General features: G+C 51.3%; 2 protein-coding genes across 15 annotated transcripts; both read left to right on the top strand.

Moving 5' to 3' along the window:
* Positions 1-14,090: 14,090 nt before the first annotated feature.
* Lsp1 (lymphocyte specific protein 1) lies at positions 14,091-47,859 on the top strand. Of its 2 annotated transcripts, none has more exons than XM_032891388.1 (11): positions 14,091-14,200; positions 37,476-37,622; positions 39,464-39,625; positions 41,567-41,663; positions 41,995-42,087; positions 42,280-42,323; positions 42,476-42,557; positions 43,183-43,317; positions 43,633-43,710; positions 43,843-43,949; positions 47,499-47,859. In XM_032891388.1, exons 1-10 carry the CDS (start codon positions 14,133-14,135, stop codon positions 43,930-43,932), a joined length of 996 nt encoding a protein of 331 aa, XP_032747279.1. In that variant the 5' UTR covers positions 14,091-14,132; the 3' UTR covers positions 43,933-43,949; positions 47,499-47,859. The 2 variants fall into 2 exon arrangements, with proteins under 2 accessions (XP_032747279.1, XP_032747280.1); XM_032891389.1 differs by lacking the exon at positions 14,091-14,200 and adding an exon at positions 25,424-25,623.
* Positions 47,860-51,993: 4,134 nt separating this feature from the next.
* On the top strand, positions 51,994-68,989 carry Tnnt3 (troponin T3, fast skeletal type). 13 transcript variants are annotated; one of them, XM_032891374.1, is made up of 17 exons: positions 51,994-52,091; positions 54,879-54,913; positions 55,096-55,109; positions 56,060-56,077; positions 57,314-57,331; positions 57,514-57,528; positions 58,555-58,566; positions 58,775-58,789; positions 61,600-61,618; positions 63,894-63,939; positions 64,520-64,636; positions 64,728-64,805; positions 65,026-65,139; positions 65,248-65,357; positions 65,468-65,558; positions 67,285-67,325; positions 68,751-68,989. In XM_032891374.1, the coding sequence occupies exons 2-17, from the start codon at positions 54,897-54,899 to the stop codon at positions 68,803-68,805; spliced, it is 780 nt and encodes a 259-aa protein (XP_032747265.1). In that variant the 5' UTR covers positions 51,994-52,091; positions 54,879-54,896; the 3' UTR covers positions 68,806-68,989. The 13 variants fall into 13 exon arrangements, with proteins under 13 accessions (XP_032747265.1, XP_032747266.1, XP_032747273.1 ...); XM_032891375.1 differs by lacking the exon at positions 67,285-67,325 and adding an exon at positions 66,619-66,659; XM_032891376.1 differs by lacking the exons at positions 51,994-52,091; positions 67,285-67,325 and adding exons at positions 61,010-61,048; positions 66,619-66,659 and having other exon boundaries at positions 54,897-54,913.
* The last annotated feature ends 800 nt before the right edge of the window (positions 68,990-69,789 follow it).

Here is a 69,789-nt window from a genome sequence, read left to right as displayed (position 1 = left end):
GGCTAGTGGCAGTAGAGGGGGAGGTAGGAAAGATGAGGATTGGGAAATGTCTACAGGAACCCAGTGCAGTCAAAAGTTGAGGAACCCCTGATATCCCACATGATGTGTGCCGAGGTTTTGCTTTTACAACCTTGAGTTATGAGGCTTTGCTTTTAAAATTGGCTGCTGAAAACCAAGGAAGTAGGGCTGGGTAGGTGGTAAGAATGGGGAAGTGTGTGTGGGGTTGCAAGCATAGCTTGACAAAGGTGGGCAGGGCCTTGAACCTTAGTTACCACCTCAGAACCTCAGCTTCCTGCCCTGTTTCCAGCCTTCCCTTTGTCTTTGTATCTCTGTCTAACTCCCATCTCCAAAGACCAAGTTGCCACCAGAACATTTCCAGGGCTCTGCTCTGCCATGTGCATGGCCCATGGTGTGTTTCCCCCACCTTCAGGCGGGGCCCTGCCCACTCCCCAGCCTGCATGCTCCTAGGAAGATAAGCCAGACTTGGCACAGGGGACCTTGCCTCCTTGCTGCTGGTGGGGCTCTGCACAGACTCAGATAGCAATCCCCATGCCCCCTGACCCTGCCTGTGCTTTCTACCAAAGCTACTAAAGAAGCTATCACCAAAGCAGACTTGCCTTTTGTTCTCCTGTCTTGGCATGTTCGCATCCTTGGTTTCACACTTTAGACTGTTCTTAGCTCAACTCATGAGCCACCTCCCATCTGTCACCAAGCCTGTGCTCCTCACCTAGTGTTCTCCCAGGGACCCAACTCTCCGTGTCCCCTAGGCCATGTAAACCTGAGCTTCCAATAAAGGCCTGGATCCCCGTTTTCTTACATTTTAAGCATGGGGGAATAAACCTAGGGTCTCATATGCACTGGACAAATGATCTACCATTAAGCTATGTAAACGCTCTACTGTTAAGCTCTTTGTAATAAAGACAGGGTCCCACTAAAAATTGCCTAGGCTGGCCTTGAACTTTGATCCTACTGCCTCAAATCTTCCAAGTGGCTAGCATTGCAGATTTGAGCCCCCAGGCCCAGCCTGTCTCCCCATCTTAGCCTTAGAATCTCTCTCTCTCTCTCTCTCTCTCTCTCTCTCTCTCTCTCTCTCTCTCTCTCTCTCTTTCTCTCTCTCTCTCAACACTGGATTTTTTCCTTCTTTCTCTCTCTACCCAGTTCCCTCAAAGAACCTGGGAAACATCACATCAGGTGTAATAATCAGGTGATGTAAGAAGTAAAAGCAGTCTCTTGGTGTGGTTAAATCTGACCTCCTTAGACGATGCCATTCAACAGCTGATTTTTCTCACTGGGTATAAGTGCCACTCAAGGCGGCTAAAGTTTTAAATTAGGGTTAACTATTTTAATTAGTTGGTTTCCAAAGATCTTAAATTCTAGCCAACACGGGGCTATCTGATCTTAGCCCCCAAGAGGCTTGAGTGGGATAAAATGGTGCCGAGCAAAATTCTTTTGCCTAGGGGCTGAGTGGATGGTAAAACAAGACCCAGATGACAACACTTGGTGTCCACAGTTACAATTTGCCTAGGAAGATACAGGGACTCAACTTTCTTAGTTAAAACCATAGATTTCCTCCTTCTGGTTGTTTGTTTTTTTTTCCTAGCTGGGGCCTCCCAGCTAGGTCATTAAGAACTATGTCCTATGCTAACCCAACAAGGCATCTTTTTAAAGAAATGGATGAAACTGTCCACATTTAATCTGTGTTATGTGTGTATCCCACAGGGACTTGTGCCCTGATAGAGGATGAACTCACTTTATCATGGGGCTGGGCTCAGAAAGTAACCATGTGTTTTCTCACCATCTTCGTCAATGACGTCATAAACATGGTGAATGCCATGTGATAATTAAAATAGGGCACCCATAAATTTTCTGATGCCATTGAGACCTCAGGGGACTGTCCCCTTTTACATTATGCTAAGGAAGCAACACCCAGTCTCCATCATAGTTGTTTGTTCTAGGTTTTTTTTTGTTTGTTTTGTTTTTTGGGGTTTTTTGTTTGTTTGTTGTTTGTTTTGGCTTTGTTGTAATTTTGACTCATTGCTTCCTATGAGATATATATATTTAAGAGGGATTTAAGAGTTTTCTCAGCCATGTGCCTCCGACACTAGCCAGGTATCAAAAGAAGCTGACACTTTGAAGTGGTTAGACTTAAAACAATGCTCACGTGAATTCACATCAGCTCACCGTGAACTCTTGAGAGTCAGATCTCAAGATGTGCTGACTAACTTTATGTCAACCTGACACAAGTATCTTCATCTGGTAGGAGGGAACCTTGATTAAGAAAATGACTCCATAAGATCCAGCTGTAGGGCATTTTCTTCATTAGCGATTGATGGGTGAGGGCCTAGACCATTGTGGATGGTGCCACCTCTGATTTGGAGGTCCTGGGTTCTATAAAAAAAAAGCAGACTGAGCAAGCAGGAGAAGCGAGCCAACAAGCAGCACCTCTCCATGGCCTCTGCATCAGCTCCTACCATCAGGTTCCTGCTCTGCTTTGAGTTTCTGCCCCGACTTCCTTCAGTGATGGACTACAGTGTGGAAGTGTGAGGAAGTAAACCTTTTCCTCAAAACTTGTTATTGGTCATGGTGTTTTGTCATAGCTATGGTAACCCTAACTAGGCCACCCACAAGGGAACCAAAAGAATACATTGACAGGTGCTCGACGAACTGTACCAGTGGGCAGCTACAAGAGCTGAAGGCAAGGAAGAACCTATCTGCTTGGGCACAAGGCTGGAGACGCAGGCTGTGCTGGGTCTTAATGCCTGCTTTTGGTACCGAGAATCTCCAAGACTATCTGTCTCTAAGCTACTCAGGCCTCCTCTGCTCCATGTTTGCTGACCACTTACTTTTGCCCCATCACGCCCTGGATACTATGCTTGTGTTTTCACTGTCTGGTTGATTTGACGTAAACAGGCAAAGTGCAAAAATATATTCTGATGCTGTCTCTTGCTACGTTATTGAGAATGCTTTCTGTGTACTGATTTCTCTAAATTATGGATTCTTATTCCAAGACAGTGTGTATTAAATCGTACTACACCTTTTCTAACCCAGGCAGCCCAAGTGACAGAAAGCCATCTTTTAAAAGAGGAAGGCACCCTGAGGGTTCTCATGTTTGCCACCTATTCAGACTGATAAAAGTAACAGATGGATAGATTGTAAGTGTGAAGGGTGAAAGGGAGTGTTTAAAGGAAACATTGGAAGTTTAATCCACAGGGAGCCAAAATCCAAGCTAACTTATACAATCATTAGAAGTTGAGTGATTTCTTTGGCATATGAGGATATACTTTTCCCCAGGAGTTTTGCTGGATGAGAATCTAGCATAAACAGATTAAAATCAGACGGAAAAAATACAGAGAGAATTCAGTAAGGTCACAGGTTATTAGAGTCGAATCTGTAGGCATGGATAATCTAAAGGGACTCTCACTTCTTCATGGTGGCTAATAAGGACAGGAAGTATATAGGTACCACGTCTATATCAATAAGGCCACTAATGTGATAGATATCTCCTTTCTTTGTGGTTACTCATGAGGAAATGGGTAAGAGCTAGGAACTCTCCAGAAGGAGACAAGAAAGATCTGGGAGACATTCCAAATATCTTCTTTTTTGTCTCACCGATGGGTCCTTGTCAGTATAGACTCCCCCTCATTGCATCCCTATCCATTGGGATCTCTTCATCCATGGGCCTTAAAGAAATGTCTAATTTTTTTTTTTTTACACACAGGCCTAATCTGAATATAAACTAGAGGGGGAAAGGTGCCCTTTATAGAAAAATAAGAGTATTATATTGTCTAACAACTTATTTTCTTTATAGGGAGTAGGATATTTACCAACTTTTTCAGGTTGTCTGCCTCCATTTACAGAGGCATCTAAACTGTCAGTGTTGGCCAATTCAAGTCTATCCAGGGATGGACCGAAACACTTCTCTCTGTGATGGATGCGGACTGCTACTCAATCATGAGAAGGTGCTCATTCAGATTCAAGTTTCTATCTAGTATAGTACTATAATATATATTGTATTAGTGTGTGTGTGTGTCCATATATATTCTGTCTCTTTTAATCCCTCTTCCCAGTACATGATCCAACAGATGATGACACACGTCTGAACAGATCTCATCAGATTATAAGGAATGCAGGTGCTTTTGGCCCAACTAGTTGCCACTGGCCTCAATAGCAAGGCCCTTACCCAATGTAAACCAATGGGTTCAGTTTTTATCACAACAAGATAAAAATGTCTGTGGTGAAAACAGCTAATGGGATGCTCATCTATGGAGAGGACATAGGGACCCTCTGTGTCTAAAGATCTCCCAATAATAACTTCAGTTTTAACAGAGATCTCTCAGTTGAGCTTTGCTGTATGCTGTAAACGTAATATGATGATGTTCTGCTGTGTATCTACTGCTCCTGTGGACCTGCTACACACTCATTCAGAACCAAAAAAGCGGTTGTGCCAGTGACTCCATACAGTGTATAAAGACTGCCTTGTCTTTACATAAGTTTTGCCTGGGAACTCTCCAAGCTTCACAATTAACAGTATGAACCTAGATAATGTTAATTTATAAATAATTACCACGTGTGTCATTTCTATTCCACTTTCTCTTGCCCAGCTCCATCCTAAGCCAAGAAGACATCGTTGCCTTCACAAGGTCATCTATATCTGCTCACAAAAGATGGCCAATGCTGTGTTTGTTGACAGTGGGTGATGAGGGTCATTGGGCCATCATTTTGAATAACTAGCCTCTCTCCTGAACAGTTGTATGCAATTCTGCCCTAATTACGTATTCCCTCATGATTTGGGAGAGGAGTTAAAAGTATGTATGCTAGAAAAGGTAAGGGAGAAGTGGGTGCAGCTAGTGGAAAGCCATTATCCACACCAAGTGTAGACTTCCCAGTGTGGCTGCTTTTGTGAATTCACACTCCAGCCAGGAACCCCTCACCGAATGGTCAATAAGTAAGCCCAATAAATCCATTGATTCCCCCGGGTGAACTTTGATGAAATTGGATCTATTGGAACTTTATGAGGAGGGGATATATATTGCTGAAGAATCCCTCAGGGAGAAAATTATCACAACAGATAGTAAATTCATTTATTAATGTTATTATATCTGAGGGTATTAAGAAAGGTATCAGTAAAAAAAAAGTAAAAGTAAACGAACAGAAAAGAAAATGTTATGGGATAAACATGGAAATTGTTTTAGTAAAGAGGGATTTGTATATATGAAGATTAAAACGGCTAGATGTTTCCAGAATGGAAAATATTAGAAAGCTTATGTAAATTATGAAGGTCTGAGCAAGATGAATAAGATACACAAAGGATGAGACTTTGAGATGATGAATATGGTATTAGCCCAAGTAGCATAGCTTCATTAGTGTGTGTTTGTCTGTGTGTGTATCTGTGTGTGGCCATGTGTCTGTGAATATAAGAGAGAGAAGAAAAGAGGGGAAGAGGAAGAGAGAGATAGATAGATAGATAGATAGATAGATAGATAGATAGATAGATGTCTTTCAAATTTCTAAGGTCAAAGACCAATAATTTTTTTCTTCCCACCCCACCCCCAAGATCAATAATTAAGGACAGCTAAATGGATTTCTTGTTAAAGTTTATTTGGTAATATCTGGTTTTTAAAATATTATATTATGTATATTAAAATTATATATTTTAAAATATATGGTTATAAAATATTAATATTAAAAGGACTAGATTGGTGTAACTGATCTTCGGAATGTTCAGTAACATCCTTGGAGACTATACTAATTCAGTTAGAGGGATTAACAGCAGAATATTTTGCCTCTTGCCTTCCAAGATGTGGTCCATCTCAAAATGTCCTGTAAGTGTGAACAGTCACCTATTCTCTTGTTCAGGGAGGCCATGGAGACCCACTCAGTGAGTTCTAACCAGCATCCTGCCTGCAAAGGAGGTCAATACAGAGGACAGATTTCCTCAGTGCTTCCGAGGGAAGCCACAGGCAGGCCACACAAGGCCTTACACAATCTCACAGATACGGACAACTCAGGGCTCAGGGAGTCCAAGGCTCCTCCCAAGCCCAAGTGACCCCTAATGATCAGATCCTCAACTGATCTTGACAGTACAGAGATAGAAATTAATCTTAACCACCTGCACGGTCTTAAACACCCTGCAGGAAGATATAACTGAGGACTAAGAGGACTGGCAACAGTCCAATGGATCACACGCCCCTGACATTAGACATAAGTCTACAGAAGATGTTATTTAAACAACTATATCACACTAATATTTTCTTCTCCATAAAAAGATTGCCCAGATAGAAGACTTCAGACTTTGGCTGACAGCAGTATCTGCCAGCAGCCAAGGAAGACAAGTCCGCTATTGTTCTAACCTAAAATTTAAATGACAGCCCAATATCTCTTCTTTCCCTATCTAGAAGCCATATGGGAAGGACATCATGCTAACTTAACTGATCCAACAGCTATCAAAGGGCATGAATACAAACTGTGCATCCATTACTCTGGAGACTAGCCTTAGAGGCTGAAGAACAAAGAGCCCAGCAGATAAAGGCTCTTGTGAGCCCAAGAGATTCTAACGGACTTTTGGGGGCCATTTAAAAATCCTCTCTAGACATCAGTCAAGGACTTCCCCTTTTCCTATATTTAACAGTTGGGGTCTTTTAGATAGACCCTCTTGAGGGGGTACCCCAAAACTGCCATACCTGACAACCCAAATTCCGCCACATCAAGTCTGAAAGAAACTGGGGCAAACGGCTAACTGTGATGTTTATTGTCAAAGCACAGGCTGGCCTCCAGGCTCCCTCAACATTGCGAGTACTTGTTACAGAGGTCATGTTGGCATTCTGGCTCCCCTTGGCTCTTTTCTTTTCTTTCTTTCTTTCTTTTTTTTTTCAGACACACCAGAAGAGGGCATCAGATCTCATTACAGATGGTTGTGAACCACCATGTGGTTGCTGGGATTTGAACTCAGGACCTCTGGAAAAGCAGTCAGTGCTCTTAACCTGAGCCATCTCTCCAGCCCTCCCCTTGGCTCTTGGGGCCCTGTCCCCTACCCTCATGAGCTTCCCTTCCCCCAGCTTCTCATTCCTTTATAGCCCTGTTACTTGAGCTATGCATTGTTTTTGTTCCCTCTCTTCAGCCTCCTCCCTCTTGGCCTTCTCTCCTCTTTGTTCTCAATCTCTCTTCTCTTCTCTTCCTTTCTTTCTCTTCATCTCTCTTTGCTCTCATGGCCTGGTTCAGTCTGCTGGTCATGTTTAGTCTACTAGCTTCTCTCCCTGCCTTGGCTATTCCAGATGCCTCTGGCTGCACTATTCTTTATATCTACAATAAAAACCTCCTCCCCCACCACACCTTGGAGCAGTCATGCCTCATTTTATACATCTGGTGCCGAAACCCTGCCTCGGAGTTTCTTTTGGACCTGAAAGCTGGAAGCTGCCAGAACAGTCAGGAACCCCATGCTATAGTGGCAGTTAGGGTTACCTTTTCAGAGGGAGGAAGCATAAGATCAGGAGGGGGAAACTGACTAGGCAGTTTAGGGTAAAAAGATCCCAAGGAAAAGTAACCAACTTCTTTCTAGACTACAAGCTAGAAATGTCCTTAGGACTCTTGGCAGCTTCGTCTTTGCCAGGAGCCAAAGATACCAAAAGTGTTTTGGGATGTCTGACCTTGTTCTCAAGTGCTTCTAGGGTCTTTAGAGGGGCAGAATAATAAAGTAGCAATGACAGCCAGCCTGTTAGCAGAAAACCTTTCCTGATCAAATGAATAGGATCTCTGGTCTGGGTGCAGACTTAACATTTCAATGGAGCCAGGTGAGTCTCCTAGTCAAGGGACCACCCCTAGGAAGGTGGGTTTCACTTAAATCATGAAACAGGTACAAGAATTAATTCCTTGTAAGGACTTAACTATCTCGTATTGAGTCAACTCTTACTGGACAGGTACACCCTCCCCATTTCTGTGTGCTACTCTAAGACAGAGCGGAACGGTTAAAAATAAGGGAGGACTTAGAAGTAACATCAAATATGAGTCCTTTCTATCAAACACTATAAAACTTGTGTTAAGAACAAGGAATTCAAATATTTTTATCTCCCCCACCTTGTAAGACTTACACCAATTGTCTAATTTCCCCACTCAGTAAAACCTTTGTTTACACAAAGGCTCCCTGCTGCATTCCAAGAATTTGATGGCCTAGAGCAGTGACCCTATTCCCTTTCCTCCTTCATTCCCTGGGTGCCGATTCTTGTCAGACTACACAACTAAATTAGGACTGAGGGCCCCTGTGAATGGGGAAAAGACAGTCACCACCTAAGTCAGAACAGCCCACCCTCTTGATCAGGAGAAAAGTTTGCCTTCGGTTGGAGTGATGGTCTGTCTCTTTCTTTGTGGTCCCGAATGTATTTCTAACAGTACCCACCCCATCTTTCCTTTAAACCCCACAGAAAGAAACGCAGGCTATAGCATGGGAATCTTTAGTTCTCCTACACTCAAGGGACAGGCAAACCTCAGCCCTCCAAGCCTGCCTTTCTTTCTGCTTACCCGTCGGTGAAAGTTCCACCTGGGCTCGCCACCCAGGACCTGGGTGTCATAGTGTCTCTGCGGTCCCTTGTTCAAGTGAAGCCATTAAATCTCTATTAAATCTCCCCCTACCCCACCCCCATCACTCTGCCCACACCCCTGCCCCTGCAGCTCTGTCTGCTGCTGGGAACAAACCAGAAGTGGACTTGCCCACGTCTCGTTCCTGCCTTTGGGAGATATTTCCAGCTCCAGATGATCTGCCCTGCCTAGTTCACTGGTGTTCTCCTCAGCTAAGCCTTCCCACCCTGTCTTCCCAGGCAGAGCAGGGCACATCCCAGCACCAGCTTGAATCTTCCCTTGCTTTATCAGTCTTTTGACCCTAGACACTATTTTAGTTTTGTCCTGATCTAATACTGCCCTTTGGAGTTCGAGGAGTCAATGACTCCAAGTGAATCAATGATGTGTGTGAATTGGGGGAAGAAGGAAGGATTGTGACTGACAAGGACTTTTGTCAGCAGGGAGTTCAGACAGCACACACACACACACACACACACACACACACACACACACACAAACACACATACACAGAGACACAGACACAGACACACACACACACACACATGAACACACACACACAGAGACACAGACACAGACACACACACACGCACACCATAGACAGCCAAATGGCCAGCACTTCCTACGAGGAGCACCCTATCTCAGCACACCTTGTTGGTCCAGATGGAATAAAGGTGATGGTAGAGAATGTAGCCCTGAAAGGGATGGGGTGGACTGCAGAATGTGGTGGCCCTGAAATGTGGGAGGATTAGAACCTGGGGCTCAAGGAGCACTACAGCCAATGGGAGCCTGTCTGCTCTCCTATTTGGAAGGGACCTGCATCAGGACACCTAGAACCCTGGTTTCTATGTTCCCTAAGAAGCAGAAAGGACAGACACATAGTCTGTTGAGAATGGGGAAGGTAGTGGGAGAGGAAAGGGTGAGTGTGCATGACTCTAAGGCACTCTTAGGGCTCCAGAGCATCATCATGTAGCCTGTGGATACAACTCCTACAGGTCCTGGAAGATAGGGACGCTTCCTGCCCTGTAGGCCTTCGAGAGTCTGGGCCTGTTTGACAGACACACAGGAAGTCAGCACTGAGTGTTCTGTAGATGGTGACTAAACTTACATAAAACTTATATATAAACTTATACTTATATACAGCTGTGGCCGAATACCCCGCAGAAACAATTTAATGAATGAACAATTTGTTTTGGCACTTGGTTTGAGGAACATTTCAGCTCATCACAGCAGGAAGGACAGGGTAGCGGGGGCTCCTTCCTGGACAGTGAGAGGACATGGTAGAGATCCCTCACATAGAGGCTACCCTGAGAGCACTATTTAAGACACAAAGAGTCCGTGTCTTTAAACAGTGTTAGAATGTATTCATTAACAATACATGTATAAGGTTTGGTGGTTTCCATGACGGCAACTTGCTCCCTTGTAGCCCAGCTGAAACACATGCAGCTCCTTGCGTTCCCATCTTAACTGCTAATATTAACTCTCAGGTCCCACGGAGCACACGATGAATGCATCTCTATCCGGAGTGTCAGATGCAGTTTGCAGAAGGAATGCAAGTTCCAGGCTCCTGAAGAGTTCAAGAGGTTCCAGGAGCTGAGAGAGGGTCTGTATTGATAAGATAGCAAACCAAACCAGGGCTGGGGTGAGCAGCCGCTACAGTCAAGGTGTGAGGGTGAAGCTGTTGAGTCTAGGTGCCAGGTGAAAGATCCAAAGGGCTCCGGAGCAGAGAACTGGGGGTCCAAGTCCTGAGGGGTGAAAGTAGACTGGCAGGCAGTCAAGGAGGACACATCAACAGAGGGGACCGAGCTCAGACGGAGCTCCTGAGACCTGTGGGGGACTGCTCTGCTTGTCAGTCCTTGACACCAGGTATCAGATGACAGGTTGGTAGGGGCCATGCCATCACAGTGTTAGGTGTCCATCAGTTGGGGGTGGGGGGCAAGTAAGGAAGTAACACCCTTCCCTTGGGGTTGGGTGTCTGATAAGTTCTTGGGTCAGGTCTCTATGATTTTAATACACTCTCAGCCCCTAAGGCCTCGATTCACACGTGTGTGTGCGCGCACACACACACACACACACACACACACACACACTTACAGCGTGGCTCCCTTTCTGTTCCCAGGAAATACTTATTTATCAGTCTGTACTGGATAGGGAGTACCTGACAGATGGTGCAGTTCTGAGTCCCGCCAGGGGCTGCAGTCTTTCTTCTCCATCAAAGTAGAGTCAAAGCAAAGCTGCTTGTGCAATGGCGGCTCCCAACGCACCTGTCTTCAGCCTTGAAAGCCACTGTCTTATACAATATGGAGTCCCTTAGAGTAGAGCACAGCCTCACCTCAACAGAGGCTCACTAGAAAGTAGAGAAAACAACCCAGACACAAAAGTAGGGGACCTACAAAGTTCTGTCCTTACTGACCTACTTCTGCCGAGCCTGGCCCCACCTCCCAAAGGCTTCAAAATGAGTGTACGCAGCCTGCACAGTCTTTAAAGTTAGCAGCACAAAGGGTTGGGGATACAGCTCAGAGGTAGATCCCTTACAAGGCTCTGGGTTTTATTCCAGCAACACACACACACACACACACACACACACACACACACACACACACACACACACACTAGGGACTTATCATTCAAAACATGAGCCTGTGAGAAACACTTCAGATCTAACCTTATGAACAGCGGACATATTTTTCTCATTCTGGAAGCAGAAGACTAGACAGATAGAGCAGGCACTATGGGGCTAAGTGGAGTTATTCTCTCTCTCTCTCTCTCTCTCTCTCTCTCTCTCTCTCTCTCTCTCTGTGTGTGTGTGTGTGTGTGTGTGTGTGTGTGTGTGCATGTGCCTAAATTTCCTCTTTTCGTAAGGACACCAATCATCTTGGAACAGGCCCTTCCCCTCAATGACCTCATCCTAACTGGTTACATCTGCAACATGGCAATTTCCAAATAAGGTCACATTCTGAAGTCCTGAGGTTTAAGGCTTCAACATATGCATCTTGGAGTATGCAATCCAATCCTTAATGGGAGGGCTCAGCCTCTGCATCAGTCTGGGAAGATGGAGACAGGCCAGGAAGGCAGGGGCACCCTCTTTGATGGCTGGGGTCTGCATGAAACTCAGAGAAGGTAAAATCTCCCATTTCAGATGGGACTAAAATAATGGGTGAGACAGCTCACATAGCACCCACAGGTCCCAGGGATCTTGATATACTTCCCACTGCTACACAGTATCCCTGAGACAGAGTGACTTATAAACAACAAAGACATGCTTAGCTCACAGCTCTAGAGGCTGGACATACAGGAACGTGGGGTGACTCCTGGTGAGGCTCCTTAATGCCCACTAAGTGGCAAGACAACCTTGTTAGGGAGGGCTCATATAAACACACGCACACACACATGCACACACACACACACACACACACACACACACACACACACACACACACACACGCCTCTGCTGGTAGGGCCTGAATTACCATTTGGAAAACTGGAGCAGGGGCCTGCAAATTAGGAAGTCAGCCCAACCTCTAGGTGGCAATGGCCTCCTCCTGCCTATCCTTCAGCCTTAAGAACCAACCAGCGGGTCAAAGGGAGGTCATAGAGAGTAGTGGCTGGAAGCCCCAGATAATGCCACTGTGTATGTGCCAGGGCACGTGTGTGGAGATCAGAGGACAATCTGTAGGAATTGGTTCTCTCCTTTCACCATGTGAGTCTGATGGATTGAACTCAGATACTCAGGCTTAGTCTCAAACACCTTTGCCTACTGAGCCATCTTGCCAGCCTAAAATTCACGTTTACAGGAAAGTCACTCCTATGATGTGACCTGGGTATAAGACCCATCCCCTCTCAGGAGTCCTGCCTTCCACACTGCTACTCTTGGGACTGACTTTACAACACTTCAGCTTTGAGAGAACCACACTGGGGTTTCCCCTTCTGCAGACCCGAAGGGTCTGTGCTGTCAAGGTCCGAATTTCCATTGGAAAGATGTTAGCTGCTGGATTAGAGGCCCTGAAAACTAGGAAACCAGTCCAGTCTGTAGGTAGCCAATGGTTTCCACCTCCCCATCCCCCAGCCCTAAGGACAAGCAGGCCAGAGAAAGTTCATAGATTAGGGGTTGGAATGCCCAGATAAGGTGCCTGGATAGCAGAGCCCTGTGACAGACATAGGAACCAGTGAAAACCTCTTAAGAGGTGTCAGAACAGAAGTGGCATAGCTCTGTCACCTGCCAAATGCATTCCCAGCCACTTATCCACTGAGCACTTAGGAGGGTCCCAAGGAAGCAAAGTGCAAAAGGGGAGAGGAGGCTGAGGAGAAAGCAGGCAGTGTTCTACCTAATCTGCCGAACACCGCTCACCTCGGCCTTATTGATGCCCCCTCTTCAGGACTGTGATAGAGTGAGGCAGGCTCTGCCCACCACTGAGCCACGTGGCTAAGAAAGGGCTCGCTGCAGTCAGGCAGGCTTGCAAACTCAGGTCTACCTCTAGATGACACTTTATGGATTCTACTGTTTCCCAACACCCTAAGGCTCTCTCTTGCCTTTCTGCTCTTCTTCTCCTGCAAGACCTCACAGTGAGATTTCTCAGGTCACCCACTGTCCAGTGCTGGAAAAGAGGGCACTGGCTCCTTCCTTTCTTTCTCCTGGGCCAGCAGGCTTCAAGGAGACAGTCTACCATGCTGTAGCTGCCCCAACTTGTCCCAGTGACACTTCCTGGGACTTCCCAGAGCAAGTCCTGGGACTTTGGGATCTGGTCCTCACACTCCCCATCATTCCTTTATAACCCAGAGTCCCATTGGTTCCCTCCCAGAAGCCTCAGTCCTTCCTTCCTCTGGTCCTGCCTCTCAGGAGAACCCATGGCCCACCCCATCATAGTTGGGAACATCAACGAACTCTGCGATTAGTTCCAAATGCCCAGAGCACAGAGGCAGGATTAGCGAGAACTTAGATGACAGAGCAGGGAGACATGAGCGCCCAGTAGCTAGGAATGGAGACAGATTGAGACGAGCTCTAGAACCACAGACCATGGGAGCACCGTATGTGGGACCCCGGACATGGTTAAAGAGCAAAAGCTAAGTTCCACCATGTTCTATGAGCACACTTCGAAGCACAGAGGATTTCCATGCAAAGCAGCTGAAAGCAGTCCACAGACACTAAAGGGACCATGGACTCTGGACACTGGGAGAACTAGCTACTCTCAGGTCTGCTGGTAAGAGATACACAGGATGTCCCAGCTGCATGGGGCAGAGCTGTAAAGAGCAAGCTTACTCACCTCTGCCCTCAGCCCTTTTCTGCCACTCTAGGAGGCTGCAGCTTGCTCAACACTTCCTGATGAGTGGTTTGTTTAGTCTTTTTTTTTTTTTTTTTTTTTTTTTCATTCCTCTTCTGTTGCAGCAACGTAGTTAAAAAAAAAAAAAAAAAACCAAGTCCCATAGGTTTCAAACCTCAACCTGCTACAGGAAGGAGGAAGTGAAACCTGGGGTGGAGGGTTGGGGGGCCGAGACTCTAGGCCACCGCCCATCTACAGAGAAGCACCAGGAGACATAACAAGTGCATCCACACCAAAGACACCAGGCCCATGGCGGAGGCTGCCAGCGATCCCAGATGCCAGGAGCAGGAAGAGCTAGATGCAGAAGACGACAAAGGGTGAGCACTGTGGGGCAGCTTGCTTTGTATCGAGTCCCGAGTGGGCAGAGTCTCAGATAGTGGTTACCAATGGAGGACTTAGCCTTCAGAAACCCTCTCTTAACCACTGAGGTGTGTGTCTCCTCTATTCCTCCTCTATAGCTTGGCCTAACTGGGGAAGGTTAGATCTCCTTGGCTAGGGTTCATAGCCAACACAAAGGGGGTGGATGCTTGGTGTGGAAGGGACTGGGAGTACCTGGATATGACCTAAACAGTGGGAGAGCATTAACTGTGTTAGGAGAAACTGGGCCTAGGAATCCTGACATCTGACCTGTAGGCTTGTGTGAGGTTACTTAAGATACTGAGAGGTTACCAGGCCCCAGGGGTTCCCAAAGCTGCTACGTGGGGGATAGAGAAGGTCAATAGTGTCTTGTGTATCAGGCACTGCTGTTGGGTACAGTGGGTTTGGGAATGAACATTAGCAGAGGTAAAGGGGGCCACTGCCCTGCCACAGACAGGGCTGAGCAGAGAGGCCTATAGGCTACCAGCTGCTTAAGGGCATCTGTGATGTAAAGGGATGCCCTTTAAAACATCTTCCCTGTGTTGGGTCATAAGGCGGGGGGAGGGGGACATGAGAAGGGAAGCTGTTAGTGGGCAGACATGGGGAATAAGCCAGGCCACTGGGGCCTGCTCTGTCCTGTCCCAGGAACAGGTCTCAGAAGAGAGTGTCAGGTCTTGGGGACAGGTCAAAGGCAGCAGCCCTCATGGGGAGCAGGATGTGGGAGCTGTGGTCCAAGTATGTAAGAGGAAGGGGAAGAAAGAGGTAAGACCTAAAATTTCTACCAGAGCTGTCAGGCTGTCAGGGTGGGTGGGAGCCTTAGGGTTCAGTCATAGGCTCAAGGAGAGAAGGCCCACCTTAGCAGGGGTTGCAGGTCTCTGCAGTTTGCAAGCTTCCTTGTAAGATGGACCTAGACTCCAGATCATGGGAAGGAACAGTAGTGAGTGATTCCTCAGTCCTTATCAGTGATAATGGGAAGAAATCTCACTTTGAGAGGTACATGTTGGGGGTCTCCCCACTACTGCTTTGCATTTGGACCCCAGTTTGAAGGTTGGCCAGAGAACCCTCAGGCCAGGAAAGGAGTCTGAGGCTAAGCAGAGGCTGTCCTGGCCTGGGTCAGCATCCTTGTGCCAGCCTTGGGGTTCCAGGGCCATGTTGTTCTCAGAAAGGCTCTCTGAAGGCTGTCTCCTGGGAAGGGGGACATGCATCGTGACATCCCAAGAAGGACTCCAAGGACACTCTGCCCAGGCTGGGTGAGGACACAAGCTGTGGTGTGTGTGGAACAGAGTGATCAGGCAACAGCTGTGACCCTGTTCAGAAATGCCCGCACGTCAGTGCCCCTGCCACCTTGTGCCCATAGAAGGGCAGCTACAAGCAGCCAAGCCAGCCCCACCCTCCTCCTAGGCCCTTCCTCGGCCCCCTCTCTCAGCTGTCTCAAATGCCGAGGTCTAAGCAGCACAGTGAAGGGTGCCCACAGCCCTGGCAGCCACAGCCAATCCCTAGCCATTTTGCTGTAGGACCAGAGCTGGACTGCACCTGTGTCCATCTGTCAGGAACTCCTGTCTTGAGGTTCTAAGGCCTAAAGGGGCCTGGGAGCCCCCTAAAGACATCCTCCCCAAAATGGAGGAAGAAAGAGCAAAGTGCACTACTGACCTTTCAAAACGAATCTGAGACCCTGGAGGAGGAGGGACTGTGCCTTTACAAGGTGACTCACAGACCAGGGGGTTCTCCGTTTGAAATGGTAAGAAAGTCCCCGGTTCCCAGAAGGGGTTATTTGGCCTAAGAAGTTCCCATTCAGGAAGCCCCAGAAGGCCAGAGCTGAACAGGGTCAGTTTTGGCTGGATCAGATCAGGGGAATCCCCACGCCATGCTGCCTTCCCACTCCAGGGGAACGGGCACACTAGGCAGAGGCAAGGCACTTCCTTCATACCTGCCCTGGTATACCAGGGTGAGCATAGCAGGACACTTCTACACATCAAGTCCAAGGCAAGCCTCTCCCACAGAGCCTCAGATGGCAGGAAGGTTACTGTGTACCATGCCTGTGTTCCCCACACCACTGATACAGGACTGCCACTCTTCCTCTGCTGGAGTGCTCTCTCCCTGTCTGACTACCCAACAGGGTCATTAGCTTGTTCCTGTCTCTTGGGAGCAGGGTGTGGCATCTCCACAGGGCTGCGAGTGGCTCTGCTGAGACTGCTGAGTGACACTGAGGGAAGGTCTTGCTTCAATTCCCCTACACCTCCACTGTGCAGTGCCTCAGGAGCTACAAGGCAGTCATGTAGCTCACAGATAGAGGCTCAGCGTGCCTTTGCAGGCTTCAGATTCAAACACTACCCATGTCCTGGTACCCCAGCTCTGCACGGAGCCATGCCTCCTCTCACTGGGAGCAAACTCAGGAGAAGGGAAGCCTCTGCACAGGCCTGGCCTATTCTACCTGGCCATCTGTTCCCTCACTTGCATGGCTTATCTGGCATCCTGGGATGTCTGATGCTGCTTTGCTGAGGGTCCTGCTCTGGACCATCAATCCTGGAAACCTTTCTGGACTATGTCCAAATCTGTTGGCCAATAGGACAATCTAAGGGTTACCTAGGTAGGGTTCCTTACTGGACCTCCTGTCCCTCTGACTCTCTGAGCTCTAATCAGAGGCCTTGAACACTATTGAGAGGCTTCTTCTGAGAGGCAGGGGCCCAGTGGAGGGACCCCAAACTTGTCCTCTCAAGGTGTGCTCAGAGGACTGAAAACCTAGGAACTAAGTCCTGGAGCTCTTTCCCCAGATGACAGACTTGAGCCAGGCTGGGCCAAGTCAGAACTCCTTGAAGACAGAGAGGAAGCCAAACTTCACCCAACCAGTGGTCTTCCTCCTGGTGGGTCCTAGGTTTTCTACCACCTTCCATCCAGCTCCTTCGGATCTCCATCTTGGGTTAAGGAGGGGAAACCAGATGCCTGGCACATTTGCGACATCACAGGCCCACCTTTCCCCACTTGAAGTAGGCAGTTCTAGAAGAGGCTGGGGACAGATGGCCCAGGACGGGATGTCCCTATCAGGGTGACACTACTATTAAACTAGTATTTCCCTCTGCCTCAGCTTCCCTGAGAAGGTTATGTGCAAGGGCTTAGTGAGCCATGAGGAGGTAAAGGCTTGCCTGGGGAAGAGACCCCCAGGAAGCAGACCAGGCCCTTTCCTCTGGGAACTCAGACTTTTGGGATAGGGGTCAAGATGAAGATGGAAAGGGTAAAAGCATCACCCTCTTGTGACTCAGTTTCCCTGACTACACACTCAAAATGCAGCTGCTTGCTTCTAGCATTCTCCTAGCATTGGTCTGAGTGTCTTTGCCAACCAAGTTCTTTAAGACTCCAGCCTGCAAAGATCTTGTAACACCATCCCCACAAGGATGGCCCGTTTAGAGATGGCTTTCTGTGACTAGACATGCCCTCTGTGGGCTTAGGGTGAAGAGCTGGGACCTAGGTTAGGCTGTTCCAGGCTGCTTCTTAGGATACTCTGGTGAGAGTCCCCAGAGTGTACCCACTGCTATGCAAAGGAGGTTGACAAGGAACCAGTGGTCTTTGTGGGACTGGGTCAGGGTGAGCGGTACTCTGTGGGAAAAGCCCAGATCCAGTGGTGGGTGATCTGTGGGGACATCCCAGGCTGCAGTAGAAGTGTTCTGTAGGGCACTGTCCAGGCCGGCATAACCATGAGTCTCTACATCTGCTCCAGTAACACTGGACCACAGGGTTGTGGGGAGTTCTGGTTCTAGAGAGCCCCAGTCTCCCTGTCACAAAGTAACTTTGGGGTGAGTTCCCAATGGGGCTTGAGGCATCAGAGCCTCTCTTTGGATGGCAGTGCTTTGATTCTTGCAGAGGACAGGTTTGGATAAAGGGGCTACCTGGTGACAGCCCATCCAATTCCCAGGATTAGGTTTTCAGCAGCCAGCCACTCCTAGCCAGCACCAAGGAGCTAGCAGAAAAGCAAGGGGCAATGGGTTTAGAGTGTAGGCATTTGAGAGTAGACAGTGGGTGAACCAGGAAAGCCCCTGGGTTTTCTTGTGGCCAGGCCAGTATTACCAGGTTCCATTTGCTGACCACCTCCAAGTTGGGAACTTTTAAGTTGGCATGGAAGGAAGATTGTCTGCCCCCATCAATTGGCAGAAGGAAGTAATCTGCAAATTGAAGATGCATCTGTCCCCTCTGAGCCCTTCCTCATATCAGGACACCTCAGAGGTGGAACAAGGTAGGCTGTGGGGAGTATAGGTAGAGCCAGCACAAACCCCAGTCCAGTGTGACCAGGTGCTATGGGGGGACTGTCTAGAATGGCTAGGAGATCCTGTCTGGCATGGGTGGCATGGGTCCTACCCCCAACTCTCCTTCCAGAGCCTTGGTTTTACCATCTGCCCTTTGGATGAGTACATGAGGGTGGGGTTCCATCCCTAGTAGATGGATCCTCTCAGGTCCACATCCTTTTGTCTGCATGAAGGAGAACCACCCTCCCTCCCTAAGGTGGCTGTACCCTCTTTCCTAAAGGCAGCCTTTCCCTTCCTTTCCCTTCCCTTCTTTTTCTTTCCCTCCCTTCTCTTCCCTTCCCTTCCCTTCCTTCCCCTTCCCTTCTTTTTCTTTCCCTCTCTTCCCTTCACTTCTCCTCTCCTCTCCCTTCTCTTCCCTTCACTTCTCTCCTTTCTTCCTCTCACTTCTTTTTTCCTCTTCCCCCTCTCTTCCTCCTTTCCTCCCTTCTTCCTCTCCTTCCCCTTTCTTCTCCCCTCCATTCTTCCTCCTCTCCTTTTATTTTCCCTCTTCCTTTCCCCCTCTTCCTCCTTTTCTCCTCTACCTCTCCCTCCTCTCCCAGGAACATTGCCTCAAAGAGCAATAGAACTCAAGACAGATGAATCTGGCTAGTTTATTCCAAAGAAATCTGGAAAGATTCTTACCCTTTCTCCTAGTCTCAGCTCCAACCACAGTTGGCTTCGTCACCACACCCAGCTCTCCAGCCCCACCCTTAGCTCTGGCCCACTAGACCTTGCTTGGAAAGGGGAACACATGGAGCTGATGAGTGTGGGGAAACATTTGGAGAGTTCCTATTATGTAAATCAGAGCCACATTACTATTAAAAGCCACTATCCCAGACCCCTCCCCCAGTAGACTTATTGTGTCTTTCTCCATATAGTACACTGCTCTGTGAGCATTTCTGTTGGAATATGTCTGCTGGAGATTATGAAGCTGTATGGATAAGGGAGAAGGTCTATGCTTCCCAAGTTCTGTTTAGGGTCTATTTTATAAAAGGGACCTGACTTCCTGTGGCTTTATTCTCAAGCCATGAGCTTTTGAGCCATGTCTAGTCATTAAAAAGAAGAAAGAAATGAGAAAAAAAGAATCAGTAGTAGAAAATATATAAATATAGGGAAAGGTGGATGAAAAAGGAAGTATGAGAACAGCAAGGTGGGTAGATAAATGAATGTATGTATGGGTGGGTAGATAGATGAGTATATGGATAGATCTGCAGATAGATGAATAAATGCACAGATGAATGGATACATAAATGGGATAGATAGATAGATAGATAGATAGATAGATAGATAGATAGAGTCGATTGATGAGTAGATCAATTAGTGGATATATGGGTGTGTGAGAGGATGTATGGGTAGGTTGATGAATAGGAAGTGAATGGATGGATAGATGGGCAGGTGGGCGGAAAATAAAAGTGTAAAAAAAAAGGCTGATTGGGTGGATGTGGGGTGGATAGGTGAATTGATGAATGGGTGAGTGGGTTGGTGGATGGGTAGATTTATGAGTGAGTAGAAAGATGGGTGAATGGATGGATGAATGGGTGGGTATATAAATGAGAGTGAATGGATCACCAAATGGGTGGGTATATAGGCAGGTGGAGGAGTGGGCAAATGGGTGAGTGGAGTTAGATGGATGAATGGATTGGTTGATAAATAAATGGGTGGATGGTGATCGGGAGATGAGTGGATGACTGAATGTTGATGCATATATGGGTAGATGGAGGGGTGGATGGATGGATGGTTGGATGGATGGGTGGATGAATGAGTAGATAGATAAATAAGTTGGTAGATGGATGGAAAGATTTATAGATTGATGAATGGGTAGACAAATGAGTAGATATGTGATGGGTAGATGAGTGAATGAATGTATAGATGGATAATGGATTGGTAAATGAAAGGGGTGAATGAATGACTGAATGGGTGTATATATTGGTGAGTGGGTGAATGAGGTAGAAAAATGGATGAATTGGTAGATATATGGTTGATGTATGAATAAGTATGGAGGAATAGATGTGTAGTGGATGGATGTACTGATTAGTGGGTGGATAAAATGGTGACTGGGTAGATGGTTAGATGAATAGATGTATGGATAGATTGATGAATAAGTAGCTGTGTGGATGAATGCATGTGTGAGTAGATGACTGAATATATGGGTAGGAAGATGGGTGGGTGGATAGGTAGATGAATGAGTATGTGAGTGGATAGATGAATGGATGGGCATATGGATAAGTAAGAAGGGATGGATGGATGGATATGTGAGTGAGTTGTTGAATGAGTGGATATGTGGATGGGTGGATGGATGAGATGGGGATGGATGAGGGGTAGATAGATGGATGACTGGGTTTATAAATGAATGAAGGGGTAAATGGATTACTGAATGGATTGATATATGGGTGAGTGGATAATATGAATATATAGGGATGGATGGATGGGTGGATGGATAAATAAATGTGTGGGTATATGGGTGAATGGATGTATGGATAGATGGATAAGTAGATAGTTGGATGGTTAAATGGGTGTATAATGAATGGGAGGGTGAGTAGATGGCTTAATGTTAGTTGGATAAATGGATGGGTGGATGGATGAATGAGTAGGTAGATGGGGGTTGTACAGATGGATTATGAATGTGTGGATACATAGATAGGTAAATGGGTAAAAAGGTAGATGGATGAACAGGTGCATATATGGTTGAGTGGGTGGGTGGATGGTTGAACAGGTGGATGGATGGATGAGGGATAGATGGATAGATTGGATGAGTGAATGAGTGGGGTAGTAAATGGGTGACTGACTGGGTGTAGATATATGGGTGGGTAGATGAATGGGGTAACTGGATGAAAGGATGGATAGATGAATGGATAAGTAGGTGGATGGATATATGGGTAAGTGGATGGTTGATGATGGATGGATGGATGGATGGATGGATGGATGGATGGATGGATGGATGGATGGGTAGATGGATAGATGACATATGGGTGGTTAGATGGATCTGAGTGGAGAGCTGCATTAATGAGTGGGTGAGCTGGTTGGTGGATGAATAGATTTATGAGTGGGTTGAGGGGTAAGTGGGTGGTTGGATGAATGGATGGAAGAGTGAGTGGGAAGTAGATGGATGGAGGCTGGAGAGATAAGTGCATGAGAGTGGATAGGTGGGTGGATGGATATGTGGATGGATAAATGTATAGGTGGATAAATGGATGCAGGGAATGGATTAATGGATATATTGGAGGATGGGAACATGGAATAAAAGATGACAGGACAGATATAACATCAAGACAGGTAGATTGTGATTATAGATACATAGTGGATAAATAGATACAGCAATAGATTTGTGGGTGGTAAGATAAACAAATGACAAATCAAGAAATGGATAAATTGGTATGAGATGAACTATTGAAGATACAGATGTATAAAAAGACACCTCTCCATCATAAATTTTGTACTATCTTTCTGAAATACTTTCTCCCATTGTAAGAAAGCCAGTCAGTCTCTCTCCATCCTTCTTAAACAAGGAAATACTTATTCCTCCCCACTAAACTTTTTTCCTTTCTTACCTATCATACAAAGCATCTTGGTCCCCTGGTGCCCCCTATTTCCTTATCCTGACTCATACTTTTAGCAGCATTACCCATCGTCTGCAATGTGTTGATACATATTTACTTATTTGTTTCCACTAAAATGTCAGCATTATGAGCCCTAGAGAGTGGTGCTGAATTCCCAGCACATTGAGTTATTGGAATTCAGTTCGTGCTTCTTGAATAAACATACAGACTGATGGATAAATATGTGGATAATTACATGGATATGTGAGTAAAAAGATGGCTCAGGGGGAAGAGTAGATAATGATAACTGGGCTGGCGGCTGATTTCCTGTAATGTTATTGGCTTGCTTGGATGACCATGCATACAATATCACACACGAAGATGTGTGTATAAATAAGATGTATGAGTAAAACATAGATATCTGTGCAGATGAACGAAAATAAGAGCAGAAGACTATTCAGAGATGAAAGCATGGATTGAAAGAATGTTCCTGGTTAGACAAATGCACGTACAAATTGAAGGGTGACTATGTAGATAGTATTAGTTAGCACGTAATGGGAGGTTATTGTGCTCTGAGTGGCTTGCTGAACACTTCTTCTGAGTGTGCTAATGAAATTACTCAGCGTGGTAAAATGGTATTTGCCATACAGACTTGGTATCCTGAGTTAGATCTCCAAAATCTATGTGAAGAAGAAAGCAGGGAACCAGCTCCACAAAGATGTCTTCTAACCCCAGCACGCTCACTGTGGTACACACGGTCTCCCTTAATAATAACAAACTTAACGATTTAAAAGATGTTTAAGTGGATCAGTGGATAAGTGGAAGTACAAGATGAACAGATAAATGGATGGATGGATGGGTACATGGATGCATTGGTCAATCGGTAAATTCTTTTTCAAAAGAAAAAGGTAATGAAAGACAAGTAGACAGGGGTATAGATGTGTGAACAGTTGCTTGAAATAACTAAGTAGTAGGGTGTGTTATATTCATGTAAGGGGATGGATAAGCATGGTGAGGACTTGATAGATTAATAAATAATAAAAGTACAAGCATAATAAAGACTGGATGGATGGATGGATGGATGGATGGATGGATGGGTAGGTAGGTAGATAAATGAATGAGTATGTAGGTGGATGGGTGTATGAGTGGGTGTATATATCCATGTATGCATGGATAAACAGATGAGTGGGTGGGCAGGTAGAAAAGTAACAGACAGTAAGGCCAGTACTGTCCTCTTGTCCATTCATACATGCCATGGCTTCAAAACCTTAACTCATTCCACATCTCTTCAGGAGAACTACCACCGATTAAGGCAGCTCTCCCCCGTCTGGAAACATTCTTCCTTCTTTTGAACCCAAATTGCCCCGACCACATGTCATTCCTGGCTGTCTAGCTGGAATAGGAACAGGGGCCAGGAAGTGGTGTGGTAAGTTATGATGCAGGCACAGAACAAGCTGGTGTCCTGGGCAGTCTGCTCCACTGGGTGACCTCTTTCGCATGGGCTCATCAGAGGAAGCTTCTGAGTGTGTTCTTTCTTTCTGTGCTCTTAGAGAAGGCAGAGGACTCTGCTATACACCCTGGCTCCATTTCCTCGTGGGAGATGCTGGGGGAGGGAGATGCTGGGGGAGGGAGATGCTGGGGGAGGGAGATGCTGGGGGAGGGAGATGCTGTAACGGCTTTGCTCAGAACAGCCGGATCTCATCCTGTACAAGTGTGGCAGAAAAGGCGGGTAGTCAGCTTTTTGGTCACTGCAGATCTGAGCTGGGGGATCCCTGTGAGACTGCATCTGTGTTGCCACCTTTAAGGCATACCTCCTTACCACCAGTGAGCCATTCATGTGACCCCCCAATGCCCACCTTCATCCTCAGTAGTCCCCAGGTTTCCTGGAATTTGACTTCCTGGACCACCTAGAGGTCACAGGAACTCATGTGTGCCTATTTTCCAAGTATGGAGATAGAGGACAACTAGGGGCCAGCTATGTAGAGAGACACAGTGGGCAGTTGCTGGCAGTCAATGACTCAACTATGGTCTTGGCTCTGCCAGACTCTGGCTCTGTGACCTGGCCCAGTGCTGCTGGTCAGCCTTGGTTTTCCCATCTGGCTCATGGGTCTAGCAGTACTGCTTATCCACAGTTATGAGTGTGGGTGATCCAGGAAGCCACCAGATATAAGCCTACTTGCCCAAAACTGGCCTATGGCAACTTCCCCCCCAGCCCAGCCACTAGCCTCCAGTGTTCTCCAGTGAGTCACAGTGACTAAGCCCAACCAGAAAAACAATGGGCTGGGCTGCTTTGTCCCTGGGTCTGAGCCAGAGGACACGGTAGGGGGGCTGGCTGGTGAGGGCACCCTGGTACCCTCCTCCACTCTGGAGACTTTGGCTCCCTACACCAAAGAAGATGCTCTCTGTATTGTCTACTCCCTGCTCCAAATGTAGCCTGAGGTTCTGGGGAGGGCAGTGGCCTCCCAACTAGAAGACCTGGGAAGATTCCTGGGGTGCCCAGCCTCCCCTGGAGGTTATACAAGAGCAGAGAGCTGGGAATAAACAGAGGGAAAATGAAGACCCAGAGGGAGGGAGAAAAGGGAGGGGGGAGGAGGGAGAAAAAGAAGGGAGGGAAAGGAATGGGGGAGGGAAGGTAGGAGGAATACTGAGATAGGGATGAAAACGCCAGAGAGGAAAAGGGCAAGGAGGGGCAGTCAGCCAGGTCAGGGGCAGCTGAGGCCCAGACCTGGGAGGAGAGGACCAGGGGTCAGGGAAAGCAGAGCTCAGAGCAGGGACCAGTAAGGCAGGCAGAGGTGGGCAAGAGGCTGAGGATGGGGAGGTGACCTGTGAGCCAGGCACCCAGAGTGAAGTGGTAGGCAGAGAGGTGGGAAGTGACAGAAGCTGCCGAGATGGTCTGAGGGGGGCATACCACCATGCTGCCCACAAGCAGGCGTGGAGGTCCAGCCAGGCCCCCACACTGCGGGGCTGGGAGGGTTTCTTTCTGACATTTTTACTAGTCTCGGAAGGAGGAGGAGGTGGTGGAGGTGGAGGAGACCAAGGGGGCGGAGAAGGGGGCTGGGGGACAAAAGGAAAGCAGCTGCTAGGCGTCCTGAGAAAGGAGAGGGGAGAGAGACCCACAGAGACAGGGTCCAGGGACAGTGGAAGGGCCTGGGGCTGCCATCTGGGAGCCAGCCCCAGACCCCCGCCCCCAAGGGCTGGAGGGGCTGAGACAGACAGACATCCTTCAGACAGACAAATGGAGGAGACAGGGAAGGGGTGTCAGAGCCTGAGAGACCAGACAGACTGACAGGGGGAGGAGAGCAGGGACAAGGACACAAAGAGAGGGACAAGGAAAAGGGACAGGGCAGGGCAGGGAAGAAGAGAGGAAAAGAAAGAAGGGAAGGGGAAAGACTGAGAAGAAGAAGGCAGAGGAGAGCAGAGGTGCTGGGCCAGAGCACCAGGAGCCTTTGAAGCTGCAGGCTGTGTCCCCAGGGCCAGGGGTCAGGCCAGGTCAACAGCGTCGTCGGGCAGCATGAATGGCCCCACACTCCTGAGGAGAAATGCTAGCAAACGGGGCCTGCAGAAGCTGTTGAGGTAGGTCCCTCCCAGCCCGGGCACCGTGCCCGCGGTGCCCTTGCCGACAATGGTACCCCCTGCACCCGGACTGGCAAGATATGTGGCCCACAGGCTATGCCCGGCTGCCTATGCACATGCACGGGAAGATAGTGAAGCCTAGCACAAAACCATCATCTTGGCCAGCCAGCCAGCTGCACTTCTTTCTCCCATCACCCTCTGTGTGTCCCCAGGACCCACAGAGAATTTATCGTCAGACTAGCTGCCCTTCCCCCAATCTCTTTGCTGCCCCTGGGAACTAACCAGTCACCCCCCCCCCACTTTACAAATGGGAGGCACTGGAATCTTTGGGTATCCTGACTTTCTGGCCACTGGACTTTAGGCCTTGGAGTCTTTACTCTGAGAGTCTGGCTTCTCCGATGTAAAATGTGTGTGAGAGAGCAGACGATAGGCCCAGAACCTGCAAATCTCAGGTACTTCTAATAACGAAGAGCTCATTGCTGCTCTCTGAGCCACCTGCTGTGCCCTTTTCTTCCCTCCTCCAGCAGTAAGGCTCTTCTTCAGTACCACCTCCTCCAAGAAGCCTGCCATGACCTTTCCAGCCAGGACGGCTTGACTCTTCTGCTCATCTAGGGGCCTGTTCCCTGGCCCACTTCCATAGCCTCTTAAACCCACACTAGCCCCAGCCAATACTATGTTCATGTCTCATGCCAGTCTTTCAGGCCTAGCCCAGCCTGCTCAGGGCCCTTATGCATGGCCACCTCACACAGGATAGACATCCCTCCTGTCCAGACCGGCATGTAGCCTCCATTGTCACCATCCCTTATGGCGTCCTGTGTCCTGGAAATTAGGAGCAGCTTTGCTCAATCCTACCAACTCACTAGTACCATGTAATAAGCAGGAAACTGATCCCAGCATGCTGGTGGCTCTAGGGTGACAGAGCCTCAAGTCCTACCACCAAGATGATGTCCTGGTAACCCAGAAGCAGGGCAATGGGGCCATTAAAGCTGTAGACAAGGCAAGACCTTGAGCAGGGATTAGGTTTGGCACCATTCAAAGTCTTGAGCTGAAGAAATATGGAAGGAGTCCCAGAGACCAAGGCATGCGATGGTTAAGCAGTGGGCAGGACAGGGGGGCAGGTCCCAGGGAGGTCTTAGGGAACTCGGATGGAATGGGGGAGTAAATCCAAGGGCTTATCCCTTGTGAGGGATGATGGAGAAATATTTGTCCACGTGTACAGTGGGTCTATGATAGATGAAATGGGGTGATGTCTGGGGTAGATATATGCTAAGCCGTGCATCTTTGGGAGCCTGGTCCTGTGATTGAACTGGGGGGTGACACAACCTCATGTGTACTGACACACACATATGTGCACTAATATACACATATGTGCAGACATGTGTATCTACCATCTGGCACCATTACACCCTTCACCCCTGACCCCTTCATGCTTTTTGTCCGCATGTCTATGGCAGCCAACACTGTCCATCCCTGGAGGACATGTCTCTCTCTACTTTGTCTCTGTTGGACAGAGAAAGTAGGCTCAGAGAGGTCGAGTGACTTGCTCGAGGTCACCCAGCAGGCAATGGTGAACCTACCTCCTCCCATCCATTGCCTTTGTCTAGATCCTTCCCTCAGGAACCCAAGGCTCTCTCACCACACCTGGCAGCAGAGACCTGCCAGTTGCCTCTGTGACAAGCTCTGGAGGGGTGGCTGTGTAGTCAGTCAGCAAAGGCCAAGGCGCAAAAGCGAGTCCAGTTTAAATTCATAAAAAACAATTTTGCGGACTAGTGAGAAGATGGACAGTATCTCCTCCGCCCCCCAGGTCTCCTAGGTTGAGTCTGAGTGCGAACTGGGGTCTTAACGTGTCACTGGCCAAACCCCAAGCTTACTCCTGCTCCCCTGTGCTAGGGATTTAGGGAGCCACTTCCCGTACCAGGAGAGTCAGGGTCCTTCCAGGTCCACCACAGGTCATGCCAGGGTTAAGGATGATCACCTGGACTCTCAGCCAGCTGCCTGGTTCTGCAGTCCTCTGGGCCTAGATTTAAGAGCAGCGGGGCTGGTCAGGAGCACCTGTGTTGATGCTGGCCTAAGAGTCTGAGCCAGGATTCACCTTGGCCAGCATCGCCAACCAAAACTCCCTTGGGTAGTATGAGCCTATCTCATCTGTTCCAGCACCTATCAGCCAGCAGATATAATGACATCTGCCTACGGTTCCCCAGGGGTGTAAGACTCTTCAGGCAGGCTCCCACCCTAACGTGTGGCCCACTGGGTCCCCGGGGATCCCAGTGTGGCAGAGGGTAGCAGATGGGGCTGGCAGTCTGCTGGGTGGCCCAGTTGGGGGAGGGGAAGCCAGGCCTCCAACCACAGTGTCCAGGGAGGCGTGGCTCCACGGGCCCATTGGAGGCCGAGATCCCGAGGGTGGGGTAGCCCCACCCTGGCAGGCCGGGTGGCCGGTGGGCGGCACCCCCACGGGCCGGGTGGTCTGTCTGCCAGAGCCTGTCCTGCCTGGAGCCTGGCCGAGCTAGCAGCAGGGGGTACAGGGACCAAGTGGCCCAGCCCCCTGGGCAGGGTGTCAGGGCCAGAACCCAGAGGACTGAGGTTCCGGTTCCAGTCCCAGCCGGTGCGTCAGAGCTGGGTAGATCAGACAGCAAGCAGCAACCAGGGCGCCAAGGCACCCAGAGACTCACCCACCCTATGTTTCTGCCGGAGTCAGGAGGGAACACCCAGAGACTCTTGGGACCCTTGGGATAGCTGCAGGGGCACAGTCCCCAGGGACACTGCTACAGGCCCAGAGCATCTCGCCAGAGAACAATGCCAGGATGGACCACCAAGGTCTGTGGAGGACAGGTGGGCACATGGACTACAGGAGGGCAGAGGGCTTCAGGTGGGCACAGGGGCTGAAGTGAGCAAGTGGCTAAAGGTAGGCTTGGTGGCTTTGGGCGGTATCTGGGGTTAAACTCCTTAGATGGCTAGGTGGGCAGAGAGAGTTTCTTAGGCTCTGTTACCAAGTGAGACTGGATCTGGCCCTCAGCCTAAGATCTGACTGTGCAGGTTGATGTCCCAAGGATAGGGATTGTGGCTCTGAGAGGCTGCTACAATCCACCCAGGGCAGGGCACATGCTGAAGATAGCTAACGGTACTCAGGGAAGACAGAGCCTGCCCTGGAGATGCTGGTGCCAGGGGAGTGACACGTTGGATGCTCCTGGGGACTTTGGAGGTCTCCTGAGAAAATGTGCCCTACCAGGTAGGAATGGAGAAGAGGAAGCAGAGCAAAGAAAGAGGCAAGAACCAGGTACATGGGGGACTTTGGTGGGGGGGGTGCCTAGCCAGCAACGGAGGGAGGGTACCTTCTGTGCTGTCCCTGCTTAGCTGAACTGGGCAGGGAGTGGTTGGTATTGAAAGGGGATGGATGAAGGTGGCCGTGGGAAGAGGCTCGAAGCCCACAGGAAGAGGAAGCGCTGTAAGAAGAGACCCCCTGACCTAGGTCCTGCTCCTTGACTCCTGTTGCCGCTTTGTCTCCTTGCATTTATTTTAAAGAGGGCAAGGGGACCACCCGGTCATGTTCAGGTCTCTCAGGTCTAGGACTCTGCCCTTCTGAGCCTCCGCGGAAGCAGTGGGGACACCGTGAGAACCATGGCGCCTGTTCTCTCCCTCAGATATGGCTGTTCAGTTTATCTCTAGGCATTGGCTAGGAAATGGGCCCAGGGGACCAGCTCAGGTCCCACCGGCCTCAGCCGATGTGACATCCATAGGGATGTGTGAGTCTCTCCCAGCCTATGGAGACTTGTCCTTTCCTGCTTCGTGCAGCAGCTGGGTTCAGTTTCAAAGACCTGAGAGGGATGTCTTAGGCTGAAAGTTGGAGCAGGCCAAACTGGGATCGACTTCTTCCTCCCTCAGCATCCTGGGAATGATCAGTCCTTGAGGGGTTGGGTACAGATGTGGCCACAGGGCCAGGCAGGGTGTCCCTGGGTCCAGGAACAGATATGTTGAAAGCAATCGGTCGGTGCCCAGCTCCTTATCTGGCTCCTCAGAGAGGCAGGAAAACCGAGGCATATGGGGGACCCAGGGCCAGGCATAGGACGATGGGTTGGAAGAGTGACTTGACCATACACTGTCACCTGCGACACATCTGTCCAGGTGGGCAGCCGAGTCAAACAATGCGTAAACCTGTGATCAGATGAAGGATGAGGCATTTGAGCAGCATCCATTAAGAAAGCTGTAGCCAGGCCTTTAGGGCGAGGTGGATCTGGGTACAGCCAGCCAGGGAGGAAAGAGGAGGGGATGGCAGTCTCGAGCCAGTGCCAGCCACCGTCGCGTGTCAGGGAGTGTGCCAGAGCCTTGCCTCGTGAGCCCTGTGAGCGTTCTGCCAGGGCTGTCTGCTGCTGTGAGCCACGGTCTCTCTGAGCCCAGTCCCCACTGGGAGCTTGGTGATGAGTGTGCCATGCGAAGGCAGCTCTGAACAGCAGAGCTCAGGCACCAGGGAGGTCTCATGCCTGCTGTACAGTTTGCCCCAGCCTGTGGCAAGTCTAGTCAGTGACATGGAGGACACAGTGTGCAGAGAGAAAGGGAGAAAGCAAGCTCAGGCCAGCACAAGCCGCCGTCATGACAAGATGTAACAGATGGGAGGTCTAGGCCCTTGGTGTCCACTCCTAGACCTGAGGGTCATGTGGGACTGGTCAGATTGGGCCAGAGATGATTGAGTTGGGAGTCCTGAATGAGGAAGCTGCCAGCAGTGGACTGACCAGGAAGCACATCATAAGAGGTAGGGTTCCCAAAACCCAGGGGAGGGGACGGGCTTCTTTGTGGGACAACCAGCTTGGTTCTAGACCCCACATTGATGGCAGAACCCTGACCCAGCCTCTGGAGGAGGTGTGGGATAGAGGGGCCTGCAGCATCCCCATTTTCTTAGCCTCAAGATCATAAAGATAGAGTCGGCAGAACCCTCCTCTGAAACAGCCACACCTTGAGTTGAGCCTCTGACTGTCTGACACCTTTTCAAAATGCAGACGTGGGGTGGGCGGGGCTGCTTGGGCAGCTTGAGTGGTATGATGGACAGGTGTGGACTATACCTGACACAGTCAGGCTCTTCCTAGGTGGATTGATATATCCCCTCCCTGAAGTGTGGCTCCAGGGTATATCCCTTCTTCACCCCAGAGGAGAGTTGGTACCTGCCTTATCTGAGTGTCCATCACCCCAGGAAGGGATGTACAGGTGTCAAGATACTAAGTGGGTAGCCCCAGATTGTGGGGTGAGGATGGGAGACAGATACAAGATCCTCCTTCTCATGTAAGGCCCCGAGAGGCCAGGGAGCCACAACAAGATGGTTGTGGGCCTAGACCAAAGACACGGGGATAAGAGGATATGCCTCTGTACTAAAGATGGGATTATGAGAACACTCTGGAGGAAAACCAGCTTTAGCACTGGACACCCTCCCCTCTCCAAATCCCCCAAACCATGGTCTCTTCTGGAGAGGTCTCCCAGATGCCTACGTTTTTGATGCCCTGATCACTCTGAAGCAGCCCCTCCCACCACCACGCCTCCAGGCAGCACGGGCAATGATACCTTGCCTTAAGTCCACTGGGTCAGCTTCGTGTCGCCACCCAACTGCCCTGTGTGACTGAGAGACCCTGCGGCTGCTTACGTGGCCCTTTATCTACGCCGAAGGGTCAGGACTGGCCTCTCGGTACCACTAAGATGCTTCCAGTGGAATGCTTCCCATAGTTGGCACCAGTTGTCAGGGGGATGCTTAAGAGAGAAAGGGGGGCACCATGGTCCTGGGAAGGCAAATGCAGCTAGTGTGAGGGCAAGGGAACATGCAGTAGACATTGGAGTGTTATTGAGCAAGAACAGGTTAACAAGCCCTCAGAGCCAGGGATGGTGTGAGAATGAAGCCTTGGTCTCCCTCGCTCCCCTTACTGGTGGTAAACCCCAGGCGAAGCCTCTGCTTCCCTACTCAACTGCAGGAAAATAGAGGGACAGTCCTGCTGTGTTCCACAGAGCAAACTGAAGAGCTGCTGGGTGGGTGGGGTTTGGATCCAGCAGTCAAGAGAGGCCAGGTGGGACAAAGGCAGAGGAGAAAGCTAAAAGCACAGCCTGACTGACACTGTGGTCTGACAGGCCTGACAGGCAGATGGCCTTCTCTAAGAGACCTTGGCACTGAACTCCAGGCCGAGACCAGCTGGGAAGACCGCAGGTTTGGGGGTCCTGGGTAGAGGCTAACTAGACGTCTTCCAATGTACTGTGTTGCCCCATGAGAAAAGGCAGATTTAGGGGCAGAGTCTGGCCTGTAGGGACAGCACAGTTTAGCCTTAGCTGTTAGGGGTGCGGGGGGGAGTGGGCAGTTCTAGGTCAGTTCATGAAGACAGTCCCTGTGAGCCCCGCCCACCCCAGAGCCTTTTGCATTCAAAGAGTACCAAGAGTGGCAGTCATCTGGCCCACCTAGGATGAACAGCACCTCCATCTGGTGGGAAGGAGAGAGCTGGAATTCACAGCCTCCTCAGCAGGATGTCTAAATCCTAGGACCCCAGGCCGGGCCTGGAGTCTTATGTAAAGGGTGTGTGTGTGTGTGTGTGTGTGTGTGTGTCTTATGTAAAGGGTGTGTGTGTGTGTGTGTGTGTGTGTGTGTGTGTAGGGGAGTTCCTTCATTCCTTCCTCCCTTACAGAGCTGGGGTCCCTCCTAACCCTTGTCCTTGCTCCCCTGGGACATGCACCCATAGGCTTGCCCCAATTCACCTCCCCATTACCCCTCCACCTGCTAGCCTGTTCTTCTTTCCCCAGGGCAGGAAAGGGGTATGTTCATCCTGATTCTGCAGTTTCCTCCATGTTGCGTTCCCATCCGGGGGCCCTTGTGCTGGGCTACCCCAGTGACAGCAATTAACTCCTCAATGACTGTGTTCCCCCTCATCTGCCTTTTATTTACCCTTGAGGCAGCCTTCATGGCTCTGAGTATCTCCTCTCCCTGCCCAGAACCTTCTAGGACTCTCATAGCCCCAGCCAACCAATCTTAACTTTTTAAATCTTCCTAAGGCCCGCCCCTTGGGCTTGGCTACCAGAACCCTTCAGAGATATCCCTTGCACAGAAAGCACTAACCAAGTCCCAAGAATGTGGGCTGCTATGTGTCCGGAGGATAGGGCAGACAAAGAATTCAGAACAGAATAGAGGACTCAATTCTAAGAGGGGGAAGCCCAGATCCCATAGGTGTATTAACTTGGGTGATTTTTCCTTCCTCTCCTAGGTTCATATGCTGCCCATGGTGAACAGAACATTGACCTGGGCAGTACCCAGCTTTCCTGTGCTATGTACCCCCCAACTCCCCTTGGCTATCTCTGGCCTACTCAGGCTGGGGCTCAGGACCCCTTGGAGGGTCCCCCCCCCTCGGGGTGGGGCTCTGGTGGCCATCACTTAGTACTGACAGTCTCCAGGGAGACTGTCCCTCTCATCCCATGCTGCAGATCCAGGCTCTATTCAGCCTGTCCCAGCCCAGGCCCAGGTCTTGCTGCACATGCCATGGGCACTGGGCTGTTCTGAAGGGCACTTCCCTGTCCCCCATTCCCAGCTTAGAACAGAGCTGGTTTCTCCCTCCCACTTCCTTCTGGCCTTCATCTCACTCCTCTATCCTTTCCCACCAGCTCCTGAACCAGACCCAGGGCTTCCTGAATGTGGGATCCACTCATGCCTAGAGGGGCCACCCTGCGGGCCATGGAGCCCCTCCAAGGTCTACAGAATTCTTGGGCAGTTGACTTCATGTCACTCCCCTTCTTTCTGGCCTAAAGGTCCCATCCATTTTTCTATAACTGTGGTCAAGATCATGCCACCCACTTCAACCGACTTATTGCAGTACTTTTCTGGGCTGTGGAGATAGGGTCTTACCCAATTCAATACACACACACACACACACACACACACACACACACACACACACACCACACACCGTACATTGACCCTGACAATAAGGAAAGAGTAACCCCGCCGTGTCCATCCTGTGCTAGAAAGATGATGGAGAGGCTACTGAACCAGAACCAGGTGTCCAGGGATGGGGACCAAGTTCCTTTCTCCTCAGCCTCAGAGAGGGAACTTGTACTCTCCTGCCTGCCTTACATAACCAGGGCTCTGCACTCGGCGCTCACTCCACATACCTGCTTCCACGCCTCTTTCCAGAAGTGGGTGGCAATTAAGGATCTGTACACCCAAACCCCTCTGTAGATTGTGCACAAGGAATGGGACCCCTATATCCAACAGTCAATGGGCCCTGCAGCTAGCAGCTACCGGGACTTGTGCTCAGGAGCGTGAGACTGATCCTGAATCCCACTTTGGAGGTCTGCCCCCATCTCTGGGAGCCTACTGCAGGAGGGTTTTTTGTTTTGTTGTTTTGTTTTGTTTTGTCTTGTTTCCTTGCTCTGCTCCTTCTCCCAAGGAGAACCCTGAAGAGCAGGGTTGTGACCTTGGGGAAGATTCTCCCCTGAGGCCGAGAGAAACCTGCTGTTCCCAGAGAGTCAATTCAACCACTCCCAGTGGCTGCCCCCAGGCTCCTCATCACTTCCTGTCCCCAGCTACCCAGGAGGTGGTGATGGGAGGGGTCCCTGTAGGAGGCCTGAAGGAAGTCACCTGGGATACCTTCGCACAATCCCACGCCCCAGTCCTCTTTAGAGTGCCCCTAGGGACTGTAGAAACAGTATAGGTGTTGACCTTTGGGTTCAAACTGACTGGAAGGGGCAGTCACATGGGCAGCCTGCAGGGGGCAGAATTGCAACAGGGACTGAAGCCTGTCAACCTTCTGGAATTATCCTTGAAAGAACAAAGAGGGTGGGTAACTGGGAGGAATGGACCCAGGATGGGCATTCCTGACTCTTAGCAGGATCTAGGCTGCAGGCGAGGAGGTAGGGGTGCAGAGTGTAAAGAGAGACAAGACATTGAGCAGGGATATAGAGGCAGGGGCGACTGCCTTGAGTTAAAGAACTCCACTCAGAGTGGGAGCTGGTGGGGGTCGGTACACACCTGGAGCACCAGGGTACGGACCTGCCCCCCATTCCCCTCCAGCCCCCCCCCCCCGCGCCCCAGGCCCAGCTCCAACCCAGCCTCAGCCTGCGGTAAGCCCTGTGACAGCGTGGGCAGGATGTGGGGGGACAGGGCCCCATTCCTCAGCCCCTAGGCTGAGCCCTGGGCCCCCCGAGCCAGAACAGACTCAGGAAATGGCCTGATTGCGTTTGTACGGGAACGCCAAATCCCTTGCAGCTGCGCGGGCCAGGGCCACGGGCGGGGCGGCCATCGCCAGAGTCTTGACAGCTCCAAAGAACGTGCCAAGGGGTCTGGGCCGCTGGCCGGGGGGCGCCTTTCCCAGGCCAGAGGCCCCCACCCCACCCCACCCCAGGAGAGCCACCCCCTTCCAGTTCCCAGAACGGAGCCCAGCTGTGGAATAGTGACGGGGTGAGGTCATGGGGAGGGGGCGCATTACTCATTGCTTGAGGCAGGCGGGAGGGAAGAGGCAGGGGAAAGGGGCCCCAGGCCTCCTCAGCCTCAGAGCAGGGTCAGGAGCTGGGACAAGCTTCTTTCCAGCAAGGAACTGGAGGGGTGATGCTAGTAGACCCCTATTCCTGTACCCCCACTGTGTCCCCAAGACTTTGTCCAGGAAGGGCTAAGTTAGGGTAACTTTGAAGGGGGTGGGTCCCACAAAGGATGTTCCCAGAAAATACACTTTGGCTTCCTGCCAGTCCCAGGCTCAGGCCGGCACCACGTTGTCGGGGTGATGGTTAGCAAAACAGTAAATAGTGAGGCAGGGGCGGCCCCCTGAGGGAGCTTGGGAGGGAATGGGACCTGCTGTTTGTGATCCCCTGTTCCCTACCCTTGCCTACACATGTTTGAGAGTGACCCTGTGTACTTGTGTGTGAGCACGTGTGTGAGGAGGGCCTGTGTGTTAGTGCCTACGTGGCCACACGAGATGTCAGGAGAGAGATCTGTGTTTGGGTCCCTGTACTCATTCCTATACTCATTGCAAACCAAGCTCCCTGCCCCTTTCCCCAGGCTGTGTGTGTTGGTGACAGGTTGTGGTAACTTGGATTCTCTGCTTCAAGAGTCAAGTACCCCAAGGGGTCCTTCACCTAAAAATGCTTACAGGGAGGTTGCCCTTGTTAGGACAGGTGAGGCTCTGGTTCCATTCAAAGTGAGACACCCCCCACACACACTCAAGATAATCTTACTCACAGAGCTGAGCTCAGCCCTGTGCCCCAGTTTAAAGTGCTTGCACACACACACACAAGAACTTTACACGTAGGCTCAAACACATGTACGCTTACCCTGCACATATATAGATTCAGATAGCAAGAACAAACTGACCCCAGACTTTATGGTCTGCCTCTGAAGGAGGAAGAATGGGGGGCCTCTCTTCTCCCCAGCCACTCTGCCCTGATATTTTTGGGGGGCTGCTGGTAGACGTGTATGCAAGGAGCGACCCACAGCCCCCAGCACACAAAGCTATACTTCACTAGGTGGAAAGGGGCCAAAAGCGGCCCCCACATTGATTGAGGCCACGGAGGGAGCCAGGAGGCCCTCGGCATCTGCCGGTGATGGGAGCCAGGTGTAGGGAATTAAGAGGCTTTCTCAGGCTGGAAGTTGAAGGCCCTTCTGAGGCTGAGGCAGGCAGCTCGGCTTGGGGGTGCGAGGTGGGAGCGGGCAGGCAGCTTGCGTGGCTGGAGTCCCATGTGGCTGGTGGGGCGGGAGGTGGGGGATGAGGGAGGAGTGAACCTCATCCTGGAGCCTGTGGAGAGGCCTGGCTTTCGTCTGAGAGGCTTAGGGGAGACCTGGAGAGATTAGATCATGTACTGGCAGGGCTTCCTGGCCAGGGGGACTGAGGCCCAGAGGGGAGCGGGATGTGGGGTCATTCGGCGGACACTGCCCGGGAAGCAAGGAGACCCCAGAAGGGAGACAACTCTGAGCAGTCCAGGCACCTTGGGCCTGGGGCAGTAAGAACTGTAGAAATAAAGGACCCAGTCCCTCAAAGCTCCAGCTGGTTTTTTTTTTTTTTTTTTTTTTGGGGGGTGCCGGGTAGGGGGCAGTGGTCAAAGCCTAAGGTATCTACTAGACACCAGAAAAATAGGTTTGCTGTGTAGGGTCTTTAGGTCCTCTGGGCTCAGCCAGCTTGATTTCTCTGACTGTCTCCTGGCTTAGGGAAAGGGACTCTAAGGAGCCCAAGTGTCAGCCTTCTCTGAGGGCTGTAGATATTGCTTGCCTCAGTTTCCCCACTTTCAAAACAACCCAGAGAGACTCCACAGAGAACCCTAGGGTGAGGGTGGGGGTACTCAAAGTCCCTAAGTGCAAGGTAGAGAAAGGAAGGCCCTGATAGACAAAGAGAGCCTGACCTGGTGGCTACTAGATGCAGTCTCACACTTGGAGGCTGTGTGGTAGCTACCAACATGGCGTTTTTAGGAGGCAGAAAAGAAGGTTCCAGATGGAAACCTTAGAGGTAGCTATCTGACTGGCAGCCATGGCCAAACACACCCTTTCCTTGTCATCTTTCCCAAAGCCCTCCTTGGTCCCCACATGGAACAAGGTAACTCTGCTCTAGCTTTGGAGGCAGCCAGCAGGACAGGGCAGTTGGTTATCAGTCCCATTGGTTTGCCTGAAGCCTGTGTGAACACATGTCTCTTGCAGAGGGTCACCTGTATGTAGAGCCCTGGGATTAAGCCCTTGACCACAGGCACTTTCACAATTGCCTTTGCATAGTAGCCTTTCTCTTAGACCAAACTGAGGCCTGCAGCCTGGTCCAGAGCTTACCCTCACCAGCTGGCAACAGGGCTTGTCCATTACCCTTTTATGTCACTCATGAAATGGCTATCTCAGCCACATAGCATGACTGTCTCTGTGTCTGCCCTTCCAGGCTCACAACTCAGTGGAGAGAAGAAGATGAAGAAGAGGCCGCCCGTGAGCAGCGCCAACGGGAGCGAGAGAGGCAGCTGCAGGACCAGGACAAAGATGAAGAAGATGAAGGTGGCCATTTCCTGGAACAGCCAGGGCAGCAGGCACTGTAAGCTGCTGGGTCCTGAACCCTATCTACTGCCACACAGAACCTGGGCAGAGACACATACAGAGGGTCAGTCAGGCTTGGCCTTGGAGCCACAGTGTAGGAATTAGAGGAAGGGACTGGCTCTTGGGACAGGCATCAATCACTACAGTCCCCAGTAAACACCATCTGCGGGATGCTGACTAGCCAAAGGAAAGGGTCCACAAAGTTATGTGAGGCCTCCCCTCCCAGCCTCCAGGGGCCCTGACTCAGGCTCTGGACACCCTGAATGGCCCCAGCCCTGGCTTGGACTGGTGCTGACCCCAGCCATGAGGCCCTGGCTCCCAAGCCCCCCGCCCAAACTCCTGGCTGCCGGTGACTCACGGAGGCCACGTCCAAGTTGGCGGCCACGGGCCGGCTCGTTTCCTCCTCAGGCCCAGGAGGCCTCCGCGGCTGGGCTGGGCTGTTTTTCCAATAACTCTCCCCTTCCTCCTGGCCCTGTTTTGTTCCATTTTCTCGGAGTCAGCAGCTTTGGGCGGGGTGGGGTGCTGCTGGGGTCATGGCCTCTCAGCCAGGTCTTCAGTTACTGGGTCCTTCTAGCCCCCAACTCCTTCTTACCCAGTAACTCACCCCGTAGCTTGAGAAAGGTTGTAACGACCAGCCTGAGTGCCACAGCAGCCTCAAGGAACCCTAGATGGATGGGGGAGAACATAGCCCTCTCTTGTGGAGCCCCAGACTGAAGGAAGAAGCAGAGCCCTGTTTTAGGGGAGCTGAGGACTGATGAGGGAAACACAGCCCTGCCCTCAGGGAACCCTAGACTGATGGGGAGGCATGGCCTTGTGTTCAGGGAGCCCTAGACTGATGGGAGAGGCATAGCCTTGTACTCATGGAGTCTTAGTGTGAAAGAAGAGACAAAGCTATGCTCTTGGAGAGACCTAGACTGACAGGAGAGAACTATCTCTGCCCTCAAGGAGCACTAGACTGATGAGGAGGCATGGCCCTACTCTTAGAGAACCTTCCATCAAGGAAAAGGTGCAGCTCTGCTCTCAAGGAGTCATAAACTAATAAAGGAGGCATGGCCTGGCCCTTAGGGAACCCTAGATTGATGATGGGGCTATAGTCCTGCCCTCAGGGAGCCCTAGGCTGATGGTGGAGCCATAGCTGAGACCTTGGGGAACACTAGACTAATGGTAGAGCCACAATCCTGTTCTGATGGAACCCTAGACTGATGGTGGAGCCATAGCCCTGTCCTGATGGACCCCTAGACTGATGGTGGAGCCATAGATGTACCCTCAGGAAACCCTAGGCTGATGGTGGAACCATAGCTGCACCCTCAGGAAACCCTAGACTGATGGTAGAACTATAGTTGTGTCCTCAGGGAACCCTAGATTTTTGGTGGAGCCATAGCTGTATCCTTAGGGAGCGCTAGACTGATGGTGGAGCCATAACTATACCCTCAGGGAGCCCTAGACTGATGATGGAGCTATAGCTGTGTCCTCAGAGGGCCCTAGACTGATGGTGGAGCTATAGTTGTATCCTCGGGGGCCCTAGACTGATGGTGGAGCCACAGCCCTGCCCTTGTGGAACTCTAGATTGATAGTGGAGCTATAGTCCTGCCCTCAGGGAGCCCTAGATGGAAAAGGAAAGCACAACTCTGTCCTCAGGAAGTCATAGGCTGCTAGGGAATGCACAGCTCTACCCTGAGTGATTTTCAGATCACAAACAAAGCAGCCATGGAGAGCCACCTATGAAGCAGATGGTCACGCTTACACTGGGAGTTAGGGTGTAAGGGAAGAGACCAGGGAAGGAGCATAGGCTGTAGCCTGAAGATCATCCCCTGACCCTCTCTTTCACTGTCCTTTCAGCGTTAGCCTGAAGTCCTCTGAACTGGATGAAGATGAGGGTTTTGGTGACTGGTCTCAAAAGCAGGAGCCACCAAGGCAGCAATCCTGGGAGAATGAGGGGACTGCAGAGGGGTCAGAGCCCTCTCCAAGTGAGAGTGCAGAGGAGAGACAAACAGAGGACAGGTAAGTGTGGACCAAGGCACTGGCTCTCTCTGACCCCAGCCTGGGCCTGGACAAGTCTTTCTGCCTACCCTTCCCCTTAAAAACACTGCTCCAAGAGTATGAAGTGGATAGGGAGGTAGGAAGAAAGGGAGATAGGGCTGGATGGCCAGCGAGGGGGCTGCAGGGAGAGAGTAATGGGGATATTGCATTCCTGGGTTCCCCAGGGCTGGGGGGGCCCATCCTGACTAGCTGAGGCCAACTGGGGGGGCTGCCACATCAGCACACAGCTGCAGCCCACTTACGTAATGTAGGCGCTGCAGCCCACGCCCGCCAGCCCTCCCCAGGCTGGCTGAACTCCATTCCCACGAAGGGGAGCAGGTACTTCCAGATGTGAGCCTGCGAGGCAGCCCCGGGGACACGTTTTCCAGATGTGTGGACGTGTGTGCCTGTCTAAATCAGGATGGACGGAGGCCCGAAGCCCCCTTGGGCCTGGAGATGAGGGGCTGCTGCTGAAGTCTCACCTTTCCTTCCCACACTGTTCAGGGCCAGGTGTGAGGCTAAGTCTGCCTTTTCCATCAGGCCTAGAGAGAGAGGGTCTCCGGCCCTGCTAGGGAGCCCCAGAATTGGAGGCCAGGGCCCTATTGCCTTGAGTGGGCCACAGCCAAAGGCTGAGCTGTCTTCCCTCAGCAATTACCCCACTCCTAGCCCCTGAGAGGCTCCTGGGTCAGCAGGAGCAACTCTTTCTCAGTTAATGCACTTCGTTTTCAGCTCACAACCCTCCTTTACAAAAAAAATCCCTGTTTTTTCCTGGGACCCTGGTTCTGAGCCTGCCCACTGCCAGCTGTCCTGGGTCTGCCCATCACCAGCCTCAATTTCCCCTTATCTGCCTCCGTGCTTTCTGCATATTCTGGGCTTCTAGGCAGGCAGCTACAGCCCTGCCCCTAGCTCGCTCCTTTCCCCTGTTCAACAGCAGGGGGCACTTTAGATCTTCCAGCAGAGCTCTGGTGCGCCAGCCTCCCCCTACCCTCAAACCCGCCTGGCCGCCTGGCCCGCCAGCTCTTGAATGGCCCCTCTGTGTGGCTGCTGCTGGCTCCGACCCCAGCCCACCTTGGGCGGTGGGTTTGGGTTTTGGCTGGCACATTCACCAAGGGGCCTGACATCATGGAAAATACAAGAATTTACTATCTTCTCCTCCAGGTTCAGAGCCGCTCAAATGCAGAGTCACGCCCGGCTGCCCACTGGCTAGCTGCCCCTCCCCAAGGCCCCTCGCCTCAATAATGCAGTCCCTTTCCTGGAGTGTTCCATCTGCTGACCCAGCACCCCCAAACACTCTGGGCCTGGGCCCCTAATGGCCTCTCCTCAATGTTATGTTCTGCTGACCCATTTTGCCCATATATGGACAGAGCAAAAGCCCCCAGAAGCTGGCCTTGCCCAGATAGAGAGCTGTAGGAGGCATCCAGCTTTACTTGGGTGGCCCTAAACAGTGAGTAGCTAATGTCTTCAAAGGGGCCTCTCAGCACAGAGGCCGTAGAAGACAGTGCTGGCTTTGAACAAAGCCCTATACATCCTCTTACAACAGTGCTGTGGCTGGACCCGTAAGATGTTTAATGAGAGGTATAAGGTGCTTGCAGATCCTAGCACCCTGAGTTAGATGCCCATGACTCCCTCAGTTGTCTTCTGTCTTTAAAGAGAGAGAGAGAGAGAGAGAGAGAGAGAGAGAGAGAGAGAGAGAGAGAGAGAGGCAAAGAGACAGAGACAGAGAGAGACAGAGAGAGAGGGGTAAAAACGAATTTTTTTTTTTTAAATCACTGTGGTCCTAAGAGCCCTGCATACCAACTCATTTGACTGCCCCCATTTTACAGATGACACACCAGAGGCTTGGAACTGTAAATAGCCTAGAACCAAGCAAAAAAAAAAAAAAAAATCCTCCACAATTGTCTTTGTCTCCCTTTTCTCCCATAGTTCTCACCAAGCTAAAGTCCACTTGGAGGAGTCAAACCTGAGCCACAGTGACCCCAATATAGAGGATGATGTCGGGGGTTCTGGGGAGACAGAAGAGGTGAGAGCTTCCTCAGGAGCTGGTCTGTGATACTCTGTGGGTGTTATTGTCTCATAAACTGGCTTAGAAGAGACATCACCCTGAACCCTATACTTGAGTCCTTCCAGGACATAGTTTAGAAGGGTGGTGAGGCTGGTGACCCTCTGGGTAAGTTCCTCCTCCATGACCAAGAGACACTTCCCTGCAGTCAGGGATTCCAGAGTTATAGCATGTCAGGGCCAGACCAGGCCTGGGGCCCCTGAAGGGGAAGACCGCTGCTCTGACAGGCCCTGGGTGGGGCAGGAAGGTGCAGGGAGGGGTCACCTAAGCTGCGTATGTTTCTTATCCCTAGCATCTGATAAGTCATCAGGCCAGGACCCCCAGCCCTTTGGCCTTGGAAGACACTGCTGAGCTGAGCTCACCTCCCCTGAGCCCTACCGTCAAAGTAGGTGAAGCCTGGGTACCCGCTTTGTTGCTGTTTATGTCTGCTTTTCATGTTCTTGTCACCCCCTGCTGCACTGGCAATCCTCTGTGATGTGGAAGTGGGGTTGGTTACCCAGTGTGTAGACTCACTGTGAGATAGAACATGGGCTTGATGTTGCTATGCGTGACCCACACCTCTGTGCATCCTCCACAGCTGGCTGATAGGACAGAATCCCTGAACCGCTCCATTCAAAAGAGGTTTGTCTACGTGCTCTCTGGCATTCTCGAAGACAGGGTGGGAGAGTGGCTGCCGGTGGAGATCAGGGGGTGTGGTTCTCTGGGATGAGCTTTGGGTGGGCTGGGAGGACTTTGGAAGGTAAAACAAGGCTTTCCCTTTCTTCTACCCCTAGCAACAGTGTGAAGAAGTCTCAACCAACCTTGCCCATCTCCACCATCGATGAGCGCCTGCAGCAGTACACCCAGGCCACTGAGGTGAAGTATACTCAGTTCTCTGAGGCCAAACCTCTTTACTATGCCATCATCATCTATCCACCTAAGCAAGCAGCTCTCTCCATCCCATCATATCCCTCTCTCTGCCCAACCTGTGTCCTTCCATCAACTCACATTACCTCTTCCATAAACCCTAGGTCTCTTACGTCACAACAGGCATGCTCTGCCCTGTCATGCACCCCATTCAACCAGTATCCCTTTATCTACCTAATACCCCTCCGTCCATTCAGCATCTCTCTACTCAACCAGCACTCCTCCACTCAGCCACTCACTGTCCCTCCATTCAGGCAGCATTCTTCTATATGTTCTTTCTCTAATCCATTGTGAGTCCTCCTTCACAAAGCCCACAGCCTTCTCTACAACCCACACCCTCTCTTCAGGTATTCCTCCATCGCAGCGATCTCCATCTAACTCACATACTCCATCCAACTAATGCTCCTCCAGCCCCAAGACATGTGGCATGAGGCAGAACTGGGGGTAGCTCATAGGATGCCAACTAAAGGAAAGGACATCTGTCCCGAATCCCTACCTCCAAAAAACGCAAAGATGAACGACGGTTGCTGATGTCTACCATGGTAATTGTCTCGGGGCTCTGTCTCCTCTACAGTCTGCTGGCCGAACTCCCAAGCGGTCCCGCCAGCCCTCCATAGAGCTGCCCAGCATGGCTGTAGCCAGTACCAAGACTCTTTGGGAGACAGGAGAGGTGCAGACTCAGTCTGCGCCCAAGGCACCCTCCTGCCAGGTAGGAGTCCTCCCCAGACTGGCCAAACTGGGAAGACTGAGAACGGGAAGTTCGCCAGCATGGTGGGGGTGGTGACTTGGGATTGTTCTTTGGAAAAGCAAACCTGGGATAGCCAAAGTGGAGTGTGGATGGACAGGCTTCAGGGCTCAAGGAAAAATCCATGCCGTCCTGATAAACATGCAGTATGACTCTCCTCTCCTCCCTACCAAAAGTGAGCTGGGTAGGTCCTCCACCTTCCAGCCAGGAAACACCAGGCAGAAGAAAAGGTCCCATGATGAGTGTCTGTCCTGTGATAGACCCTGTGTCTGTCCCCAGGATATAGTAGCTGGAGACATGAGCAAGAAAAGTCTGTGGGAACAGAAAGGAGGCTCCAAGACCTCATCCACCATCAAGGTAGGTAGGGCTCTGTGCCATAGGCACAGACTGATCGTAATCAAAGATGGTGGCTGTGGCCATCCCCAAAGACTTTCCAGAGTCAGTCTTTCCTTCTATAGCTTCCCCTTGACACTTAGTCTCACCTAACAGAGCACCCCATCTGGAAAGAGGTACAAGTTTGTGGCCACAGGACACGGGAAGTACGAGAAAGTGCTCGTGGATGAGGGCTCAGCACCATAGACCATGTATGCATCCTGGTGAGTCCAAGGACCAGAGAATGGCATGGATTTTCCTGAGGATGTGGGTGGGCTCTATTCAGGTCTTGCAGGCTGAAGACCTGGCCTTAGAGTTGCCATGTCTTCTGTCTACCAGTTGTCTTCAGCTCTCTGGAGCCTAGAACTTGGTCCCTTTAAGCAGGGTCCTGTTTGCCCAGTACTGTCCATAGGAGACTCGAAATGCCATTTAAGAACTTCTACTCCATTCAGTGGGGTTCGTGATTGTGTGAACCAGCACTGGAGAAGGTGGGTGTGACTTAGCCTCTAAGAGTGTGGGTTATCTTGCAATCCAGTAAAGGAGCTGAGACCTTGCCTTGGCCCCTCCACCCAACAGAAGGCCCCCGAGAACTCTGCCGCTTTCCCCCATCCCATTTAAGAACACAAACTGATGTCTGTGTAGTGTACATACATTTATTGGTGGCTCCATCCACAACCGTAATGCCCATCACATCCCGGGTGGGGCTGCCAGCTCGACCCTGGCTGAATCCTGGTGGCTGTAATGGGAAGCCACTCCTGGCCCCTGTGGATCCCTCCTCTCACAGCTGATGAGAGTCTGGCAGATCTTAGGGGTTCCTCTATGCCTGGCCCCTGCCTCTGTAGCCCTCTAGCTCGACCTACCCTTACCCAACTGTTGAAACTTGGCTGATTTTTCACTACACCATGCATTCAGTAAGCCCTTGCTGTCAGGAAATCAGAAGGGACATTCATGGAACCATAGAAAATCCTTCCTCCATTGCCCAGTTCTATGTACCTCTCAATACCCCCTTATCCAAGCCCTCTTGCACTGACAAGACCCTAGACCTGAATTTAGGCACCCACCATCCACGAACATTCTCCAGTCTACATTCTCCACAACCCCAAACCACCCCCAGCCACACGTTCCCAGCTTCAGTCACTTCTCTCACTTGCCATATCAGTTCCCACCAACTGATCTGTGTCTGTCCAACAGGCTCCTCCCCTTAGCAGCTAGAACCCAGCTACCATGGTCATGCACCCTGCTGACCCATCCTGTTCACTTGTGAGGGCCAAGGCTCTCTTCTCTGTACGCACAGCCTCAGCCAGTTTCTGTCTACCACAGTCCAGAGTCCCAGAGGCCACTCTTCATCACTGGAGCCTCCAACCTGCAGCGGTCCGGTTGAAATTCTTGGGCTGGGAATGCAGCTCCAGAATTGGGTGGAAGGTAGGAGGGGGCCGGACCACCTCCTGTAGCTTCCGGGCATTGAAACGAGGTCGGCACAAGAAAGGCAGTCGGCTGAGGCAGGTCAGAGGGTGGCCCCTATCTCCAGACCCTACAGGCTGGCCTCTATGGGACTCAGCCAGTGACATGCGGTACAGCACTGCATCCCACATCCTGGAGGCTCGGGACACGGGGGGCTGTGGGCCCACAGGGGCTGGCACCTCTGGTTGTGTTGACTCCAGGTTCAGCTCCCGCTCTGGAAAAGCAGGCTCCTTTGCATCCTCCATCAGCTGCTTCTTTAGACGTGTCCAGCCACTAAGAGAGGGCTTAGGTGCAACTTTGGGAGCAGGGCGTGGTTGGGGGCCTGAAGGGCCCGAGGCTCCGGGGAGGCTAGAGACATGATTGGGCTCCATGGCAGGCCTGGCTGTGGGCAGCTCCTCTGGATATTTTGTTTCAGGAGCTGCAGAAGCTGGGCTATAAGGTGAGGGTCCAGGTGAGCGGTATGTAGGGGCTATGGGCACCACCACCCTAGCACCACTTTCTCTGTTTATTGAGGCCTGAAAGCTAGATGGTGGCCTTGTTATAGGGGGCTCCTCGGGCCCAGGACTGACTGACTGTACCCCAGTGGGCAGTGGGCGAATATGAGCCACTGGAATGAGAGACTGGGTTCCAGAAGTACACAGGCTTTTATCACCATCCAGGGCCATTTTGGGGGACTCAGAAGTCCCAATATGTGAGGATGGTGACAGCCGGATGTGCACTTGAGTGATGTGGGTGCCACCTACTGTAGGGGCAGATACATGGGCAAAGCCACCACGGGGGCAGGCAGTTTCTGGGGCTGGTGCTTCAAGATTGGGAGATGCCTTGAAGTGAGTGGCCAGAGACCTTTGCTGGGGAAGGCTGAAAGAGAAAGTGGATTTCTGCAGGGGTGATGCCACGTGATGAATAATGGGGGTGTGTGGAGAGCGGGGTAAAGGGGCCACTGTGTGAGGGGCTTCAGCAGGACACAGGACTGGGGTCTCCAGGTCATGACTGGCCTCACTCACAGGGGACAGGGAGGTACGGAAGGCTCCAGGTGGGGTGGGGACCGTGCCCACCATCTTCTTCCGAGCAGCTTTTCTCAGTAGCTTCTGAAGTCGCTGGTTGTCCTTTCCTGGTTTAGGCAGCAAGGGTGGCGGGGGCCCAGGGGAGGGCTCAGGTCTTGGGCCTGCTGCCGGGGGTATCGACACAACCGAAATGAGCATCCCTGATCTGGGGTAGAGAGGAGAAACAGTGGTCAGACTGCCTTCCCTCCCCTGCCCACAGGAGGGGCTGGGTGTTTTCCTACTGTATGAGGAGGTGGGAGAATGTGTAGACTCAGCTGCTAGAAGCCCCAGTTCCTATGCTGCCCAAAACTGCACCTTCTTATGTTTTAGTCATGGTGGGTGGCTTCACCATACCTGGCGGAGGTGAACTTACAGTAGCCCCAGGTCACTTGGTGAGTGCAATGGTTACTATCTGCCTTCAAGGTTCTGGCCCACCTTTGAGTGCCAGCTTGGCCCCAGACTTAGAGTAGTGCAGGATGGGAACAGAGACCCACTGATGAACTGCAAGCAAACTGCTTGTGCCTGGCCAGCTGCCGGACAGTGGTGGAGGGCAGGCTGCCTGTAGACACGTGAGGGGCGCCATGCTGTCGCCAGCCTGACCACAGGCGAGTCCGTGTACTTTGAAACAGTGGTGAGGGGGGGCAGCCAAAGGCTCAGGCAAGCTGAGGCTGTATTCTTAGAGGTAGATTAGCTGGAAGATGGGAGCAGTTTTTGCTGAGCTATACTAAATGGGATATCCCCACCGCCCTCCTGCTGAGGGTGGTCCTGGCCAAGCTGCCTATCTTGGTTTCTGGGCGCCACGTGTTTGCAAGGACATTGACAAATGGCATCTGGGCCAAGCTGGAGGCCATCTGGTTTGGGGTGGAAGGAAGCCTGTGGCTGTTGCAGTAGGGGCTGGCCCTGCTGAAGCTGGAGCAAACACTGGAAGGGGGGCTGGAGGGGTCTTCTCACACTTGCTCCCAGCTTCTGGGCTACCTCTAGGAAACTGGTCCTTGGGAATTGGGGCAACCCTGGGTTTTATTCATGGAGGCCACCTCAGTAGGTAGTCAGTATTCTCTTCTAAGCCAGCCCAGGCCCAGAATACTGTTCACCCTGACAGCAGGCCTCCCAGGTAACTGACCACTGTAGGCAAGAGCTTCCCCCAGATAATACAGGGTATAGTAGGGTCTGATGGCCACTAGGAAGGAAGAGTTGCGGAGGGGACAGGCCATGCCACTCCTTCAATTCTAGCCTTATGGACCCCTACCCTTGCCTATGTTCCTAGGATAGACTCCAGCCAGATGCCACTCCCAGCCCTGACCAAGAAATTGCTTCCTGTTGCCAGTCTGGCCCGCTCTCCTGCCTCCAGCAACCCAACTGCCACTTGCCTCTCCTCTTGCTACTGGACCCTCCATCTTCTATGCCTTCTCATCCTCTGACCAACCCTCCAACTCTGCTTCTCATCATCAGCTAAAGGGACCAGCCCGTAGAGGAGCCGAGAGCTCCCAAGGAAGGATGGAGGAGAGAAGGCAAGCATCCCAACCAGATCCAAGGGGTAACTGTCCCCATGCTGAATGCTCAGGACTCCGAGTCCTGCCCTGTTTATGGATCCTTCGTTTTGTGTAATAAAGTGCATTGAGTGTCCTCTATGCATTTGGATCTCCTATGCTCGCTAACAGGAGGAAACGTGGTGATCAAAACAGAAAGGGCCACATCTGTTGGCCACTTGAGACTTGACCAGCTCTGTGGACAACCACTCTGTCTTGTCCTATGGCCTTGTAGTATGTTATGATCGGAGGTATGAAGTGGCCCAAGTTGGGGTATCAATAATGGATGTGGCCTACTCCTCTTCCAGAACATAACACTTCAGTGACACTTCCTTGCCTGGACCAAAATATGCCTCATAGCACCTGAACAAGGGCACTTCAATCTGTTCCTGGTAGTGTCTACTAAGGACAAGTGATGCCACCAGGCGTTTCCCATCTCAGTATCCAGAGAGTGCTCTCTGAAGGTGTGATGGTGAACAGATGGGTTGTTGGATGAATGTGGATGGGTAGCTAATGGATGTATGAATGAACAGATAGGTAAGTAGATAGATGATAAATGAATAGATGAGAAGAACAGGAGGGGTAGAAAGATGAATGATTGGTGAGTTATTAGGTAGGTGGATGGGTAGGTAGATGGGAGAATGATACATCCATCATTGGATATCCATAGATGGATAGACGGGTGGGTGGGTTCATGGGTGGGTGAATGGATTGATGGACAGATGGGTAAGTGGATAGATAAATGGATGGTTGGGTGAACATGTAGGTGAAAGGACAGATAATTGATGGGTAGATAGAGGGATAGATGGATATACACGTAGCTGGATGGAGAGATGGATGGATAGATGGGTAGGTAAATAGTGGCAGGTGGATGAGGGAATAGGTGGTGGATGAATGGATAGGTTGATGGGTAAGTAGTTGAGTGGGAAGATGGGTGGATAGATGGATGGACAGATAGATGAGTATATGAGAAGATGGATGGTGAAAGGAGAGAAGAAAGGAAGGGAAACAGTGACTATGAGAGCTGATATGTGAGGATGAGCGAGCATATAAGGGCTGAACAAGTGAGTGAATGGCAGTTGGGTTGTCTCTCAGGGACACCCTCCCTTTGCCAGGCCTACCCTGGGCCTGAATCTAAACCTTGTTGTCTCTAGAATCTGGAGTTTCTTGACTAATGGTGGTCTAACCTTGACTGTAACATCCACCTAGACACACAGAATTTTGACTTTAAAAGCTTTAAACCCCACTGGTAGGAACACATAGCTCTGAACGATTAAAATTCAGCAGTTACAGTTGCTGAAACAGACAGGTTGGCCTTATCCCGCCTGCTCACAGCTCACCACGATCAAGCCCTACTCTGCTCAAACAGGAGCTTCTCTCTGGACAGAGGACACTCCGGCCCTTCCTACTCAAATGAGGTGGTGACCAGGAGCAGCAGGTAGGAGCTGCTTCAAGGTCCATAACAGGACGGGGAACAAGACTCTCGCACAGGACCAAAATGGGCATGCCAGGTGACAGAGGACAAAGCGTTTATTGCACCATGCTCCCCTGACTCTCCCAGCCTCTCTCTTTGGCCTCAAGAGGAGGGTGCAAGGTGTGCCTCAGATGTGGCATCTTCCTTCTGCTGTAACACTGCCCACCCTGCCAGAGACACAAGGACGCTGCCCTTCCATCTTTCCGCCAGCCTCCTGAAAGGCCCAATAGCTGATGCTTCTTTCTCCAGGCCCTGCTTAAAGTAAAGGCCCACTTCACTTTAGAATTCGGGAAGTGCCCTAATACCTGCAGAGCCAGCCAATCAGTGTGTTTTTAGAACCAGGAGGTACTGTCATAGAGACAGCTGCTGCCACCCAGATCACAATGGCTGAGTCCCAAGTGCCATGTCAGCCAATACTATCCTGGGCTTGGCAGAGCCAGCCACAGTGGGTCAAGTAGGGGCGCTGGGTGAGGCTCAGGGTCCAGGGGCTCCTCCACTCCCAGTCTGCCAGACTGAGTGGCCTCTGAAAACCCCACTATTCCAGGAGTCAACTGTATAGGCCACTGGAGTCAAGACACTTGAAGGACAGGCTCCTCGCAACCTCCTCTGTCCTTTAGGCTCTGTCAAAGTCAGATGTTCACCAACTTTGAGGGATCCCCCACAACTACTCTGCAAAGCCACTGCCTCTCAGTCTCCCGGATAGAATTCCATACCCTATCCAACAGACTTTGTCCCCTACCTCCACCAGGGGCTCCGGTCTTCTTCCAGATTCCCAGGGAGCCTCTTGTCCTATTTCCTCTCCCCACCAAGCCCCAGCCAAGCCAAGTAGGACCTGTTGTATATTACCTTGCATGTGTTACCTGCTCAAGTCTTTGGTGGCCGGCAATAGCTGATCCAGCAGTGCCCACTCTATGCTGTCCCGCTGTACCTTGGGCCTGTTCCCCTGAGGAGGAGGTGACTGTTACTCAAAATAAGACCTGCCTGGTCTCTCTGACCTCACTGAAAGCGTATGCCAAAGGCTTCTGAAGTGGGCAGCCACCCTCCCCTGCTGGCCATGAGGAGCCACTACAGAGATGGTAACATACCCACCTATAGACCTCTAAGGCCCCTATTCCTCTCAGACAAGAGCTTCTGGATTCAGGGGTTCAACAACCACAGACTGGACTAAATCCCCCATGTCTGCTCTCTGTGTTCTTCAGCTGAGTGATATGCTTGGTCTCAGTAGCACCAGATGAGAAGAGAGGCTGACCTAACCACAGAAGAGATTTAGAGTCCCTTTGGCACTAGTGCAGAGCTTCATAAACTCTACATGACCCTCAAGGCCAGATTGAGCTGGGCGTCCACACTATTTGGAGCTCACTGAACCCTATCTATCCAATGGTGTAGATGGGTATGGAGGGAAGCATAGGTTCTGGCCAAGAAGGTTGAGGTAGCGCAGCAACTCCAGGGACCTCTAAGGGGCAGGTGCTTAGAACAGAGGAGAGCAAGAGAGAAGCTCTGTTCTGTGAGCCAGCAGGCTAGAAGACTGGCCCCACTCTGCTTTGGACCACAAGTTGGATGGATCTTGTATGCCTCTAGCATTCTATGGCCCTGTCCCTAACATGTAGGAGATGGGTAGTGGGTCCATCCAAACCTTCCAGAACCTCTCTTAAGATTCAGCTAAGACTGGGATATTATGAACCTCCTGCTGGTCATCCTGATGTCTCTAACCTTAGGATGTGAAAGGACCAGAGCCCTGTCTGTGTTCCCTAGGGTTCACCTACCATTACTTTACACTTCACATTGGCTTTTTTCCCTGAACTGAACAGATCCATGGACCCCACCAGCCATGTCCAACTCATGGGGTCTGGGAGGGTTGAGAGAGTGAATGGCAAATTCCAGTTCATCTCTTGCTACATGATGCTTCAGTTTCCCTAGAGATTATCTGGGCACACAAGGCCCAGGAGAGGTGTCCATGGTTGGATGGTGCCCCCTGGAGTCTTGAAGAAAGAAAAGCCAGGCACTTGGCCAGGTCTGTTCATGACCAGGTCTGCTCAGCAGGGCCCATGTCCCTGGACAGAGATATGACCTCCAGGTCTCCACAACTTAGTATGGAGCCCCCAGACCAATAAAGGGTCCAAACATTGCCTAGCCTTCCCCAGTCTCTGAAGAAGGTGGACAACCATGGATAAAATTTAGGTCATCATTTCTCCTATCTTCTCATATGACGTGTTCTAGTGATGTGTACTTGAAAAATAGACCTGGCCTCTAAGGGGTTGTGTATGACATGGGCCAGGGACTCAGGGTTCTTCATTCTGTGGGTATCTTAAGCTGTCTCTATGATGGAGAAATAGGGCAGAGCTTCAGGGGGTACCACATAGAGTACACCTATCTTGAACAAAGTACCCACTTCTACAAGCCACCTTGGGCAGAGAAACAGGGGACCAAAGAACTCAAAACCCAGGCTCTGATGACCCCTCCCCAACAGCCTGACTCAAGAACAACCTTGGTCTAGACCCAATGCTTTCCTCCTCTCTCAGCCCATCAAGCATGTGCCCATTGCTGAGGGGGAGGGTGGGTAAAAATAGCAGCTGACACCTTTCTGGAACAGTTGGGGACCTTGCCTCCTCCTCCAGGCATGTCTCCCCCATCCTTGCCTCCTTGGGCCTCCTCCTCTGGGGCATTCCTATACTTGGTCAGGGGCCTGCTTGGGCACACCCTCCCCCTTCCCATGCCCCGTGCCCCAGCCACCCATCTGCTGGCCAATGGGCTGCCAGAGAAGATCAGATGTCACTATAACATGAAGGGGTGAGGCCGTTGGACAGTGCCTGCTGCTGGTCCTGTCCACAAGGAGCCCCCAACCTTTCTCAGACTCAACTGCAGGTGGGTATGGATGGGAACAGCCTGCCTAGGAGTGGGTGATTGTGTCCGGGCTTGGCTGTTTAGCATATAAGGATTCAGTGGGTCCTGTGCCTCTTGCTGTGTTATATGTTGATGACTAGAATCATGGCGCTTGAGAACTTGGGATGACATAGAAGACCTTACTCTAAACCAGAATAGAAAGGCATGCAAAGCAGGAAGGAGTGGGGCTCCTGGGTGACTCAGAACTTAGGAGCCCTCCTAACGTATGATCTACGGAGAAGTGAAGAGGGTGAGATAAGGATCAAATCAAGGGACATTGTCCAGAGCTCTGAGGACTGCCTGCAGCTGCCTGCCTGGCAGCCGGCTGGAGCCACTCTGGGACTCTGAAAGAACGACCTTAGAAAAAGAATGTGATTTCAGCTCATCCCGGGAGCCCCGGGAGCTGGATCCATTTTGCAGATAGGCTTATCTCCTCACCCTAGGTAGAAACTCCAGTGAGAGGTATCTGTGAGCCCCTGGGGCGGATTCCTAAGGTTCAGGTGAAGACAATCAGGAGCCAAGCTGAAGCCGGACAGGGAATGAAAGGCCCTGGGCCTAAGCAGGAAGCTCATATCTGATCGTGTGGCTGGGAAAACAGGTGGGCCCGAGCCCTCCAGGCCCCCGCCTTTGTTAAGTCTCCAGGCTGGGATTCCTGACTTCCTGAGTTTGAGCTTTCTAGAATGTCCTTGGGAATCCTTGGAGGAGATGGGACCAAGCAAGGTTGGTCAGAGGAGACTAGGCCCAAAGTGGGAAGTGACAAGGGTCTTTCTTATAGCAAGTGAGTGAAGGACCCCTTACCCCTTTTTGGGCTTTGTCACCTTTGAAGGAAGGGACCTTGGCATGGATCCCCAAGGAAACTGACCTCACAGGCTATTTTCATGCACCCTCTTCTAAGGCCAGAATTCCCTATAGAACAACTGTTTTCAGTCTCTGTTGTTTGTTGTTTATCGGTCATCCCGTCCCATCCCTGACACCCCACCTCTGCCTCTCCCTAATTTACAGGGATGTTGAAATGGGGGTGGGGAGGCACAGATATGCTCAAGTGGGCCTTCAGGACCTCTATAGAAGACCAGGAACCTCAGTTTCCCAACCTCAAACAAGGGCATTGCTACCTCACTTTGGAAGGGTGCAAGGCTGTCCTTGCTGGATGGATGCCCGTAGGAGCCAGGAGGGGAGCCAAGATGGCTGGGTTGTTCTCAGTATCCTGCCCACTTGCCATCTTGGGTTTCAGGACAGAGGAGTCTTGCTAATTTTGATGCCTATTTTTGGACACTTCAGCTGCCACTGGCTCCTTATAAACGCATGACACCACACATACACACACACACTACCCCTCCCTCCACTGCTGGCACAACACCCCACACACACACTACCCCCTCCCTCCATTGCTGACAGGTGTGTGGGTCCAGTGGAAACCAGAGGTAGCAAAACCTCAGCTCAACTGCTCCACCCCACCGGCCTTCCCACCCCACAGAGTGCCCCTGTTGGAGGGGGGGAGTGCAGAAGACAGTAAAGAAGGCAGTTAGAAGGACTGGTAGAGATCAGAGCAGAACAAGAAGATGGGGCAGCTCTGGCCGGGTGGCTTACTTATGGTTGGTGAAGTCTACACAGAGGCTCTGGGAGAGGCAGGGCTGAGCCTGGTGCTTGGCCACGGGCCTCCCAGGTATCTGTGGGTTAATTTTGCAGGAAGTTTCAGTTGTTCTGGGAAAGCTAATGTTATCAACAGGGCTTAGAAACAGCTCCCACCTTAGCATCAGGCTGCTGGTGCATTTTTAGCCACTGAACAAGTTTTCTTATGTGCTCCCTGGGGACACCAAAGCTATTGTCTTCAAGTCAGCTGTGCTGTGTTTTTATGACCTTTGTTTGTCAAACCCTGAGTCAACATTCTGATACAGTTCTTTGAAGGTTCCCAGGCCCCAGACACTGTAGGCATGTACAATGACCAATTCACAGGAACCAAGTTCTCTCTCTCTCTGTAGCCATCATGCCTGAGCCTGTGCATCCAGTCCCAGATGTAGGTGCTAGGAGACCTGAAGCTCTGTTAGCTCAATCCATTCGGCACATGGCTGTCAAGCTCAGGCTTCCCACAGAGAAGTTTCTCAGACTCACCTCTGTGAGTCCAGTCCCCATGTCCTACCCCTGTGAGTTCAGTCTCCAAATATTTCACAGGAATGGGAGATAGAGACTGAACGTTTATGGGCTCTGTAATTTGAAGGGGTAGCTCAGAGGATTTCAGAGAACACAAAAAAGGACCCCAAAAGGGGCTTGAACTTCTAAGGCAAATATGAGGCACAGTAGGAAGTTTGAGCTCACTCAGGGAAGAAGAGCTGGCAGACAGAATATCTATACCCTTGAAGTTGGGCTCAGCCCTTTTAGGGTGGTTCCCTGGCCAGAGGCCATCAATTCAGACAAGCAAGGATGTCCCCAGATCCAGAGGGTCCTGAAGCTCTTACCCACAACCTGTGACTGTCTCTGCCATTTTTGGATGGCATTCCGTGAAAATGCTGGTGACAGGGGGCATCTGGCCAGGGTTGGATGTACATGACAACCTTCCCACGGCTGATCAGCTATGGAGTCTAAGTCCCAGGCTGGAGCCAGGAAGAGGAGAAGGGGGATCGGAGTTGTAGGGAGAAAGGTCAATTAGGGGGATCCTCAACTGCAGTCTCTGAACATTCCCTCTAGGCCCCCATCTCTGAGAGCCTGCTTTTGTGAGGCTTCCAAACCAAGGCAACTCCTAAACTGTCCCTTTTGTTGATGTTCCCTCTCCAGACACAACCCACCGCCACCATGTCTGACGAGGAAACGTGAGTACCCTGCTGTGTGGTCACCTCTCTTGCTGGTGGAATGGGACCCCTGGCACCTACAGACATCTGCCTCAAGTCAACAGTTCAAACTCATCTCTCTCTCTCTCTCTCTCTCTCTCTCTCTCTCTCTCTCTCTCTCTCTCTCTCTCTCTCTCTCACCACTACCCCCTCCACCATGACAGTGAACAAGTTGAGGGTAAGTATCTTCTCTATTTTCTCTCTATGTACTTCCATCTCTAGACAGAAGAGTCGCTCTTGTTGTGGGAGGCGAACTTTGACTATGGACCCAATGGGGACCCATTGCCCAAGAGTCCCTGACCAGCTAGATCAGTCATTGAGCTTCAGAGACATCTCTCTCCCAAACAACCTTGAATCTCTGGCTTACTTTTTTTCCTGTGGTGCTCACACCTTGACCTGCCCCAAACCTGTATACCTTCGTGTCTGTGAAGCCCTGAGAACTCGAGTCTGGGTGGGCAGCTTCCCTGTCCTTGTCACCTTTGGTCGCTCACATGGCCATAGCAGGACATGAAATCTAGAGACATCCAATGTCTCCCTTGTGGCTGAAATGTCTTCCCCTCTAAGGCCACAAAGCCTCTGTGTTCGTGTGTGTGTGTGTGTGTGTGTGTGTGTGTGTGTGTGTGTGTGTGTGCGCGTGCGCGTGTTTTCAGATGTGCTACACATGTGTTCATACGTGTGGGCCAGAGATCAACCTTGGATGTCCTTTCTCAGGAACTCTCCTCCTTGCCTTTTGAGATGGGGGCGGGGGGTCGGGTCCTCTCTCACTGAACCTGAAGCTTGGTGATTAGTCTAGGCTGGCTGGCCAGCAAGCCCCTGTGTGTCCTCCTGTCTTTGCCTCCTCGGCACTGGAATTATAAGAGTGTGTAACCACACTTGGCCTTTTATTTGAATCCTGGTATCTGACTCAGGTCTTCGTGCTTACATAGCAAGCACTTTGCTGACTGACCATCTCCCCAAGCTACCACAAAGCATCTCTGGGCCGAAGATCCCAAACCTGATTGATCCCTAGCTAGTACAAGTACCAGCTGTCTACAGTCAGAGCAGGCGGATGTGTCCTTCAAACGTCTCACCCCCTCCAGTCCTATCTCTGCTAACTCGGCTCCTTTCTTTTGTTCTATTCTAATGCAGAACAATACGAAGAGGAAGGTAACTCAGGAAGTCAGAGGCCTCTCAAAGCCCATCCTTGGGAAGGCCTTGGGGCATCCTCCCTGAGCTGACAATTAACAGTTTACTCCCTTCCTCATGGTTGCACTATTAACCATCATCACTCATCATTAATTAACTGTTATTGATTAATAATGCCATTATTTAATTAATGGTCAATGGCTTGATCATTAATTAAACCATTAATCCGCTATCTCTTCGGTGGATTAATAGACACTCATTAACCACTCACACATGCCCTGTGGTCACTGTGTCCATGGTGTGTGAAGTGGGGTGTGTTTCTGGCCATTAAAACTCATTCATTAATAACAAAGGTCTTGACCTCATGCACTATAACCCCTCAGAGTCACTGTAGCTTCTCTTTTAGTCTCCTTATCTGTCTCTCTAGCGCTTTCTCTATCTTTCTTTGTCTCCGTCGTCTTCCTCTACTTCTTTGTCTTTATCCTTTTCTCTCTCTCTGCCTTTCTTAGCATCTCTCCTTCACTGTACCCTTGGGCTGCCAGAGACCCCTCCCTGGCTCTGTCGTGCCTGGGCAGGTGTGGGCGGGCAAAACCTTGAGTCTTGGTGCACCTGGGAGCAGCCCAGCACAGCAGTTCCCAGGCCTGACAAGCTGTCTGCTCCTGGCACCTGCTCAGCTTAGGAGACTTCACGCGACTCACCAGACAGGCCATCCTGCAAAGGCTGCTGGGTGCTGTGTTTTCAAAATATTTTGAAAATACCTGCTACCTTAACAACCTGAGCAAACATCTTGCTGTCAGAAGAGGGAAAGGCTGGTTTCTGAGTGAGAGGTGGCCCTGGGGGCTGCCCTTCCCTAGGGTTGGCCATAAGGGTCTTGTTTTCTCAAAGCCTCTTGACCTACATTCATTCTGGGCAGCTAGATGGGACCACCTAGGTCAGAAATGGTTAAACACAAGAGCTTCACCCAGATCCTCACTCCCATACCCTATAGAATAGAATTACAAACACCAGACATGGGATGTAGGGTATAGAGGGCAAGGCCTGAGGAAGGTACAAACTCAGTACCCCACAGGGACATTGGTGGATGATGCTTAAGGGTCCCGGTTCACTGTGGCTAGCCGCTGTGGGCCAAGCATGGGAATCTGACCTGCTCATCCTGCTTGGCCCAGGAGAACCCAGGAAAGCCCCTGTTTCTAATGTCTGCCCTTGTTCATTCTCTTCCCTACATGCTATCTCTCTGTCACCTTTGCTCATCCTCAGAGGAGGCCCAGGAGGAAGGTGAGTTGGCTTAGGACTTGACCCCCACTTGCCCTTGCCCTCTAATGGTGAATTTGGTGTAACCTTCCCTCTTACAGGGCTGACTTCAGCCTCAGTCTCTAAGGGCCTGCCGTGTGCTCCTTTCTAATCCTATCCTTTCTCCTCCCTGCCACCCTGCACTCCCTGGCATTCCTCGGCCGCAGAAGTCCAGGAGGAAGGTATGAGGATACAGGACTTCTGGTCCCCATGTGGAGCCCAGGGTCTGGCTGGAGCCATGTGGTGTGGGGAAGGGGGCAGGAAAGCAAGGTGGCGCCAGCCAACCAAGGGGCCCCCCATGTGGCCCCACATAACCCACTAACCATGGCCAACGCTTGACCAAAGAGAATGAGAATTCCAAGAAGCCCCACAAACTGTACAGCTGCCCCAAATTTTGCCAACTGTTTCCAAAGCTAGAGGGGGTAGCCTAGTACAGGAGTGATGGGAGAGACTATCGAGCCAGGTGTGGGTTGAGTCTCCTTCTCCCAGAGAAGTCAGTGAAATCCAATGGTGATGACTGAGACCTTTGCTACGCCAGATCCACCAAGCCAAATGTCCAAAGAGCTCAGGTCATTAGGAAGAGATGCAGGACTAGCCAGAGGCCCTGCTTCAAGGCCTGATGTGAGGACAGACCACAGCCTGCTCCCTAGTCAATTTCTCTAGCCAGTCGTGTCCCCCATCAACCCAATCACAGGCTTCATCTCAACCCTCTTTAGGGGTTATACCATGCAGAGGTCCAAGGAAAGGGCTTTAGCACCTCGCTCTGGGATGGCAAGAAAAGAAGTATTTGGAATAGACTCTGCTCCCCTTGGGTACCAGAGCCTCCAAGTAGGCTTCAACTCTAGATTGGGGCCCAGCTGAGGGCAAACAGGAGGTGGGAAGGTGAGGGAAGGAACTAAATGACACGCTGCAACAAAAGCAAGAACCAGATTCCCAACCCTCAGCTCGGTTTCCCTACTTGTGAGGCAGGACAGGTTGGGGGTGAGTTTTGTTCTCTTCAGCCCCTCCTATTCCCAAGTTCTGAGCCGGGGCCCCAGAATCTGGGCTATGGGATTGAGGGTGTCGTGACCCCAAGCTAACTCTAACAGTATCTTGCTCGCTCCCTGCACGTATCCCACCCCTCGGTGACCGGCTGTTTCCTTTTAACCTGGATCCCTTCTCTGACCTCTGACCTGTGGTTTTGCCTCTTGTTCCGTGGCCCTCCTTAGCCCCCGAACCAGGTATGTGACGTGACTTCAATGCCACATGACATATGTGGCCATGTGGGGGTGTGTGCAGGAGCCAGCCGAAAAGGAACAAGAGGGTGCCGTGTAACTCACCCATCTCTGCTATACACCTGTTTGTCCCTCTCCCTCTCTCCCACACTGCCTTGCACTCATTCATTCTCTCTCCTCCCTCCCTCTCTCCTCCCCTGGTGCTGCTCCACAGAGGAAGTCCAAGAAGGTAGGTCCAGGTCCACCTCACAGCTATGGCCTTCCCCTCCTCCCTCACCCCTCTCTGATTAACTGTCTCTCACTCCCTTACCAATGCACCCACTACCAACTAAGCCCTGCTGGCCTCTGGGCTGAGGACAGTACAGAATGGGGAAGCTAGCCTAACCTCCTGGGCTCGGTGGCAGACAGTCTCAGTCACAGCACTTAAGGACAAGGAGCAACAAGGCTCTTCTTGTGCCTCCGTCAGGAAGACTGAATGGGGCGTGTGGGCTGCCCTGGGTCTTCAGAGTCAGTCTTACTTAGGAAGATGGTGGTAGAGATTCATGGGGACCCTCTGTGACCTCATCAGGATATGTAGAGCAAAGCAAAGAGGCTGGATAGGTAGCCTCCAACCTACCCCAGATAGCAAGCCAGAGGGAGGAAAGTAAGGAGGGGTGAGTCTGAAGGGAGGGTGGAGGGGCAAGTGGGGTGAAGCAGTCAGGCTGAGGCCCAAGGTGGGGATGTCAGAGACCTGGAACAGCCAGGGGCCATGCATGCGAACAGGCAATCAGTCAGATCCCAGCATCCCATCCTGCTGCCTGGGCCTGAGCCAGACACACCCGTCAAGCAGAATTGACGGGGCTGGGGGAGGGGGGCTGTCAGCCTAGCAGCAGGGCTGGTTACACTGGGGAAGGGAGGAGGGGCTGGACTCAGGGAACCCATTTCAGCCCCTCCGTTCACATGCTGACAGGCTCCTGGTGGCTGGGCCTGAAAGGAAGCACCTGGATAGGAGCATGCTAGGAGAGGGCCGCAGGGATGTTCTCAGGCCACACATCTGAGGTTGCCAGGCCTCCCTGAGACTAGAACTGAGACTTATTGGCAGACAAATGGACAGACAGAAGGGTGGAGAGACAGAGCACAGGGGGAAGCCTTACCTTGCCATTATGCAGCTGCCTCGCATACAACTCTTGGGAGCACCCCATCCTTCCCTGTCCCCAGAATGTCATGAGGGTAGGGTGAGCCCATCAGTCCCTCACTTCCTCCCCAGGCCACTCCCCTGGACCTCATGCAGGCGAAGGCTCTGCAGCTCTCCACTGCTCCCTGGACGGCCACTCCTAAGATGTTAGGCAAGAGTGGTATCAGGTTCTCCTGTAGATCTAAGCTGCCTATTCAACACACTTTGGTTGTTAAGTAACCATATGTCTTTCAGAGGGGTAAGAACTAGGTCTTCCAGAAGGGCGCTGGTCAGAACATGCAGCAAGACCCCCCACCCACAAGGTGGATGGGGCTTGTTGGCTCCTGGCTAAGTACAAATGTACTAGGAGTCCCAGATGCTTCCCTGTCAGGCTTCACCATTTTCCAGGCAGACAGAATGCACATGTGTCAGTGGCCTTGCTTCTGCTAAAGCCAGCGCAGGGCTAATGGACAGTGCAAGGAAGGGTGATGGTGAGCAGCCATGGTCAATACCGGTCCCAACCTCTGCTGGAGTGGGTCACACTCAGAGGAAGTAGCCTTTCCTCAGAACAACCGGCCTAGCAAGGCTCAAAAGGAAGGGAAGAAGAGAGGCCCCACCAAAATGCATGGGAAAAAGCCTCTTGGAGGTCAGAGGGCAGGTTCCCAGGATCAGGAGGCCCTGTCCTAGGGCTGAACCTGTCAAAGCTCACAGATATGGATGAGCCAGGAAATATTTTTGGATCCCAGGCAGGATCTATGAACAAAGACTTCGACAAAGAGTTTGAAATGAAGTGACTGTCACAACCATAGTATATGCCCAGGTACAAGAGTAGGTGGGAGAAGGCAACGGAAGATTCCATGACCGCTGGAAGGTAGAGAACAGCCTCAGGATCTTCCCAGTGGGAAACCTAGCTCCAGTCCCCATGCTGTCTCCTCAGAGCCCAGCCTCCTTGCCCAGCATGCACAAAGCCCTGGGTTCAGTTACCAGTGCTGCATAGACCAGGTGTGGCAGAGCAGACCCCTCATCACAGCACTTGGGAGGTGGAGGCAGGAGGACCAGGAATTCAAAGTCATCCTTAGCTACACTGAGAGTTAGAGGCCAGCCTGGACAGCAAGCTTCCACGAATAGGATGAAGCCTATGGGAAGGTGTAGGAGCTGCCCTGCCACTCCCAGGCACGGGGCTCTGTGCGTGCCTGCCTCTGCTGTTCCGTGTGGCCACCGCTGCTGTGTGGCCTCTGCACTTCTGCAGCCGCGTGGCTTTTTTCTTGCATGTGTGCTTTCGCCCACACCATGAAGATGCTGTCGCCGAGGAGGAGCGGGAGGAGGACGAGGAAGGTAAGGCCTGCCAGCCGCTGTTGCAGCCCCCTGCTCCACCTGCACAGGCCTCTGGCAAGAAGGACCAACAGTCCAGTGTCTGTGTTGTCAACTCTCCAGCCCTCTTACTCTATCTGTCCATGTCTGTCTGTCTTCCTTTTCTCCCTGGCACGGGACCTCAGGGACAAGGTGCTAAGGCTTTATGTGCAGCCGCCATGGAGTTAGGGGGCTAAGGCCAGGCTTCTGTCACTTAGAAGCAGGTGGTTGGTTGGTCAGTAAAGACAAGCCAGCCTCTCAGATGTTAGAAACCTGTCCTCTAGGCCTCTTGTCTTCTGACCTTCCCTCCCTCCCAGCCCTCTAGGGACACACATGTCTTGTTGTGGTTTTTCCCGTTCTTGCCTTCATGCCCACACCCTAAGTCCTTCCTAGAGCCCTTAGGGGATTTTGTAGGCATGGTGCTTCTGAGAAGGAGGGTGGCCTGGGTGGGCTGAGTAGAAGCCTGTGGCAGGGAGGTTCATCCTACCTTACCTGATCTCTTTTTCTTCCTCTTCCCATGCTGGCTGTCATGATAGAGGAGAAACCAAGACCCAAGTAAGTGTGGAATCCAGGTAGAGCTATGTGGGAATGCCAGGACAGGGTAGGTTGGGCAGTCCAGGCCTGTTTTAGAAGAAAAGCTCAACTGGCAGAGGATAATGGGGACTATCGTTGGCAGTGGAAATGAATAGAAAGACAGTAGGTTGGGATTCTTTCCCATCAGCCAGTGCAGTCAAGGAGGAGGCCACTGGCCACAGGCTAAAGCTCAGAATTGAGACTGAAGGCACCACATATCTGCTCTGCCTTAGTACGCTGGGAGACTGCCCAGGTCTCCAGATAGGTTTGTTTTTAATTTTTTAAAAATGGGCTTGAGAGGCGAGGATCTCCCACTTCAGATGAGACCCCACTCTGGATGGACCCCTCCAAAAGAACAGAGCTGAGCCCCTTTGAGCCACTCTGCAGAGAGGTAGATGAATCCACAACCTTCCATGTGCCGTTCCTTCTGTCCCTTTGAGCCTCTCTGCTGGTCCCCCTCTCTGAGCCAGGTTGAACTTTTGGCACTTACCCCTCATTCCCTCCCCATCCCCCAGAGAAGAATGGAGCTAGGTGAAGCGTGCGGCTGGCCCACACTCCTCCCTTGAATGCTGTTTTAAATCAAGTTCACATAAAGTAATGCAGGATTCTGAGATAGTTTCTCATCTTAGAAAAATTATTTATGTTCTCAATATGAAAATAAAACACCTCATTAAGAAAATTTGGAAAATACATAAAAGTCAAATGAAGGGGAAAAAAATCCATCCATAATTCTCCCACTCACCCACCAGCCAGACTGCGGAAAAGACCAGGGAGGGGAAAAAAGATCTTTATTTCTTCCTGTTCTTTTTCTACATGAAGTTCTTGGAAAATAAAGAACTTGACTATGTTTTTTCAAGCACGGGACTGTCTATACAGCCTTGAATTCTGCTTTTAAAAAAATTTAGCACTATTCATAAGTATTTTTCCATGTTTTTACATAGTCTTCTTAAATATTTTGAATGGCCACATAATATTCCATCAATTGGACAAACCATAATTTTCCTAACCATTCCCCGATCACAGGCTTCCCCCAATATTTTACAATCATAAATAACGCTGGGCAGAAATCATTTTCCATCTTGAGGGCTATTTGCCTAGGCCACATTCCCAGAACTGGAATTACTGGGTCAAAGAAGACCAATGCTCTGAAGACTTTGACATTCACTGCCAAGTTGCTTTCCACCAGGGCCCAGCCAAGGCGGTCTCCTACGTGGGCTGGGAGCAGTCTTGTGTCCCACACCCTCCGCGCCCAAAGGCGGGAACGGGCGTCTGCCCCTCACTCGTTGATGAACAGCCAACCGCATCTCATGGTTGTTTGTCTTCGCATGCCTCTGATGGTACCACCACTAACCGTCCATGTTTGTTAACTGGTCGTCTTTCTTTGCAAGTTAGTGGCTTGTGCCCCTCGCTCGTTTATCTCATGGCCGACACGTCTCCGTGTTTGCTTAATCGTCCGTTTACTCAGGGATATAAATCTTCTCTGTATTTGCTGAAAAGGTTTTTTTTTTTTTTTTTGGTCTGGATATTTTCCCCCTCTGCGTTTCAATTTTTGCTCTTTTTTTCCCCCCACATACATAAGTTTTTCATTTGCACAACATCATCTGTACAGCTTTCCCTTGGAGGGAACTTTGGGGCTTCAGAGCTTAGAAAAATCCCTTCCCTCTCCAGGTTTTGATCGCTATTCAGCTCCCCTTTCTTCTGTGGCCTGCTTCTAAAAGCCGCGGTTGTCTGGGCTCTCTGCTCCATCTGGAATGTGTTGGCAGGAGGAGGGGGTCGCTCGGCCAGCGGGCTGGGGGCTCCTTTTCCCCTTACAGGCTCTCGTTCATTTGGGCGCTCACAAAGATTAAAAGTGTTCAGAGCCACAGAACAGGTCTTGCCCCAGAAGCTGATGCCAGTCACTGCCCCTGGAGGACCTGTGGTAGCCACCCTGCCTTCTGTTAGGACCTGGCTACATTTGTTTATGTGTCTGAGAAAGGTGGCATGAAGCAGTGAGTAAAACAGAGGTGGACACAAGCGGGGTGATACCTTCTAGGAAAGGACAAACTACTCCTGGGGTAGGGGTAGGGGACATGGGTTAGAAACCCAAGAACAAAGGGTCAGGCAAAGCTTCTTTAGCTAAGACATACATGCTCTGTTGGGTGCCAGGGGTGCAAGAAAGAGAAGGAGGGCCAGCCTAGATTCGAGTCTGGCTGGGCTCCTCTGTGGGATGGTCCCAGTTGTCCCTGCTTATGAAACAACTTCTGTGTCTCTTCCCCAGACTTACTGCTCCTAAGATCCCGGAAGGGGAGAAAGTAGACTTCGATGTAAGTTTGTGGGACCCAGATCACCCTCACCCCAAACTCTAGCCTTTGAACTTTGGGCTAGGCTTCAGGTCTTCTCAAGCCACCATACCCAAGGCAGCCCAACTCTAGGCCACACTCCCCTAATTCACTCCTAGATCCCAGGAAGTCAACATCCCTTCCCACTCCCCCCATTCATTCTTGTACCCACAAATCCATCCACTCATCTACCTATCCCTTCTCTCAACTGTCTCTCATTTAGCCACCGATTCATCTGTCCATTTATTTGTTCAAGCACTCATCCACGTATGCAGCAAGTTAGTCTCACAGTTTCCTCTCTACCAGGCCCAAGAGGCTATCTCTGAGGATGACAGAGCCAAGTCTGAGCCAGGTCACCTCAAGAATGGTGCTGGCTTCATGATTAGCTAGGGTCTAGATTCCTCTATGGGAAGGGCACTATCTTGACCCCGTGGTTCAGGCCACACTGAGCCTCACTCAGGAAGGCAGCAGTTGTAGGGAACCTGGCAGAAGGTATCCCTAGCTGGAGGTGGGTCCCAGGCTGGCAAGAAAGGGTAGAAACTTTTCTCTCGCCTCCCCACCCCAGGATATCCAGAAGAAGCGTCAGAACAAGGACCTCATGGAGCTCCAGGCCCTCATTGACAGCCACTTTGAAGCTAGAAAGAAAGAAGAAGAGGAGCTAATTGCACTTAAGGAAAGAATTGTGAGTGCTGCTGCCCTGGGAAGCTGCTGGGTACTCCACAGGGACTGGGCATGACAGGGAAGGGCTGACCAGTTTGGCCTCTTGGCTGCAGGAAAAGCGCCGTGCAGAGAGGGCTGAGCAGCAAAGGATTCGCGCTGAGAAGGAGCGGGAGCGCCAGAACAGACTGGCGGTAAGGACTATGTCTGCGGCCTCCAAGCCTGTGTAGCCAGAAAAGCACAGGGTCTTAGACATTCCTTTTACTGGGTCCTCTGTTAGGGCCAACAATCAGAGCTACCAGGTTAATATTTCTTGCTCTAGAGAAACCCTGAAAAAAAGAGCAGCTTCCTTCCAGGAGCCTGCTCAAAGAACAGCCCCTGAGGATCTTGGGGGTGGGGGTGGGGTCTCCACAGGAGGAGAAGGCCAGAAGAGAGGAGGAAGATGCCAAGAGGAGAGCTGAAGATGACTTGAAGAAGAAAAAGGCTCTGTCCTCGATGGGTGCCAACTACAGCAGCTACCTGGCCAAGGTAAGGAACACACTCTCAGAGCCCTGAAGGACGGCCTTCAAGTGGGGCTGGTGTTTGTCTCACCTACCTTTCTGAGACTGGGCCCTTCATCGCCTTTCCCCTCCCTAGGCTGACCAGAAGAGAGGCAAGAAACAGACAGCCCGGGAAATGAAAAAGAAGATTCTTGCTGAAAGGCGCAAACCTCTGAACATTGACCATCTTAGTGATGATAAGCTGAGGTGGGGGAGCCATGCAAAATGCTCTCTGTGGTTGCTGGAAGAGGAAGCAGGGTCCTGGGCTCTGCCTTTCTAGCTTCACCCCATCAAACCTCCTCTTTTCCGTCTTCCAGGGACAAGGCCAAGGAACTCTGGGATACCTTGTACCAACTGGAGACTGACAAGTTTGAATTTGGGGAGAAGCTGAAACGTCAGAAATATGATGTGAGTCCAGACATCTCTAGTTCTTGGGTCTGCAGAGTCTTACTCTCTCGAGGGGGGTCAACTCTCCACCCATATCCCAGTCATACTCTGGTCCTGCCTTTGCCTTGAGACCTGGCTCCACTAAGCCCAGCAGGGACCACTGCTGGAGACTGTCCTTCAGGGCAGGCCCTGATCCATCAGCCTGGGCCCTGCATCTGAATTGGCCAGCGCTGTAGCTGGAACTGTTATGTGTTCTCAAACTCTTGAGGTCCCCATGACATCTGGTTTTTCAGGGAAGACAAGCACATAACTAGGGTGACTCATACACTCATCTGAAACTGAAAAGGAGGGTTTAGTACTGTGTCTCTTGGGGGCTGGGGGAGGGTCAGGGCATCTAGAATGGGGTTGCAACCTTCAAAGGTATTGAGGGCAAGGTCAGGGACTGATGAAATGGGGCAGGGCCTTCTTTGGGGGATGAGGTAGAAACAAGCTTGTTCCTACACACCATGGAAGCAGGGAAGAGCACCTGTCCTGGTGCCTTACTGTGCTTAGGGTAAATGCAAACACCTTGGATTCACTGGCAAATCAGTGCTGTCCTTCTCTCCTGTCTCTCCAGTGCTCAGTGAGGAGAGAGGTAGGAACTCATGCACGAGCATTCCCATAGCCATCAAGATAGACAATCTATGAGTCCTATCTCCTTCTTCCAACCTCTGGGTAGATGAGCTAAAACTGTCTTGCAACTTCTGGGTAGATGACAGGACTTAGCTGCTCAACTTTGAAGAGCCTTGGTCTCCACACCTCCATCAATGGCATCCCCCTCCCCCAGAAAGAGATCCATCCCTCAGCCTCAAGGCTACCCGAGAAACTAGTTCAAAGAAGGCTCCACCCAGCAGAAACCAGGCCATTCTTTTCAGCAGCAGTAGCTGGGTCAGGAACCCATAACCTCCAGATACACTCTGCCAGTATCTGATCTCTTGGGTTCAAAGAGTCTGCCTGCTCATCAGAAGACTGGCCCGATACCTATCAGGGCCTCGAAGCCTCAGCTGCCCACCCAACCTGGTAACCATCTTGATTTTTCTAGATCATGACTGTCCGGGCCAGAGTGGAGATGCTGGCCAAGTTGTGAGTAGGCAGAGCCTGCTATAGGCCAGGCTTGTGGGTGTGCAATGCTCAGCTAGCATCTCGCATGGCAAAGACTTGGGTTGTTGAGGATGCTGGTGGCAAAGGGCCTTTCCCTCCTGCCCCAGCTCCTCCCTCCTGACTTCAGCTGGTGGCTATGAGGCCAGGCTGATGCCCTTGTTGGCAGATAAGAAAGGAAGGCCCTTGCCTTCCCAGAGACCTCTGGGCCACCAAGTCAGGAGCAGGCAACATGGACCAAGGAGCAGGAAAGTCAGGATCAGGAGTCAGTGGTGGAACTTAGAGAGGTCTAAAGGCCTTACCTCCACCCTGTCCCTTGCGCCTGCCTGCATCCTGCCACAGCCACAAGGTAAGTGGCCAGCTGGGAGCTGCTGTGTGTGGTAGCTAGAGAGAGCAAGTCAAGACACAGCCCAAGGACAAACAACAGTGCCCTCTCCAAAGGAGCCAGGATACAGTAAGGAAAATGGTACAGGAGGCTGTGTCCCTGCATTGAGAATACCACGGGGATGCCACAGTTGGCCTGCCCTGTGGTGGAGACATGTGTCCCCTGGCCAGTGCTCGGCTGGGCTTCCGGGATCCCTGTCACAGTAAGTCACCTGTGTTGTTACAGATTACCACCCTCAGGAGCCGCATTGACCAAGCCCAGAAGCAGTAAGTAGCCCAGCCCATTCTTGCTCTGTGCTGGGCCTAGAGTCCCCGGGGCCAGTCACCTGCAACCCTACGTAGGACCTAGACATTTTAGCCAGTTCCTGAACGAGGGTTCCTGGTAGCTGGCCCTAAGCAGAGCAATAACAAGACTAACTGGGTCCCAGGACCCACTGGCTCCTTCCTCTCCTGCATGTAGGAGGTGCCAGATGGGGTTTGTTAGTGATATATCTCCCCTCTGTGATGTGCTAACCAGTAGGGAGCCTGTAACAGAGTGTGGTAATGAGTATCTGCAATCTCAATGCCTCTCCAGAGTTGGAAACAGGATCAAGGCCAGCCTGGGCTACTTGAAGCCCTATCTCAATTAACAACAACAATAACAACAAAAGAGGTGGCGTGAGGGTATAGCTCAGAAGGTAGAGTATGTGTCCAGCATGCACAAGGCCTCTTAGTTGGATCTCAGTACCTTAGTCGGAGCACATTCATAATCCCAGAACTTTGTGAGTGAGGCAGAGGCAGGAGGATCAGAAGTTCAAGATAGGATGTGGAGTAAGTCTCAAGGCCAGCTTGGGATACAGAAGATGGGAGGAGAAGGGGACATTGTGGAGAAAGGATGAATGAATAAACAAATTGACCGTCCATACAAAGAATCAGATCCCACAGGATTCCAGGACCTGTTGCAACAGTGACCCCCTTACCAGGTTCTTATAATGCTAGGAGTCTGATGCTGAGCCTGGACATGGGGTTGTCACACAAAATCGAGTGGAGGTGCTTAGACTTCCTGTTTCTTGGGATTTCTCCCTCCTTCCATACTACCAGGAAGGGACTATTGGCTCACGGCTCTCTTGGGAAGGTTGGAGGGTCATGGCAGGCTGGCTTGATGAAATGCTATGTGCACATGGGTGTACACATGTGTCAGGATGCTCAGGAAGACCTGTGAGACCACATCGCCAGCCCAAGATCCCACTGGGGTAGCTCCAGAGCTCATGTACCTTTATCCTCCTGCCAGCCCGGAGCCTCACACAGCACTTACCCTGCTTCCAGCCTGCTGGGGTACAGAGGTGCTCAAATAATGTAAGGGGTCCTTACATCCTGGGACTGGCTATCCTTAACTGCCATCCTGAAAGGCACAGGCTTTTCAAAAACATGACTTTTCAAAGCTAGGATGGCATGGGTCTGTCTGCAGCAGTCCCCCTGGCTAAAGCAGGAGGACGGAAGGTGAGCCCAGGTAACCCGCTAACACTGACCTAACCACACTAGTGTCCAGGCCCTGTCGGGCCTACTGCAGGTGAGTCAGCTCCCACTGCTCAGTCTGGCACGAGGTGTGTGCACTTGAAGTGGAGGCAACAGCTTGGGGAGACAGGAACTGAAGGTCTCCACTAGCTAGCTGGACCATCTGACCCTTAAGCCCAATTTGCTTCCCATTTGCAGCAGCAAGAAGGCCGGTGCCACAGCCAAGGGCAAAGTCGGCGGGCGCTGGAAGTAAACGAGCCAAGAGGTGCCCCGCAGCAGAGACCATCAACCCTGACTCCTGCCAGGGTCCCTTATTCCAGCTCTGTATTCTCCAACCCTCAGGCCCAGGCATTTTTGGGAACTCAGGGCCTACCCTGCTGCAATGTCCTCGCCCTCTGGGGTCTAGAAATAAAGTTATCAGACTCCCCTCTACTGTCTATGTGTTGTGTTATCATGCACAGGGGACCTGGAGAGGTTGGGAGGTAGTGCTGCAGGACAGGAGCACCATGGGAGCGCGCCTCAGAACAGCCCCGGGAAAACTCGAGGTGTCTTACTGCTATTAGCAACTGCGGCAAACTGCACACGGTGTTGCACCCCAATGCCCCTGCAGAACTTGGTCTGCAGCCGTTTTTGTCAGAGACTTTTTATTCCTAGGCCCTCTTTGTCCCCATCCCCAGAACAAGCCCTCCATGTTAGAAAGCTGCCTGAGCAGCCCAAAAACAGCACTGTTTAAAGAAGAAACAGCCCAGCCTCGGGAGGGTTAGGGAGGAAGGCTGGCTGCCTGGAGACGTTGCAGACACCCCGAAAGGGGGGGAGGCGAGGGGAGCTCCAGCTAGCACATCAAGGGGGGAGAGGAATGCAGGAAAGCACGTTTCCCACGAGGGAGCAAGCTCGGCAAACAGCGTTCTCCTATATTACAGGGAACACAGAACACAACTGTGCAATAAATTTGAAAGTCCTGACCAAATAGAATTATGGAAAATATAAATCACAGAAATTGGATCAAGACGCGGAGCCCTGCACAGCGAGGTATTCATAGAGGAAGGGGCTTGTGCACAGACACCTCCGGGAAGACTGGGGAGGCAGGGCAGCCGCAACCAGTGCCCTGAATGAAAGACAGGGAGTGCAGTCAGCCCTCACCAGGCCCCCGAGGGTAGCATACAACTTCCAGAGAGCACATGTAACCCATCTGTACATGTACCCCATGAGACAGCAGTGTGGCCCCATCTATACGTGT

The sequence above is a fragment of the Rattus rattus genome, chromosome 2, assembly GCF_011064425.1.
Source record: "Rattus rattus isolate New Zealand chromosome 2, Rrattus_CSIRO_v1, whole genome shotgun sequence".
Taxonomy (NCBI): Eukaryota; Metazoa; Chordata; class Mammalia; order Rodentia; family Muridae; genus Rattus; species Rattus rattus.
Note: the sequence above shows the minus strand (reverse complement) of the source record. Positions and strands in the feature narration are given on the sequence as shown.

Bases quoted from the DNA above. Each gene is read 5' to 3' on its own strand.
- Lsp1 (XM_032891388.1), top strand. From the start codon at position 14,133: ATGGCGGAGGCTGCCAGCGATCCCAGATGCCAGGAGCAGGAAGAGCTA. The intron at 42,324-42,475 runs GTTTGTCTACGT...TTCTACCCCTAG, and splicing joins AACCGCTCCATTCAAAAGAG to CAACAGTGTGAAGAAGTCTC. The intron at 43,711-43,842 runs GTAGGTAGGGCT...CTCACCTAACAG, and splicing joins AGACCTCATCCACCATCAAG to AGCACCCCATCTGGAAAGAG.
- Tnnt3 (XM_032891376.1), top strand. The intron at 63,940-64,519 runs GTAAGTTTGTGG...TCCCCACCCCAG, and splicing joins GGGAGAAAGTAGACTTCGAT to GATATCCAGAAGAAGCGTCA. The intron at 66,660-68,750 runs GTGAGTAGGCAG...TCCCATTTGCAG, and splicing joins GTGGAGATGCTGGCCAAGTT to CAGCAAGAAGGCCGGTGCCA.